The sequence below is a fragment of the Ursus maritimus genome, unplaced genomic scaffold, assembly GCF_017311325.1.
Source record: "Ursus maritimus isolate PB19 unplaced genomic scaffold, ASM1731132v1 scaffold_16, whole genome shotgun sequence".
Classification (NCBI taxonomy): Eukaryota; Metazoa; Chordata; class Mammalia; order Carnivora; family Ursidae; genus Ursus; species Ursus maritimus.
The window spans coordinates 62,530,155-62,601,997 of NW_024424008.1; the positions used below are offsets into that span (position 1 = coordinate 62,530,155).

Genomic DNA, 71,843 nt, shown 5'->3' on the forward strand with positions numbered 1-71,843 from the left:
CACGATGCTATTTGCTCAACTAATACAGCGTTTTTCAACTTTAGTGTATCAGAATTACCCAGAGGGCTTCTGAAAACACAGACCACTGGGCCCCATTCAGTGAGTCTGGGTGGGGCCTGAGAATTGGCTTTTCTAACAAGTTCCCAGGTTACAGTGATGCCACGGGTCCAGGAACCACACTTTGGGAACCATTGATCGAGTCATCCATTCATCCATTTGAACGGCATTGCTTCAAACCTGCCAGGAGCCTGGCCCCTCAGTCAAGAGTTAAGTCAAACATGATTTTGTAGGAGCTGGTGTCCCCTGAGCAGTCTGCAGAGGGCTTTCTTATGGCCTGATGTACTCCTTTATGACAATCCAACAAAGAGGTATCTTTCCCCCCGTTTTACAGATGAAAATACCACAGCTGAAAGAGACTGAGTGACCTGCCCCAAGTCCTGCTGACAGTTGTCAGAACGCCGATTTGAATCTATGTCTGCTGGATGCAAGCGGCCCAAGCGGCCACCAGACACCACACTACAAGCTGCTCCTCCTGCAACTCTGAGGAGCTCACACACAGTATTGCTGCCGGTCTTTTGCAGATTAAACACACACTACACACAAAACTGATGTTCAGAGAGGTTAAATAACCTGCCCAAAGTCACACAGCGAGGAAGTATCTTAAAACTGAATGTCACTTCGTCTGATGCCAAAGTGCTTTCCCACCATAGAAACCATTTCTCCACGCTGTCTCTAGCTCGCGATCTATCTTAATCAGAGCCAGGAGGAAGACTGTGACCCCAGTTAGCCAGAGCGCCAGGGAGCGGGGAGTTCTGTGCAACGTGTCTGTTAACGAAAACGCATCTCGTGCCTTAACTTACTCAGGGTGTTCTGACAGCTGTCAGACTACTTCCACCCTAAGTCAGCACACTCTAATGCGATGTTTCCCTGACGATTCAGGATCCTGCGTGCCCAGAACCATCAGCAGGAATAGGGCTCCTTACTGAGAAATGCCCGAGGGGATGCAGAGAGTGCTGGCGGCCCATCGAATTTTAGGGGGAGGGGGCTGGATTACCAAGGAGGAATTAAACTGTATTCTAATCATTGACCTCTTCTGTCCTCAGAACGGAGAAAGGCCCCCACACTGAGACTCCTCAAATGTTTTCATTGGATTGGGTTAAAATTAATCAAGTTTACCCCAATTTGTGTAAGCAGCTGACAAACTTCATTAAAACTCAGTGTTTTTCCGCCTTTGTGACTTGGTAAATCGCAGGGAATGAAGCCTACCCCGACTCCCGTGTACCCTGGTGTTACCCCGTCATCAGGGAGAGAAACGAGCTGTATAATTACCTTTTGAGACATGAATCATCCTTGCTCCGAGGGCCCAGACCCGTTTGATGCTATAAAAGAGCTCGGGGTCGGAGCGCTTGCACACGGTCGCCTCGCCCCGGGCTCATACAATCCCCAAGCCGCCCCGAGGAGATGAAGGTGCTCCCCGCGTCGGGCCTGGCTGTGCTGCTTATCGCGGCGCTCAAGTTCTCCACCGCGGCCCCCTCCCTGTTTGCAGCCACCCCCGGGACCGCACGGAACAACTTCCACCTCGCACAGGTTTGTGAATCTTTACACAATTCCTCCTCCCGCCCCGGAAAACCTGCACGGGTATAACGGGAAAACACGGAACAATCCGTTACTGTTCTAGACCACCTCCTGAGCGCCCCGGAGCCGAGGAGAGACTACCTCCTGGTCGGCTGAGATCCAGTCTGGTGCATACGGGGGGTTACGCGAGGCACGACCAAATGGACGCGCCTCCACGTAGCTCGCTTCCTACAGAAATTGAAGCGACTTCCCAAACCCCACCAAGACAGAAGGACCAAGTACTGGAGGAATCATGTCGGGGGAAATAGGGCAGAAAAATAAACCCCGAGGTGTCAGTTCGGCACGGGTGAGGTAGGCTGTCGATGTAGCGACAAGCTTCCTGGCGGCCACCAGAAAGATTTCCTGGTTCACACGTTAGAAAACGGCTCCGGCGTTGGGCGCAAACTTGGTCAAAATCTCAAGTGAAGCGTTTGTCCTGGGCGCCTCCCCGCTCCGCCGTGAGAGCCTTTCCTCTCTAGAGCTTGTTCCCAGGGACCTGATTTACCGACACTTTCTGTATTTTCCTCTTTGAAGATCTCTCGGAAATGGTTGGAAAGGATGTGATACAAATCATGTTAGAATTTTTGCAACAATTATGTGACTCCACGTGATTCAATGTTTATTTGCTTCCAAGCGGTTTTTGCATTTAAGGGAAGGTGGCGATCTGTCATCTAAAGAAACATCTCTAGGGGCGGGCGCTGGGCTGGCTCAGTAGGCAGAGCGTGTGGCTCTTGATCTCGGGGTTGTGGGTTCAAGCCCACGCTGGGTGTAGGGATTACTTTAAAATCTCGGGGAGGGGAAATGTGTAACGATGGAACTCCCAACATTAGCGGGCGTGTGTGGATGTCTTTGGGCCAGATGTGTCTTTGATCACAGATGTCTTTGGGCCAGGACCTTTCCATTGTCCATCGAATGGGAACACGTCTGTGATTGCCAACCGTGCCTCAGGGGCTTTCCTGCCCGCCACGCCACCCCTGTGCACGTGCACACACCAACTGTTTGCACTCCCATCCATCCTAATTAGTCAGCCCCCCACCATGCCAGTCATCAACATTTTAACATCAGCCCTGCTTATAAACAAGGTAGCGGATGCCGAGAACAGAGCCGTTCCCCTGAGCTTCCTGGGACTGGAGCCCACTGTTAGCTAAACTAAATTCAAGATAAGGTACCTCAGAATTCCGGGGCCTATTTCAAAGTGTTTCGCTGGTACCACGTAGCTTTGGGTCCCTTCTCCCCAGCGTACTTTTCCCTCACCGACCGTCATGCCCCACTGATTCAGAAACTAGGGTCGTGTGACCTCCGGGAGGAGGGGGATCCGAGGCCAGAACCGACGTGAGGGAGTCGAAGACCGTGATTCTAGTCCTGGCGCAGACAAATGACGCTCATCGGGCCAAACCAGCCACGCATATCCGTCCACATGTCATCTGCTTCTGTACCACGGCGGCGGAATACCGCAGAACCGAAAATACTCACTATCGGCCCTTCACAGATAAACATAGCTGAGCCCTGAGCAGTCCGTGCAGGAATGAGACCAGAGGGCCTCGGGGAAAGATAGGCTTGCTAGGAGTATTTGGGAAGAATGAAGTGGCCTTGGGAGGCTGGGGGTCCCTTGCGACTTCCGCTCCAAAACAAGTCTGCTCTCCTCAGGCTCCCTTACGACGTCCTCTCAGAAAGACCCTCGTCCAAGGACCAGAGAAACCTGGCGAACAGCACGTCTCCTGCCACAGCCCGAGGCACCAGCCCTGGGCAGGGAGAAGGCACCCTCTTTAGCAGGCTAGCGTGATCCGGGCAAACGTCTGAAGTGGGTCCCAGTGACTGGGAAGAATTCACGTCCTACCTTGTGGTTTATAGAAATACAGCAGCTCCCCCTTAACTGCTGTGCACGGCTTCAGTTGCGCACGGTCACTCCTGGTGGGAAAGTGAAAGACCTCCCCTTCTGACAAGAGGGTTCGCTAGCAGCCCGACGCCCCGTCACCACGCCCACATCGTTCACCTCGCTCCATTTCATCCCTCACGCCAACCCCACGAGTTGGAGTGCAGAGCCCACTGTCACATAACTCTCGTCACGGTATAGCGTTACAATTGTACGTTACTACTAGTCATTGGGGTCGATCCCTCGTTGGGCCCCATCTCAGTTCACCTGTATCGTGGGTGTGTACGTGTGGAAGGATCAGTACTGATAGGGTTCGCTTCTATCTGCAGCTTCAGGCACCACTGGGAGCTTCGGATCGTAGCTCTGTGGATGCGGGGGGACTTCCGTCTGTAACAACCTTACAGTGCGGCCGATGAGACACTACGAAAGTACGCGGGGGAAGTGCTTCCGGGCAACCGTGGTCCACGGAAGGCTTCCTGCCGTATGTGCTAGTACCGTTAAGTCCTGGAGAAACGCCAGTGAACAAAACAAGTCCAATCCCTGTTCTCGGGCACTTACATGGGGATAATGGGAGTGGGGGGGGGGTGCCAGGAGGAGATCAACAAGTAGTCAATCAACAAGCGTCCGAGATTATTTCAAAGCAATAAGTGATATTGGGGGAAAAGATGAGCCACGATGATAGTGACTGGGGGACAGCGGGGGACATTGTCACCTGAGGAGTCCAGGAAGGCTCTTCTGTGACGTTTGAGGTGAACCTGAACTACATGAAAGAGCCGGTCACATGACTATCTGGCCGGTCACGTGACTATCTGGGGTGAAGGAGCCTGGGGGCCGCATCAGGCTGGTGGCAGGCGCTGGGAGACCACGCGCAGTGGGCCTGGCCGGGTCCCAGAGCCAGGTGGCCAGTAGACCAGGGAGGCCTGGGAACTGGGGTCAATATAAGTAGCTGCCACAGGACCCTCTTCTTTCCACAGAGAATGGATTATTTCTTGCGCCTGGAAACACCAGACAGGCAAAATTTTCAAATGCCATATGGCTCCTCCCAACCCGCGAGCACAACAGTCTACACTTAAAGGATGAGCAGATTTTTAGTTGACTGACTTAATGCCCACTTGCATCTTCTAAATTCGGTTTTGCTGATGAGCATAAAGGCTTTGAAAACAATGGACTAATAAAATGCTTAGTGTCTTTTATTCTGTTTTTGTTTGCTCTTAAAAACCAGTAATATTGGGGCACCTGGGTGGCTCAGTTAAGTATCTGCCTTCAGCTCGGGTCATGATCCCAGGGTCCTATCAGGCTACTTGCTCAGTGGGGACCTGCTTCTCCCTCTGCCCCTGCTTGTGCTCTCTCTCTCTCTGGCAAATAAATAGATAAAATCTTTAAAAAAAAAAAAAAGAAAAGGAAAAAACCCAGTAATATCAATAGAACATTTAAAACAACATTTAACAGTTTGTTAAATTGTCCTTTAAAATAATATAAATTTTCATTATCACATTATTATGAACTTATAATTAAAGATAATTAAAAATTAAAATTGAAAGCTTCCAAATACAGACTGTTAAATTCAGGTGTTTTTACTACCATTTTAGTTTCTGTGCATGAAGAGATTTTTTTAAATTATTATGTTTGGTTCCCAACTTTATCACTGATTATTATTGCATAAGAAAATTTTGATTTTTATACTGTTTTCAAAAACATCACCTTAAGGAGTTACACATATTCCAGAATATAAGTGAGTTATAATTTATTGAATTGCTTCCTTTGCTGGACCCATGGATTATTTCCATATGAACAGTGTTGCTGTGAATATTTCTCTACACCAGCCTGAGCTAAAGGATGATTTTTTCAGCACAGATTTCCAGAAGAGGAATTAATACGTGAAAGGGTGCACACATTTAAAGTCTTCCGTACCCTGAAAAGCATTCTCACACTGAGGACCTCCCTGGATTCTGACGCAGGTGTGGTCCATAGAATAAGCTCCAGCCTCGCGTTGTAGGTGAACGCACGGAAAACCCAAGACACGAAGGGCGTTGCCGAACTTGTTAGAAGCTGGGATTCCTCACCCAGCATCCCAAGTCCTCACGATTCCCTCTTTGCGACTCAGCCCAAACAGAAGGAAATGTGGAAGAAACCCTATCGTGAACTTCCCCGTGTTTTGAAGCACATACGAGTTTTAAGTTCTTAATTCTCAAGAAGGATGCCAGGAACGCGCACTGAACAAAGAGCTGGAGCTGGGGAGCCCGGCCATGCAGCCTCTATTATTTTACTCTCTCCGGTGCTGAAAGAGAGCAGAGAGAGTACCCCCGAGAGCCAACTCTAAAATCCTGTCATTTGAACAACGGGGGAGTGGGAAAGGTGGGGAGCAAATAGGACAGTTCTGGGGGGGCATAAACCCTTTGACCCCCAGGGCCAACAGTGCCCGGAGTTGAGCCAACAACACCCAAGTGTTGGAATTAACACAAACGCAACATCTAAGTGCCTCCCTGAACATCTGGAGTCTGGAAAGATTCGAAAACCTTGTCCATAAATTTGGCAAGAAAGTTCCCAGAACAACTTGGGCCCTGAGTACTCAGAACACCTGATAAGTCTTCAAAGAAGCAAACTTGCATATTTTACCTAAAGAAAAAGAGCCCAAAGATTAACTGAACAAGTACTCTGAGCCTAGAACTGTGTCAGGTACTGTTTTAATCCTATCTTTCATGGATAAACCTTTTGAGCTGCAAGTCTGACATCTTCTGCATATGTTAAGGAAAAAAACATTGTAGAATCATATATGTTCAAGTAGAAACGTTATAAAACATGGGTAACCAAAAAGAATCATTCTCAATAGCATCACTACGATAAAACCACTGTTCATTCCTTCATCTGTGTCTCTCAAGACACTTGGCTATGACTCTGGGCTGGGGCGAGGGTGAGGGCATGAGGCAGAACTGGACCCCATTTTTATTTAAAGTATCAATGTTTTGCTCATCATGGATTTCTTTGCATTAATTTTTATTTTCTTAATGTTGCATTAAGTATTATTACCCTTGATTACTGAGTTTTGGGCGATCCCTGTCTTCCTCACCCTGGTCCAGGTTTGTGAGCATTTACCTGTGTGCGTCCGTATGCACACACTTTTCTTTACAAACGTGGCTGATTCTGTAAGGATACTTGTAAATCTCTTTCCACGTAAGATATCATGAGCATCTTCTCGTATGACCGTATTTTGTAAACGAAAATTAGAACACAGCATGTGCCACGCATAACCTAACACGGGAACACAACCCTTGAAATCCAAACTGCTCAGCTACGGAGCCTCCGGTCTTCTGCACCGAGCTTACCTCCGAAAGAGCGTAATTCAGACTCACTGTGAGCACTGTGTTCTCACAGCATCAACTCGAGCAAAGAGGAGAGGCTCTGAAAACGTCATCGTGCAAAAAAGATCAGAAACATAAAATGCTTACTTGCAGAGATGGGAATGGAACCGCATGGCCGCTGCTGTTTCCAGAGCCCCTCGCCGGCTCCAGGGCTGGGGCTCCACGCGGCCCCCTTCTCATCCTCTTGGGTCCTTGTCCTGTTAAGATTCTCACAAGGAACCACCACCAGGGAACTGAGTTTCCCCGGCCAGCAGGGTAGGGGGTGAGGATCGGCTGACCCCCCAGGAGCACATCTTACTCCTTTTAATTGTTTCCCAAACTGCAGTCCACGTTCACAGCAGAAAACTCTGGGATCTAGGAAAGGACGAAAAATAAGTCGTCACCCACAGTATTCCAGCCCAGAGGTAAACAAGCTCACTCAGACCCGTTTCTTTCCTTATTGATGTTACTTGAGTTCATACAAATTACATGTGTAGGTTAATTACCAATATATCAATTGCCCGATTTTCAAGGTTAATTTGCGTATTAACCTTATATTAATATACATATATAACAAACAGAAGCATAATATGTACACATATACAGGGTCTGACTTATTTTTGAAATTATGATTATAATCTGTATAAAGCTTACCTCTGCATTGTCATTACACTGAGTGCCTTATTCCGCGCCATTAAATATCTTTCAGAAATGGGACCTTCGAGGCCTAGTATTACTTCATATGAATGTGTAACACTATACCCAACAAATCTGCTATTGTTAGACAGTAAGGTTGCTTTCAGTGCTTTATTATTTCTGTATATAAATATGTACATATAACAGAAATCCTACCCATAATTTATATAGAATATAACTAAACATATAGTTAATGTGATAGTTATATGCACTAAATACCTCTTGTATAACATATAAATATAAAATTTCACGTAAAATAAAACATACACTAAATCTTCAGCTGCTCTGTGTTTCCCTGAAATGCGGTGGCAGTTGAAACCCCTGGGCCAGCAGTGGGCTCTGGCTCTCACCCCACGTGGGAAGTCCTAGAAAAGTGTCTTGAACGATGAATGTAGAGGTTTTGAGCCTTAATGTGCACATGAACAGCTTGTAATCTGTGGGTAATTTTACTTGCCTCGGGGGACAAAGGGCCAGTCGTGGAAGGCTGCCCTGGGAAGGCAGGTTCAAGGCCACGCTCTGCTCACGGAGCGACGGAAAACCAGCAGGGAAACGGACGGGCCGCCTGCCTTCGTCTAGGATGAGAGGTTGCTGACAGACGGCCTCCAAGCGTTAAAAACGTACCACTCTCGTGTGATGTACCAGGAAAACATGGCACCAGTGACTGCCTTCTTGGGAAATAGAATAGTCTTAGTTTTGAAAACTGAGTAAAGATTTCAATGACAAATAAATGCTCTGTGGGGAAAGTGTTCACATTCATTTCCTTCCATTATTCTTTCCTCTTATAATAACTAGTCCTTATAGGAAAACTATAAAATGCAAGTGAGTAAAAAAAGAAACTGTACGATCCCCACGACCCAGCTTAACCATTGTTAATAACGTGGCATCTATCTGTCCGGGCTTTATCTAGGCGAATGTATCTGATTTTTTTCAAAGATGGGAATATGCGGTCCATGCCATTTTTAGCTTGTCGAGAATATTGTCCCTTTTCTAACCCAAGCATGAGTCTCTCCCAGAGACCGTGCCGCAGACATGTCAGCCTGCCTCTCCGTTCCAGGCCTATCTTGACAAGTATTACACCAGGAAGGCAGGGCCCCAGGTCGGCGAGATGGGGGCGCCAGGAGGCAGAGCCCTGGTCAAGAAGATCAAGGAGCTGCAAGCCTTCTTCGGCCTCCGCGTCACCGGGAAGTTAGACCGGCGCACGATGGATGTCATCAAGAGGCCTCGCTGTGGAGTTCCCGACGTGGCAAACTATCGCCTCTTCCCAGGTGAACCCAAATGGAAAAAAAATACTTTGACATACAGGTAATGAGATGGAGTCTTTCCAAAGTCAGAGAGAAACACCCTCTCTCCTTTTCTTCTCTTTTAGAAAAAATATCTTCCTTCCGATCTGTATGAGAGTCCTGACTCATCACAACCATAAGGAAGGCTTTTTAGGGCTAAGCTGTGGACAGTGACATTGGAGGACTCGATCCAAAATAGGACCTCGTGGTCATCCTAATGGCTGGCCACTTCTGGCACCACAATTTTATCAGAGACAACACACTTGTCTTTAAAGAAAAATAATCTAGTTTAAGATTAATAACCTGACAGTACCAACCAGTTTTCTTAAAACAAGTTCCTCAATCAGAAGGAAACAAGAAAACTCACCGAATAAGAAAGCAATTTTTTTATTAATTTCAAAAATAGTTTATTGATGATTTATTAATGCCTACTATAGACATTTGATTTTGGAGATACAAAAGTGAGTCAATCCCGTTCCCTGACCCTTGCAGACCTTTTCGGGAGACACACAAGCAAACAGATCCCCGGGACAGGTGCGAGCCTGCAGGTCTAAGCAGAGAACTGTGGTGGCACCTAGAGGGAGCTCAGGACCCACTGCTGGGCCAACTGGCCTCCTTCCCGGGGGTCCTCTCCACCTGCAGGTCCTCTTGGGCCTTGCACCTGCTGGACAGACGTGTCCTTGCAAACGAGCGGCCTGCACCTGCATTTTTCCCCCGGCCTGGCAGACGGCGAGGGTTTCCCCAGTACAAGAGGAGTCCGTGCAGATAGGGGCGTGCAGTGGGGTGGTCCATGGGCAGGTGCCGCCCAGGGCAGCGGAGAGCCAGGCCAGGCGTGGGGCCAGATTTTTTTCTTAGGATGAGCACATCTGGCCGATACCTGGGGACGGGGCGAGGCCGGGTGTTCCAACAGTCCCTGCAGGGCTGTGCCAGGGCTGGCTCCTCACGGCTCACAGAAGCCCGTCTTCAGACTGGCGGGAATTTTGCACCCAGTTGTTAGGGGCAAGCTGGTTGCCAAACAGAGCCATTATTAAAAATTAAGCTCTACATACCTGCAATTAAATAAATTGTATTTGTATACCCATTATTATATATTACACTGTGGGTGTCATATAGAATTAAAAATAAAAGGTGATCAGACACTGCTTCCGGGTCCCTGTCCCACACGTTACTACTGTCTGTTCACGAGGCCGTTCACGTTTTTACCCCAGGATGGGAGTAGCGTACTGCCAACCCTTCGCACGGGGTGACGGGTTGCTGGCTTGAAACTATCGCCAGTGAGACCGCTTACAGTCTGGAAATAAGCAAAGCTCTCAAATGAGAAATTTTGGTCACGGAACCTGCTGTTAAAGGGCACCCCAGCTGGAGTCCACACGGTGGCGCTCTGAACACAGTTATCGCTCTGCTCACGCCAAGGCCACCAAAACCAAAACATTTGGGAAAGAACCGCCCTGTAGGGAGTTGAACAGGACAAATGTGTCTCAGTCCTTGAAGCCTTTCCCTTCATTTTCTTAAAGCGTATCACAGAATTTCAGCCTGTGACTACGCAGAGACAAGGGGACGCAATCGGGCTGCTTGGACACTCAGAGAAGTGTATTATTTGGCAGTTTTCCCTGGACGTCCCAAACCCACCCCCCCAGCAGCTCCCCCGCCCCAGAAAGCAAGCCAGCAAGCACGGAACTCACTAGAGGCTGTCCGCGTATGCTGTGCGGGTGTGGGCCTCAGAGGAACCTGTTCTAACAGAACCCGGAGGACTGACAGAGAGGGAATACAGCTTGGAGCTTATGTGCAGATGTGGGGAGTCAGAACTGGGCTCCAGTCCTGACTAATCATAAAATGCGCAGTGTCATTACCTCTGAAGCCTGTGGTGAAGACGGGACAGGCCCGGGCCCGTGTCTAGCGGAGTGTGTGCTCCCGGGGTGTCTACTGTTCCCCTCTTGTCTCAGGGGTCTCCAGGTACAGACTCATCTCCGTGCTCCTTCCCTCTCCACGGAGGGTCAGTGTTTGCCGTATCCCCTGTGGGACCCGGCCCCTTCCCTTTGGGCCCCCAGGATTGCCCCGGGTGGTTCCTGGTGGAGACAGCCCACCTCCATCAGAATAACCCAAGATACCTGCTGAAATGCAGGTCTACGGGTCGCACCTGTGTGTTTTTACCCAGCTTCTCAGGTAGTCCTTGCAGGTGCTAGAACCACCGCCACCCAGAAGGCCTGAAACACCACTAGCTTTTATTCAGTAGTTCATCCGTGTATCGAGTGTTTGCTAAGCACCTACGATGGCGAGCGATGGATGAGGAGCCGGAGAAACAAAGCAGTCAGGTGTCTGCTCCCGGGTTGGCTCTCGCTCCACATCCGGGATGCCCGCTGCACCTGAGGTCCTGCTGAGGTCCCGCCGAGGTCCCCAGGGCAGCTCTCTCCCCCTGCCCTCCCTCCTCTTGTCAGGAAGCCCCAGCCCGCGCAGTCTGGGACAGTGCGTCCTACAGAACCACCCATCCTCTCCACCCACAGCTCATCCCCAACGCTCTCCACTGTTCTGCCTTCAGAGGCCCTTGTCACACCAGGACCTCAGGAAAGCTAACGCTTCCTCTTTAGATACGCATTAGTTTAAGCACAAACATCCCCCCCACTGAGGGAAATCCCGAAGGCCTTTGAATAAGAATGTGCAAAACCTCCAAACTCAGTGTTTTTATTTTTTACCATTGAAAATTTTCAGTCCCTTTTGGGGAAGAAGAGGTCCTTTCTCCTTTAAAACCATTTGAGGGGAAATGGGCTCTTGCTACTTGGAAATAACACCAGGTTATCCTCTTTTAAAACTCGGGATAATCAAAGAGCCGTGAGAGCCAAACCGCTTCAGCGGCCGGTGATTTCCCTGTTGCCCCGCACGTTGCGGTAACGTAGCAAATAGGGAAGCAACACGAGCAGCCCTGTTCGGGAGGAAAGCACCTCCACGGCAGGTCCGCGTCCAACCTTCCGAGTGTTGCTAGCACCTCGGCGGACGGCTGGCCTTGCGGACTCGGAGCGCCCACTGAGGGGAGCGTGTTCCCTCTGCGCCCGCAGGATATCCAAATACACGCCTTCCATGGCCCCCGCGGAGGTGGACAAGGCGGTGGAGATGGCCTTGCAGGCCTGGAGCAGCGCCGTCCCGCTGGGCTTCGTCAGAGTGAACGCGGGGGAAGCGGACATCATGATCTCCTTTGAAACGGGAGGTACTGTGGCTCTTCCTGGTTTCCTCCCCGTCCACGGGAGACACGTCCCAACGTCCTCCCTCCTACACCTTTAATGCGAGGGATCAGTGATCCTCTCCCACACGCGGTGTGAGGGGCAGAGGCCAAGGGCATGGCAAGGTCATGACTGCGTCTGGCCGGGACGCCGAGTTCTCAGCATGTCTCACCGTGCTGGACGGGGCGGGAGAGTGGACTCCACGCTCTGCCGCATCAGAGACAGAGTGTCCCATTCAGCTTCCCCACTGGCCGCTGCACATCCCCTTCCATACTGGCCAAGAATCTCCCACCTTGAATCCCCACTGAGGGACGTCCACGCCGCAGTGGCCCTGACCACGTTCCCGCCGCAGCAGTGGTCAGCGGAGAGGTGCTGCTGTCTTGTCCACACCTTCTGGAGTCCCCAGGCCTTCCCCACTTCGCCCACCCCTGTACCCCTCCTCACTCTGGTAAGGAGTGGAGGCCTACCTAGGCACAGGGCATGGCGGCCGGCTCTGAGCCCTTTTCAAAGCCGCCTATCCAGGGAGCCCATAAAGGAAGGGCCGCAACATTCCTTTGCTTTTCTCAGCTTCCAAGTAGCCGAGGTGGGCGAGCGCCTCTGCCTCCTCCCTCCACAGACGCCCTTGCTAAGGGTCCCTGTTACTTCAAGTCTCGGTCTTAATTGAGTCTCAGGCCCTGGGAAGTACGCGCTCAGAAGCCAGGAGCGAGAAGGTGACGGAGGTCCTCTGTGAACCTTCAGAGGCGGCCCTGGCTGTGACCTGGCCCGTGGTGGGTTCTGTTCCCCCCGGAAACAGGGCCACCCCAGGGACACGGCACCGTGGCTCACGGCAGCTTTGTAGGCCGACGTTAGCATCTGCCTCTCTCCTGATCTTGCCCGGCTTGCACCCTTTCCCCTCCAAGCCTCAGGGCCCACCATCCAGGAAACCACACTGCTCCGGACCCTGGTGCCCAGCACACCAGATCCTGAGACACCGGGAAACACGGCTTCTACAACAGGCCTCATTTTGTTCTTTCTCCTCTTTTATCAAGTTCACAATAAACCGTTAGCTCAATATAAGCAAAACAAAAACACAGGAAGCCCTAGAAGTTAAGATTTGACGGCTTTACCGCTTGCAGGAGCTTTGTACAGGAAAGCGTATTGAAATGCCAGAGGCACTTTCTCCGTTTGGACCCCTCCCTGCGTTGTACTGCTCGGCAGAAACAGAAAGCGCACATCTGCTCCGCGTGCGCCTCTGTCTTAGCTGAATCAGACCGTGAACGCTCAGCCTGCCCACACGTTCCCATTCCAGCCCGCAGGGGTTGCCTCCCGCTTCTTTTGTAAGAATGTCTTGTGTAAGACACAGACATTGCAACAAAAACACTCACAAAAGAACATTTTTTATTTTTAATGCTAACTATCTTTGAAATGCCAAATATCCCTCTTAATTTTTCAATGGACGAGTCCTCGCTGACATGTGAACTTCTTACAAAAATGAATCTTGGAAAGTAAATGTATTTGTATGAGACGTGTCAACACCATTTAAAAAAAGAAAGTGGGGGTCCAGTCCCTGTAATGTGAAGCATGCCTCAAAAATTGCTAGAAGGACTCACTGCTGTTGGTGTTTGTCCTGCCTGTTTAGATCACGGGGACTCCTATCCGTTCGACGGGCCTCGAGGGACGCTCGCCCACGCATTTGCACCTGGGGAAGGCCTGGGAGGCGACACCCACTTCGACAATGCTGAGAAGTGGACTATGGGAATGAATGGTATATATGCACAATTCACCATAACCTGGAAAATATTGTACCTTCTTCTGGGCCTCCACCATGAAACCCTGAGGTTCAACGTCCCAAGCCACCCTTTAACTAGGGAGGCTGGCTAGGAAAAACAAGTAAGCCAAAAGTCTAAAAGGGAACACAATAAGGGAAGAGAACCACCCTCAGGTGTGCTGTAGACTGTCTGAGCTCTGCTTCGTGCCTGTGGTCTCGAGGACCAGCGATGACCCTCCCCACGGCTCTCGTTTTCTTTATGTAGAATTTACCCTCCTTATTTGTACTTGGAAATAGGCTCTGTTCAGAGATGACCTGAGGAAATCCGTACTCTCCTGAGAAGTGTGAGGGGCCTGGGTTTTAAAGTCCCAGGATGTCATGCCCGTCATCTGGAAGTCCTCCCTGTGAAATGTGTGTGGACGACAGGGGATAGTGTGTCCTAGCCGGGAGCTGGTGAAGTCTCTGCGGCCTACCCTGGGTCTCACTGCCCCTGCTGGCTGTAATTAGGCCCCTCTGTACCCACCCATGGAGCATTGCTGACAGGGAACAAATGGACTGATTGACATTTCCACCCTTCCCCACTGCAAAGCCCCTTCTAGCCACGGGGGAGAGCGTCAGAGTACCGTCAGCAAAGCTCAGCACAGAAGGACCTGCCAACCTTTGAAGAGTCTGGCTATGAGAGGAACATGAGTTTACTATGATTGGGGCATAAATTCTCCTGTAAAGACAGAAAATATTGAAAACAAAACCCCATGTCAATGTTGTCTCTTTCTGTCTCCTATTGTATAGGTTTCAATTTATTCACCGTCGCTGCCCACGAATTTGGCCACGCGCTGGGCCTGGCCCATTCCACAGACCCCTCAGCACTGATGTACCCAACATATAAGTACCAGAATCCCTATGGATTCCACCTGCCCAAGGACGACGTGAAGGGGATCCAGGCCTTGTACGGTACAATCACTCCCCTTCTCTGGCTACCAACCCCAAACGCTCCAGGCGTTCAGTCTCCAACTTAGAGAAAGTATGCGTTGCCAGGGGTTACTGCACAGGTAAAGGTCAAGCTGGGGACAGTAGCCCCACCTGTGCCCTTCTATGAAGAGCTTATTTACCAGATATGAAGGTAGCTTGCTGTCCTAAGACGCACGATTCAGTTGTACATCTTTCCTCCAGAGCACATTGGTCCCTCGAGAGCCAGAGAAAACGCAATCATTTGTCTGGGTTTTGGTGGGTTTTTTGTTTTGTTGAGTGTAGGTCAGAATTTCGGTAGCAAGAGCGGATGCGTGTATTTTGCAGTTCCTACATATGGTTCGTACCCATATGTAGGTAATCGACCTTATGTTCCTAAAAACAGCAAGGGTAATGTTAATAGCTTCACTGCTAGCTGCATAGACAGACCTCGTGTGAGTCACCATCTCACCCAGCCTCGCGACTAGCCTGTTAAGTGTTCAGTGTTTCCCTCCCTGGCCAGCTGAGAAAGTTGAGGCTCAAAGACAGTAAGCATCCCAAGATCATCAAAATTATCTCAGGAGTTAGCATTCTTTCAAAGGTAATGAAGAGTTATTAGAAGCTCTATGTCCCGCCTTCCTCACCAGAAAGACAGGCCCCCAAATTCCTGAGAGGGAACCTGGAGCGCTCTTAGACCTTGACACTTCTGCTTTCAGGGGTCAAAGGCAGACACTCTAGGAAACAGATGTCCCCTTAGCCTCAGAGACTGGTTATTCTGCCTCCGCTCATCGGAGGCTCTCGGCATCCTCCCAGCCAAGAAAAGGGCCTGGAGAGCCCGGATGCCCCGCCTTCCTTGGGGGCGTTGGCCAACCCGCCTGGAGATGACCACACTCTTCTGAAGACTGCACTGGGGGCGTGGGAGACAAATCTCATCCCGGGAAGCGTTCAGCCAGCTCTACCCACCTCAGAGACAGGGTCCGTGCCACCTCTGTTCCTCCTCTGAGTGACAGAGACAAAGGCCGTGAACGTCTCCATTGTACAAACTTGGCTCCGGTGCCCCAAGCGGCCAGGGTCCAAGGGGAAGCTATTCCCACGGGCCACCGAGAAGGACTGAGCCCCAGTGCCTGCCTGTCCCTTACAGGTCCTTCTGTACTGGAAGGTCACCGCCATGCCGATGGCCACGGTCACGGGAAGCGTCTGTTTGGACATGGCCATTTCTGCACAGGTGAACAAAGGCACAGGCATGCCTTAGCAGGCAGCTTGGCACATAGTAAGTGTTCAGAGACCGGCAGCACATTTCTGACGTGGCAACCTTCCAGGTTCTGATCCTTTCCCAAAGCCTCGCCCCACTGCCGACCCTATGCCACCCCAGAGCTTACCCATCCCTCTCTCCTGCGGGTTCTCCCCGTCCCTCACTCCCTCTGGGCACCGCGGGGACTTGCTCAAGGGCAGGGACCCGCCAGCGCCCACGGCTCAGGCAGCCCCCGCGCACATCCTGTCGATGGCAGATGGTCCCCAGGAGCACGGAGTGGGATGAACACCCCCCACAGCTCTCCCCGAGGAGCAGGCCCCTGCCCTACAGAAGGACCCAGCACAAGGTGCCACGGACCTCCAGGGAACCTCCTTGCCACAAGAACTCAGTGATTCCCGAGTGCCTGGTAGAAGGCTTATCGTGCAGGAGGCCCAGAAGTAGATGAAAATGATACGAAAATACACAGGGAAGTTACCGTATTGAGAACAAAGAATTTAATTACCAAGAAATAATAAAATAAATAAAAGTGGCAACTTTAAAAAATCTCTGATTTGGAGCCCCGCAGCCATCAGAGGAGTGACGTGTGACAAGATAACAGATACCATTGTTTTGACGGTTACCGTGTGCCACGCTCTATCTCCAAGCGCTTCACAGACGCGCTTGGGCACAAAGGCCGCCGAGGCAGGTGCTGTCCTCGCCCCCCTCCCACCCCGGTCGCAGATGAAGAAACGGAGGAGTGGAGAGGCTCACAGATGTGCCCGGTTATCGTGCAATTCCACGACTAGCAAAGCTGGGGTTCAAACACGGGTCCGCCTGCCACAGACAGCCACGCACCTTGTCACCCGCCGTTCAGGCCAACAGGCCTCTGGAGCGGAAGGGGCACCACTAGATTCCCAGTGCCATTTTGACCAAGTCACTTTGACTCCTAGGACCCCGGAAACCGTTCCTGGGAAAGCCCACCGTGCCGCACGCACCCCCTCAGAACCCGTCCAACCCCGACCTCTGTGACTCCAGCTTCTCCTTTGATGCCGTGACGATGCTGGGAAAGGAGCTGCTGCTCTTCCGGGACCGGTAAGCCTTGCACGCGGCACCAAGTCCCACAGACCCGGCTCCGCGCGGCCCTGCCGGGCGGGGTCCCTGCTGCTGCCACACGCCAGGGCCGGGCGGAGCTGCCGTGCTGCGTGGCACAGGGTGGGAGGCTCGGGTCTCTGGGGAGACACAGAATGGCCAAAAGCACCATCTGTGGGGCAGCTACCGTGCGCGTGGCCCTGGGCGCAGTGTTTTCCAGACACGTGAGGCACTACTTCTAACATTTTCGCTGCGGGGAGAATTCACAGATGCAGAAAGAAGCTCAAAGGGAACAAGGTGCTGTCCTGAAGTAAGAGTCGCACTGAGTGGCTGAGTTACATCAGCCCGGATTTACCTGCTGTCTGTTCTGTCCATCACTGTATCCCTAGTGAGAGACCCAGTGTGTGCTCCGTAAATATTCGGTAATAGGGGCTGGGTGGGTGGATGGATGGATGGATGGATGGATGGGTAGATGGGTAGCTCCTTCCAAAGCCATCGCTCTGCTGAAGCCCCTCTTTCTCAAGGTCCCTTGACTTTTCAACTGTCAGCAAGCTGCCAGACAGCCCAGACAACGGAGGAATATTGACGGGTCTTGGCTTTTGTATAGCTACAGCTCCTGGAGAATACCCTGAGCTTTGAGGGTCCAATACCGTAGTTTTAGGAATGTTTCTTTTGGACTGATTAATAGAAGTTTTCGTAGTTCTGTGACTTGTAAAGGATGGTGAGGTGGTGCTGGTATTTAAATTTAATGGCTTAGGAGGGGGCGCCTGGGTGGCGCAGTTGGTTAAGCGTCTGACTCTTGGTTTCGGCTCAGGTCATGATCTCAGGGTCATGGGATTGAGCCCACTCAGGCTCTGCACTCAGCGGGGGGTCTGCTTGAGATTCTCTCTCCCTCTCCTTCTGCCCCTTCCCCCGCTCATGCTCACTCTCACTCTCTCACACACGTGCACTCTCTATCTCTAAAAAAAAATTTTTAATTAAATAAAATAAATTTTAAGATAAATTGAATGGCATAAGAGATTGAGTAACTCATGATGCTGGAGATGCTGGGACCTTCAGGGTCGGTGCTGCAGGAAGAGCTGTGTTTCCAGCTGTGTGAGTTGATCAGTGGGAGAACTGGGTGATCTTTCTTAGTATTTTTATTGTCATGGACATCACTCAGGAAACTTAAATAGAAGTAAATTTAAGATTAGTGTAATAAGGAAAGAGAAGAATTATAATTTGATTAAGCCTTTTGGGTTTGAAATTAATGTGGAAGTTTTCATTAGAAGACAGGAAACGGTTTTTGGTGACAGGTTTTCTAGTTGAAGTAGGTCTACTAACAACGATATTAGCTTTTTGTTGGCTGAAAGACTGATGAATGGTGAGAGGTGGTGAGTAATCATTGGAAAAAACCCAAGGAGTTTGGAAAAGTCATAGAGGGGTGAAGGAGAACTGAATTTTATGTTTTGTGTTCTAAGGTTATGTTCAAGAGCTGGAATGAAAGTGGAGACCGTGTTCATTTTAAGTTAGGCATCATTACGTGAGGAACAGTTGTTGGGGTCATGTTGTGGGAAATAAAAATCCAGCAAAAATTCTCCCAGTTAAAAGGCACTTACTAGAGTGGATTAGGGACCATTATTCTCACTGATTAGAATTAGTGTGAACCAGCAGGGTTGTCCCACCACTGGGAGAAAGTGATTGTGGGGTCACAGACAGCCACTGGGAAGCCTCAGGTTTCACAGGGCTCGGTGCTCATGGGACAGGACAGTTCTGCTCCCCAGTTCTGATGTGGGGGGTCCTCCCACCACCAAGCAATTCTCAGACTCCAGCTGAGTGCCCTACAGTTCAACTCAATTCTGATGCCATCCACCCGGAGGTAACGTCCGCCGACCCCACAGGTTAAGGGCTCCGTCCTACAAGACTGGCCTCCACTTCAGATGCCAGTTCTGACTGATGGGTTCCCATAAGCCCCTCCTTAGGTTTGACTGGTTTACTAGAGCAGCTTACAGAACTCAGGAAACCCGTTCAGTCACTAGATGAAGTTTATCTTCAAAGGGTGTAACTCAGGAACCGTCAGAGGCAGAGATGCCCGGAGCAGCGGATGGGGGAAGGGAGCAAGGCTTCCATGCCCTCCCTGGGTGCAAACCCCCCCATTGGCACATCTGCATGTGTTCACCAACCCAGAAAATTCCCAAAACCCCCTCCTTTGGGGTTTTTATGGAGGCTTCATCACAGAGGCATGACTGATTAGATCATTGGCCGTTGGCGACTGATCCAACCTCCATCCCCTCTCTCCTGCCTGAAGGGGGTGAGGTGGGTGTTGGGACTGAAAGTTCCAACCCTCCCATTATCTGGTTGTACCCTCCAGTAACCGCCCCCGTCTGGAGGTGCTTTCCGTAAGTCACCTTGTCGACCTAACAAAGGACACCTTTATCCCTCTCATCACTGGAAATTCGGAAGGTTTTAGTGGCTGGGTGCCAGAAACCAGGAGAAAGACCAGATATGTATTTCCTACTATAAATCACAATATCACAGATCTATTAGCATTTTGATAATTAAGGCTGTGGAGTAAAAGTCTGCAGGGAGAGGCCTACCTGTGATGCTACTCTTCCAATAATGAGGTTGTGGGAAAGGGTCAAGCTTCAAGCCACATGTGTTTTGGGTGTCTTCTCCATCAGTTAAGTGATCGATAGCAGACCCACAGATATAAATAATATGGATTTAATTCATGCCTATGTGCAGAAGTGAAGGAATCCTGGGTATGTGGGTGATATCAGGAGTCACCATTGTTAGGCCTAAGTAAAGCTTGAAGTAAAGAAGGCAACAATCTTTCCATGTCATTTTGGGTGAGAGCACAGATGCTGCAAACAGCCTGGTAGACCAGCTAGACAGAGTGTTAATGTTTGACTGGTTATATTATTTCCTGTCATTGGGTAGAAGGGAATTAATAAAAAGACACCCGCTACAACTATTTACTCGAATGAAGTAAAGCTGAGACTGGCATCCGGTCTTCGGTGGTGTAGGGAGGTCATGGGTGAAAGCCAAATTGGGCCAGTTTACCAGTTGCAGCTAGACAAAGCACAATTAGTGGAATGAGGTCGTGATTAAGGCCAAGTATGCGGATTTGTTGGAGATCTCATGCCTTTTCATTAGATAGCCCGGCTCCGCCGCCTGCTCCACACGGGCCCACGAGCCCCTCCTCCTCTTTGGACTGAGGTGCTCTGATGTCACAGCGACTTCCCTGGGAGCCGGACTCACTGTGATAAGCACTGGGTTATCACACCCTCACAAGGGCCCCGTGAGGCAGGAATTACTGCTCCCTTTCCACTGGAACACGGAGCTAGGGAGGGCTGGAGCTGGGACCCACGGCCACACGAAGACCCTCCGGAGCCCTGGCCCCCCACTCTCCTGCCTCCCAAGCTGCCATCGCAGCAAGAATCCCATGCTCCGTAGCTCTGATCCCTACTAGCCAACACCAAAAAGTCCCAGAGTGCTGGTGAAGCCTGGGCAAAGAACAAAGAGTTCTTTCAACCCTCAGCGACGATGCAAACCGCAGGCAGCGGGGAGACCTCGGGTCCGGCCTGGAGTTCCCCGTCACCAACAATAACCTGTTGAGGAGACATTCCCACGAGTGGGCGTCATCTCCACACGGGGTGTTTCCAAAGCAGGACAGGGTACAGCGCCCTTCCCGGTCACCGGGACCGCATCCTGCTGTCCGCCACGCGTAAAGGTACACGGGCACAACCGAGCGTTGTGTTTGAAGACAAATGGGCATCGACTACACTACGGTGAAAGTTGCAGATACCTACCCCTTACATGGACCTGTATCTGTACGTTTAACGCACGTACATCGGTTCTTTCCAGTAGACGGTGGGAGAGTATGGCTGTCCCACATTCCTCAGGCTGTTAGGGAAGAGGCGAAGCGAGTGGGTAGAACGACAGCCACTCCAAACTGTAGTTGCCCCTCTCAGATGATCGTGGGTTTTACCCAGTTGAATTTTGCCCATAAAATCAAGAATATCACAATCAGCGGTAGACCTCAGAAGTATAACAGCATTTTGCACATGGGGTAAGTGTAAAGCCGACTGTGTTCAAATCCTTCATGTTGGAGAGAAGAAAGGTGCGCCCTGTCTGTGTCTCAGCCCAGCAGACGCTCCTGCCTGCCCGCCGGGTCTCCGGGTCCTAATCCAGAGCCATCCTGTCACTCATGCAGAACTGGGCCACCTCAGACAAGCACTGCAGTTCAACTCAAAGGAACTCGAGCCTCTGACTGGTATGTGTTTGAGTTTGTGAGGAAAACGCGGGGCAGCGGGTCCTGTGCTCCAGGCCCTCTCCTGCCAGTCAGATAAACAGCCACAGGGAGAAGAACGTTCTTAGACCATCTACGTGCCTCGAACACGTTGGATAGGCTGGTCCACATTCTGTTCTCTTCTCAAAATATCTGTCAGTAGCTAACGGTCACGTTTTGGAAGATGTTGTGTATCTTCGATCAGCAAAGGAAAGCATTTTTAAGGCTATGCAGTCGGAAAGGAAGACGAGGATGAAGAGGGTCCTGAGGAGTCGCCATCTTTAGTGCAGGAGATGGTGCAAAGGAAGAGTCAAAGACAGCAGACGGGAAGTCAAGGAGACTTGCTGGACACAGAAACTCTGTGTTAGATGTGTCGCGTTCAAGGCGGTGACGATTCTAGCGGGTTCTGTAGCAGTGGGCCGGGGCTCAGGGGCGCCCACAGCTGGAGGCTCATGGATTTTAGAAGCTCCCACGCGGAGGAGGCAGGTAAAGATCTGAAAACAGACTCTAATAATACTAACTGACGTTTCACAATCGCTCACAACGTGCTGAATCTTGCGCGTGTTACAGATACTCATTTGATCCAGCGTTACTTCCCCAGCTGTAGCTTTAACCCACTTGGCATTGGAGACAGGATCCCTTCATGGAGCTTTCCCAAACGGATCAGCAGTGCAGGGCGCCGGGGTGGCTCCGTCGGCTGAGCATCCGACTCTTGACTTCGGCTCAGGTTGTGATCTCAGGGTCGTGGGATTGAGCCCCGCGTCGGGCTCCAGGCCGCGTGTGGAGGCTGTTTGAGGTTCTCCTCTCCTTCTGCCCCTCCCCCTGCTCATGCACACTCTCTCTTTCTGTCTCCCTCTCGAATAAATAAATAAATCCTCAAAGTGATCAATCTGGAAAGGGATGCTGGGACCATCAGACTGAGGACTGAAGAACAGGGACAGAGTGGCCAGGACGATTTACGTGTGTCATTTCAGAGGAGTCACGAGGGGGCGTCCAGGTCCAGGGAGTGAGTGGAAATGGTGATACAGACCATTCACCTGAGAGCCGTGTTAGTGACAAAGAGAGGTTCGTTAGGATCACAGCTGGAACGGGCAGCAGGGTCTGAGGAGGAGTTTCCAAAACTGGAAACTACCTGGACATGTTGGGAGACAGGACTAGGAGCGGTGGAGAGACGGAAGTGCAAGGCGCTGGGGGAAGGAGGAACAGTACATCCGTCACTCCTACTCCGGGACAGGACTCCGGGATCTGGCATTTGGAGGGTCCACAGGATTGAGCAAAGCGCACACTGAGGGGGACATCGTCCTCCTTCGGTCTCCTGGGGACGTGTCTCCGCTGGTTGTAAGACTGCATCACGAAAAGTCAACAAGCGGCAGTGTATTACTTAGACGGAGTCTGGGTTATATATTAAGAATTCAGACAAGGAGGCGGAGGGTGTGTTACGGTCCTTGATTCGTTTGCTCTCCTCTGAGCTCCTTCCTCCTGGCTAGGTTTGGGGCCCTTCACAGGTTATGGCTTCTGCACATGGGCGTCCCCGGGATCCTCCAGTGGGAGAAACACGAGGTGCAGCTCTGACTATTTTTAAGCACCGCTACGTTTGGGTTTTTAATTCTGCGAGCTGTGTTTCTCTGGGGCTCAATGAAATGAGTGACAGGTTTGATGTCTTGGCCTCCAAAGCCGTCTGACCTAAGCAGCCCTGGCTGGTGAGCCCCCAGAATGAGTGCGTGTCAGCCAAGACTGCGAGTGTTTGTACTTCACGGTTTCCACTGACAAAACTTTTATGTCAGTGAGGCACATTTGGAAAGACACTTAGTGCTTTGGTAAACTCTAAGTCTTACCGATCACCGATCATCTGTAGAATGAAAACATGTCTTTCTGCAGAGTATCTACGAATTATTGTAAGAGTAGTCGAGAGCTTATAAACATTTTCAGATGCATTGTCTGAATTCCTCCTTCGAAGTATTAGCACACACATTATTAGTATTCCCACTTTTATTTGAAAGAAGGAAACCAAGTCTCAAAAATTGAGTGACTCACACAAGGCCACACATCCAATGATAACACCAGGCTTCGAGCTCCTAGCGAGAGATAAGCAGCAAGAAGAGAGATCCCTCCTCCCCCTGAAACTAAGGAGCGGAATGAGCGAGAACAGAGTCCAGGAGAGTAAAGGGTTGAAGACCATGAACCGTGAAGGTCCCCCCTCGGCTCCTGCCGAATCCCCCGACGGTCCAGCAACGAGGGGGTGACGGGCTCCTTACACAGGTGGGGGGTGAAGATGGTTGGGGACAACACAGGAAGAACAGAAGTTGGGCAAATGTGGGTCACATCCCCTGGTGTGCCGGGCGCCCCGTAAGCCAGAGGACAGGAAGACAGATAATGATGAGGCTGCCCCAGGTGAAGGCTACCAGGGAACTAATCTCAAACTTGAATAAGCTGCTGTTCTTTGAGAAAAGAGATAGAAAATTTCAGAGAATATGAAAATCAGTAATCTTATGATTTCCTTTCACTCCCTGGCACCCATTCATTGAGCCAACGAGTATTTATTGAGCCCTGACTGTGTGCCAGGAACAGCGATGGCTCCTGGGAGCATGGAGATAAACAGCACAGCTAAACATCTAATCAGCAGATCCCTACTATCAATAGGCACCATTGTCTCGCCCTCCTTATCAAAGATCAGCTGACAGACCTCCGATAAAGTGCTCACGGATCTCCATGACCCATTGACCCATTCCCACACACCCCGCAGCTGCTCTCTTCCAATAAGTTCACAGATTGGTTTTCTTTTTACTTATTTTTTACATCCATTTACAGATGTATTAGGAGGTTACAAGCTATACTTGGGGTTTTGGGTCAATTTTAACCCATTTATGTTTGTAACCAAAGCGCCAAGCTTGTAAATGCTCTGGGTATGTTCATTACCCACCATTAGTATTGAAAATTTTCATGATTACAATTTCTTCTGGAATCTGTGCTACGTTCCGTAAGTGATGGACAGTTTTTTCTTCGACCTTGTGGGCACAGTTTATACATTTTAATACATCATAACACTGTTTAAACCAGGGTTCCTTGACTTTGGCACTACTGATATTCTGAGGCAGACCAGTCTTTGTTGGGTTGGGTTGTCCCAGGCACTGGGACACGTTGAGTGGCCTCCGTGGCTGGCTTCTCCCGCTGGAGGCCAACAGCACTGACCACTCCCGGTGATGACAAGCACGACTGTCAGCAAACATGGCCAAATGTCTCTGGGGGCACGAAATCACTCTTGGCTTAGAATGACCACTCCACTTCCCCTTAGTCCTCACAGTTCCTGCCATGTCTTAACTCAGGGTTGATTTGGAAAGGAATTTTAGATTCTACGATGTGTGCAAAGTTCCAAAAGTACACTTCTGGTGTGCAGGAGCTCTTAATCATGACGTCTTCCCAGCTCTCCTACTGGGTGGTGCGGGACATCCACGCCCTAACTGCCAGTGAAAGAAAGGGTTTGCATTTGCCTAGAGCCACCTTTCGATTTTTAAATGAAAAATGAAAGCAAATATTTCCCCGCGTTCGGGTGCCCGAAGTGAAAGCAGCTGGAAGTCGCCGTACCTCATCAGAGACGTGATTCAGATAGGGCCTCGCCTGCGGCCTTCCTCACCCCACCATCACAGCCCCTGAAATGCAGCTCGGTGCCTGGGTCAGCATCCAGCGCAGTGACAGGAAGAGTCAGCATTTCAGAACCATGTATTGAATTAAGTGAAAGACACTTGCTTATGGATTTCTCATCAGGTTCCCAATTAATGCATTGTTATCAAAAATCAGATGGCAGGCTGTGGACACGATGCGCTTATCTGTTTTCGTTACCCAGAGCTGCGGGGTTCCCCAGACCGGTGCTCATGTTGTGGTGGCAGAGAGGAAGGAGAAGGGGCAAGCGGTCCCTCACGCCTTCAGAAAAGCCTAGATCTGACGAACGGGGTCGAGCTATGAACAAGGAAAGCGGAGATAACAAGGCGGGATGAACAAGGGGATGGGATCAGGTGGAAATGATTATTGAGACAGCTGCCTTCGAAGCCGGCTCTGTCTGCCCCTAACCGCCACATGACCTTTGGGCCCACCAGCCTTCCTGAGCCTCGGTGTTTCATCCGTTAACACAGACATTCTAGAGCAGGCTGTGAAGCGTAGGGTGTGGGACGGGCCAGCACACCTGCCACGGACGCCTGCCACCCCGTGTATCGTGCATGGTGGGTGCCCAGTCAGCGGGTGGGTGAGGCCTGGGCAAATTATAATGTTTAGAGTGGACAGTATCTAGCTCTATGGCACTTCATGGTTTCTAATCACTTTCCTGTGCATTCTGTCCTTGGATCCTCGGAATGACCTCCTGAGACAGGGCAGGTATTATTATTTGCATCTAAGAGATCAGTAAGACTGAGCTTGGAGGTGCCGGTCAGAGTTAGAGCTCAAGCCTACGTCTCCTAAAGCATGGCGGTCATGATGCCGCGTAGGGCACGAAGACATGTCTCTCTCAATAAAGCTCTTTCAAATTCATCATCCGCTTACAAGGCCCCACCTGGGACACCTTCCCCAAAACCCTGAATGTGGTGGAATTTCCCTCCTGCGGGGTATGCTCTGTGTTCACATCCTAAACTTGACTGTGTAGCACTGGTCCTGTCTGATTGTAATCCTAACTGCCTAATCACGCACCTGTCTGCACTCCTGGGTTCTAAGCTCCCTGAGGCAGGACTGGGTCTCGTTCAGTGTCTCATCTACCACAGTCCCTGCTGACAGGCACTCCGTAAATATTTGCTAGATTAACTGAACAGGAAAACTCAACGTAAGATTGATGAGTTCCTATAGTAACTACCCAGAAAATTAAATGTCGAAATTCATTATAGTTTCCCTATCCACAAATTATTTTAATGTATAGAGTCTATTTTCTACAGAGTCAAGTAAACTTGTATTTTATAAAAATGATTTTCACTTCCAAAATTCAAAATGGACCCCATTTACATTGACTATTTCACCCCAATACCCTTATGATACTGCCACCGTTGTTTGGAAATAATTTTGGATGAGTGGAGGGATGAGTTGCTAAAACTTGAGTTAATCTGTGTGTACCAGATTTTCTGTTAACTAGCCATCCATTTCAAGGATAGAAGCACTTTCAATAGATTCAATAGATAACTTTCGATATAACTGATAACTGTTAATGTTCTTGCCAGCTTCGTTGGGAATAATTCCCAACCACAAAAGTTTGGTGCAATTGTCATACTCATAACGTCCCAGGATGGTATGTTATCTTTGTGAGAATTCAGTTTTCGAAAGATCAGAATGGGAAGAGGACATTTATATCAAGGGATCCTGGGACTGGAAGGGGCACAGCTTAAATGTGTGAAACACAGCTTAACTCCTGGCTGGATCCTTCTGTGTTTTGAACGTCCTTATGTAAGTGAAGGAAAGGGGATTGCAGGGAGGCGCAAAGAGCAAAAGGGAAAAGAACTGTATACTAAGGTCAAACACTTACGCTCTCCTTAAAAACGAGGCAAGGGCAGGAGGCGTTGAGAAACGGCCCCTGAAGTGTGGCTTGCAGAACACGCCGTTCCCCGTCCCACACAGGATCTGAACCAACCCTCGCTCTTGTGGATTGTCCCGCAGGATTTTCTGGCGTCGGCAAGTTCACGTGATGGCGGGGATCCGACCCAGCACCATCACCAGCTCCTTCCCCCAGCTTATGTCCAACGTGGACGCGGCTTACGAAGTGGCCGACAGGGGCACCGCTTACTTCTTCAAAGGTACCCTACGGATCCGTGGGGGGCAGGATGGCAGGCGCGGCGCCCCACATGCTGGCAACGTCTAGCACTGGCAGCGCTGGGTTGGGGACCGTGGCACGCGCTCCGGGCACCCCTTCTCAGGTCGGCATGAAATGCCGCTCTGCTGTACCGTAAGAACGGCAGCAAGGGCCACGACTCTCACAGTGTTCTCAGAGCCAGGGACACCGCGGTCAGTGACAGCACCCCGGGGCTACTGACCCGGTCCCTGCCCCTCAGGGTGGCATGGCGTACCCTACCGAGAGCCTCTAGTCCACAAAAGCCAACACGGAACCCCATGTGAGGAGAACGGTGCTCCCAAGCAGCGGGAGTGGAAAGACACCTGCGACTCTGGGAGGTGGGCGCGGTGTCAGCCTCTGGCTCCAGCCCTTTTCTATTAGAGTGACTGGGAATTATCTAACTGCTCTGAGCAACCTCAAAGACGGGACAGTGGCTGGCCAACGGGCGCTGTCCGAGAGGTGGCACCTGTCCGTTTTAGCGTATTTTTCTTGAAGCTGAGGGATGAAGGTCCAAGGCTAGCCCTAGCTTGCACATCACAGCATTTGTGTATCGCATGCCCCTTCTCTCCCACGCGCATATATGAGACTCAAATGAGGTTATACACATGAAAAGTATCTTGAAAAAAGTTACTGTGTGAAATTTAAGGCACAGCTGTATCAAAATTAGTGCTTTCCTAAGGCATCACTGGAGATGTTTGCCTCCAGAGTAGTTTTCATTGTATAAAAGCTTATATATTGGGTTACAGCCATGGCAACTCTCCCATAAACTACTCCCACTTGGGATCCTGCCTAGAAATCCTCAAGAGTGAAGTCCACCGCCGAGTGGTACAGAGTTTTTGTAAACTCTGATTTCTGTTTTCAGGCCCCCACTACTGGATAACAAGAGGATTCCAAATGCAAGGTCCTCCTCGAACTATTTATGACTTTGGCTTCCCAAGGTATGTCCAGCGAATAGATGCTGCCGTCTATCTCAAGGATGTGCAGAAGACCCTTTTCTTTGTGGGAGATGAATACTACAGGTATGGCTTTTCTCCTTTTGATTGTCCAGATGTATTCAATGGGAAGAAAAAATCCTTTTGCAGAAAAGAGTGCAAAGCAAGTTTGCAAGAGGCCCATTGACTCCTCTTGGCCATTGGGGTGCCATTTACTCATGGTCGACATGGTCTCTAAGTTAGGAAGCCACCCAAATAAGTGAAGCATTCATTCATGAATTCCATCATTTGCTCTCTAGCACACGAAACATCGTAATCCTTCATGCGTTTATTAACTGGAGCTCCAGTGGCCTAAGAGTAGACACAGCTTCCCCAAATACATTGCTAGCCACAGGGAATGCCTCGGGGTAGAACTGACTCCCTGTTATGTGGATACCAATGAATCCCAGAATACTCTGATTTTGTGCAAAATGGATGTGGTCATGACTGTGGGGCTCTTTGAAGGAAAGTTCTGCTGAAAGAAAAAAAGCCCTTACTGCTAAGTCCTTTCATCAGACCCAGAACATGAAGACTCTTCTTACCCAAAGTGGATACATACACAGTCATCCTGCCCATCTTGCAGACCTGAGTTAGGTGCCATCTGTCATCGCCGTGCCCAGGGTCACACCACATCCCACCTGCTGGGTTTCTGTCCTTAACTGACTCATGTGAAGGGTGAGAAAGCTCTGCCTCTGCACGCCTCCCCCCTACTCCCAGCTCTCACGTCCACTGTGTTTGCTCATCTGAACCTCAGAAGAGAGAAGTAAAACAAACAGATTCTAAGCATTTGGCTATGTTACATACTTTAGGTCCATGATAGGATCTGGTTGGAAGCAGGAGAGTGCCCAACTTTGGTCCAAGGGCTTTCGTTTTATTTTATGTCAGTTATTTATGTTTCTATTTTAATTCCAGTTAGTTAACATACAGTGCTGTTAGCTTCAGGTGTATGATAGAGCGAATCAACACTTCCATACATCAGCCCGTGCTCATCATGACAGGTGCACATCTTCGTCCCTATCACCTGTTTCCCCATCCTCCCGCCCACCTCCTCTCTGGTCACCATTGGTGTGTTCTCTGGAGTTCAGAGTCTGTTTTTTGGTTTGTCTCTTTCTTTCTTGTTTGTTTTGTTTCTTAAATTCCACATATGTGCAAAATCATGGTATTTCTCTTTCTCTCACTTATTTCACTTAGCATTATACCCCCTAGCTCCATCCACATCGTTGCAAATGGCAAGATTTCATTCTTTTTGATGGCTGAGTAGTAATCCATTGTATATATGAACCAAGTCTTCTTTACCCATTCATCTGTCAATGGACATCTGGGCTCTTTCCATAATTTGGCTATTGTTGACAATGCTGCTATAAACATCAGGGTGCATGTACCCCTTCAAATTCATATTTTTGTGTCCTTTGGGTAAATACCTAGTGGTGCAATTTCTGGATTTTAGAATAGCTCTAATTTTAACTGCTTGAGGAACCTCCATACTGTTTTCCAGAGTGGCTGTACCAGTTTGCATTCCCACCAACAGTGTCAGACGGTTCCCCTTCCTCTGCCTCCTTGCCAACACCTGTTGTTTCCCGTGTTGCTAATTTTAGCCGTACTGACAGCTGTGAGGGGGTGTCTCATGTGGTTCTGATCTGTATTCCCTGACGGGAGTGCTGTGGAGCATCTTCTCATGTGTCTGTTGGCATCTGGATGTCTTTTCTGGAAAAATGTCTATTCGTGTCTTCTGCCCATTTTTTCATTGGATTACTCATTTTTGGGGTATGGAGTTTAATAAGTTCTTTATATATTTTGGATACTAACCCTTTATCAGTATTTGCAAATATCTTCTCCCATTCCATAGGTTACCTTTTAGTTTTATTGATTGTTTCCCTCTCTGTGCAGAAGCTTTTAATTTTGAAGAAGTCCCAGTAGTTTATTTTTGCTTTTATTTCCCTTGCTTCTGGAGACATTTCTAGCAAGAAGTTGCTATGGCTTATGTCAAAGAGGTTGCTGCCTGTGTTCTCCACTAGGATCTTGATGGTTTCCTGTCTCATATTTAGGTCTTTCATCCATTTTGAATTTATTTTTATGTATGGTCAAAGAAGGTGGTCCAGTTTCATTCTTCTACACGTGGCTGTCCAATTTTCCCAACACCATTTGTTGAAGAGACCATCTTTTTTCCGTTGGATATTCTTTCCTGCTTTGTCGAAGATTAGTTAATACATAGTTGTGCGTCTGTTTCTGGGTTTTCCTGTTCTGTTCTATTGATCTATGTGTCTATTTTTGTGCCAGTAACATCCTGTTTTAATTACTATAGTTTCATAATATAGCCTGAAGTCCAGAATTATGACACCTCCAGCTTTGCTTTTTTTTTTTTTTCAAAGTTGCTTCGGCTATTCGGGGTCTTTGTTCAAGCTCTGTTTTAAAAAAAATGCTGTTGATACTTGGATAGGGATTGCATTAATTAATTTTGGTCAGAAAGACATTTTAATATTTGTTCTTCTAATCCATGAGCATGGAATGTTTTTCCATTTCTTTGTGTCTTCAATTTCTTTCATCAGTGTTTTATAGTTTTCAGAATACAGGTCTTTCAACTTCTTAGGTAGATTCCTAGGTATCTTATTGTTTTTGGTGCTATTGAAAATGGGATAGATTCCTTAATTTCTCTTTCTCTTTCCGTAGAAATACAACAGATTTGTGTACACTGATTTTGTATCCTGCGACTTTACTGAATTCATTTATCAGGTCTAGCAGTTTTTTGGTGGAGTCTTTTGGGTTTTCTATATATAGCATCATGTTGTCTGCAAACAGTGAAAGTTTGACTTCTTCCTTGCCAACCTGGATGAACTTTATTTCTTTTTGTTGTCTCATTGCTGAGGCCAGGACTTCCAGTACTGTGTTAAACAACAGTGGTGAAGGGCACCAGGTGGCTCAGTCAGTTAAGCGTTCAACTCTTCATTTTGGCTCAGGTCGTGATATCGGTCATGAGATTGAGCCACACATTGGGCTCCATGCTCAACGGAGAATCTGCTCAAGATTCTCTCTCCCTCTCCATGTGCCCCTCCCCCTAGAATAAATAAAATCTTTAATTAAAAAAATAACAGCAGTGAAAGTGCACATCTGTTCCTGACCATAGAGAAAAAGCGCTGTTTTCCCCACTGAGGATGATATTAGCTGTGGGTTCTTCATATGTGGGCTTTAGGATGTTGAGGTATGTTTCCTCTATCCCTGCTTTGTTGAGGGTTTTTCTCATGAATGGATGTTGTACTTTGTCAAGTGATTCTTCTGCATCTATTGAGAGGATCATATAGTTCTTATCCTTTCTTTTATTAATATAGTTTATCACACTGATTGATTTGAGAATACTGAGCCATCCTTGCAGCCCAGGAATAAATGCCACTTGATCGTGTTGATTGTGGTGAATAATTTTTTTAACATACTGTTGGATTCGACTTGCAGTATTTTATTGAGAATTTTTACATCCATGTTCATCAGGGATATTAACCTGTAGTTCTCTTCTTTGGTGGGGTCTTTATCTGGTTTGATATCAGTAATGTTGGCCTCATAGAATAAAATTGGAAGTTTTCCTTCCTTTTCTGTTTTTTTAGAACAGTTTGAGAAGAATGGGTATTAAGTCTTCTTTCAATGTTCGGTAGAATCCCCCTGTGAACCCATCTAGTCCTGGACTTTTGTTTGTTGGGGGATTTTTGATTACTGATTCCATTTCTTTGCTGGTTATCAATCTGTTCAAGTTTCGTATTTCCTCCTGTTTCAGTTTTGGTAATTTATGTTTCTAGGAATTTATCCATTTCTTCCAGGTTGTCCAATTTGTTGGCATATGGTTTTTCACAATATTCTCTTACAATTGTTTGTGTTTCTGTGGTGTTGGTTGTGATCTTTTCTCTCTTATTTGTAATTCTATTTATTTGGGTCCTTTCTCTTTTCTTTTGGTAAGTCTGTCTAGAGATTTATTAATTTTTTCAAAGAACCAGCTCCTGGTTTTATTGATCTTTTCTATTGTTTTTTTACTTTCTCTATCATTTATTTCTGCCCGAATCTTGATTATTTCCCTCCTTCTGCTGGCTTTAATCCTCTTGTTCTTCCCCCAGCCCCTTTAGATGCAGATTAGGTTGTGTATTTGAGATTTTTCGTGCTTCAGGAGGTAGACCTGTATTGTTATATGCTTTCCTCTTAGAACCGCCTTTGCTGCAGCCCAGAGGTTTTGGACCATTGTGCATTCACTTTCATTTGTTTCCATGTATTTTTAAAATTTCTTCCTTTGATTTCCTGGTTGACCCATTCATTGTTTAGTAGGATGTTCTCTAATCTCCATGTATTTGTGGTCTTTCCAATTTTTTTCTTGTGATAGACTTCAAGTTGTGTAGTGTTGTGGTCTGAAAAGATGCATGGTATGATCTCGATCTTTTTGTACTTGTTGAGGCCTGATTTGTGACCCAATGTGATCTATTCTAGAGAATGTCCCATGTGTACTCGAGGAGAATGTGTATCTGCTGTTTTAGGATGAAATGCTCTGAAGATATCTGTGAAGTCCATCTGGTCCAGTGTATCATTCAAAGCCATTGTTTCCTTGCTGATTTTCTGCTTAGATGATCTGTCCATTGCTGTGAGTAGGATGTTAACGTCCCCTACTATTATTGTATTATTATCAATGAGTTTCTTCATGTTTATTAATTGATTTATATATTTGGAGGCTCCCCCAAGTTGAGGGCATAAATATTTACAGTTGTTATATCTTCTCATTGTATTGTCCCCTTGATGGTTATATAGTGCCTTTCTTCATCTCTTGTTACAGTCTTTGTTTTAAAGTCTAGTTTGTCTGATATAAGTACTGCTATCCTGGCTTTCTTTTGCATGAGGGATGGTTCTCCATCCCTTACTTTCAATCTGCAGAAGTCTTTAGGTCTAAAAGGAGTCCCTTGTAGGCAGCATATAGCTGGGTCTTATTTTTTTTTACCCATTCTGACACCCTATGTCTTTTGATTGGAGCAGTTAGTCCATTTACAGTCAGAGTAATTATTGATAGATATTTTATTTGGTGCCATTTTATTACTTGTTTTGTGATTGTTTCTGGAGATTTGCTCTGATCCTTGCTTTGTCACTTTCATGTTTTGCTGATTTTCTTTAGTGGTATATTTGGGTTTCTTTCTCCTTATTCTTCATGTTTGTTAGTGACTGTGATTTTTGGTCACCATTAGGTTTGTGTATAACCTCTCGGGCGTACAGCAGTCCATATTAGGTGGATGGTCATTTAAGTTTGAACCATTCTTTTCTCCTCTCCTCCCCATGTTTTAGGTATATGTTACTGTATTTTATGTTCTTTCTCTGTGAGTTGCTTGGCTGATTATTTACAAAAAATATTCATTTTTACTGCTTTTGTGTTTCCTGCCTTTATACTGTCACTTTTGGTCTCTCCTTTCCACTCAAAGAGGCCCCTTCGATATTTCTTGCAGGGCTGGTTTAGTGGTCATGAACTCCTTCAGTTTTTGTTTGTCTGGGAAACCCCAACTCTCCTTCTGTTCTGAATCATAGCTTTACTGGCATATCACCTATTTTCATAACTACTTCTATGGCATAAAATAAATTCGTAAGTAAGTACGCGTGATCTTCTTCCACCTGACTGGTATCTTCTCCAGTCTGGCACTGAGGAAACAATATACCTGGAGAACAGATCTTTTGTGAAAAGGAAAATTTATTTCATAGAAATGAATGCCCAACAAACGTAGACCCTGCTGACTCCAGGCCACTGAGAGCCCTGGGAGCATTGCTCAGAGTATCATGTGGTGTCCTGACTTGTCACTTCCAGTCCAATGATTAAACCACTAAGCCAGCTATTTTTCTTTCAGAACTTCCTCTCTGGCTTCCTGATGGTAATTCATTTACTAAGTTCCTATGGCTGTTGGGCAGATTCCCCCAAGTCTTTCTTTAAGATAAGGTGGCTGTAATTACAGTGCTGACATACAGGAAGATAGGTATTGAGAAACCCAACTCCCATTGTGGATTTTCAGAGAATGAGACTGAAAGATGCACGTATAAGCATGTGTGTGGGAGTGTGAGGGCATTTATGTTATGATTATTCAGTTAATTTCTCAAAGGTTGCTCACAGCCTGACTCTCACTGGGGGGATTATCCACTGTCCCATTATTTCAGTTCTGCTTTCATTGCCTGGTCTTTGGACTAATCTACCATCCACCAGCAAAGCATGCGCCTCCAGCCGGGCGGAAGTGAGGCTTAGCAGCCAACACAGGAGGCTTGATGACAGGTTTTTAATTCTCTGTAAATGTAAGTTGGGGAGGGAGAGCGTCTCTGATTTTAACGAGGCCTGATGCCCCCCCTGAGGAAATCACAACACACCTTTACAAACAAGTTTCTGTGAGTGTCTATTAAGGAAAAGTCTTAGTGATCTGGATAAAACAGATTCATTAAAAAGTTGGTCCAAGAGATTAACTCAAATATCAAAGACTCATTTTGATATTAAAGGAAGGAAACCACAGTAGGCACTTTTAAAATTAACCTTCCCAGATTCTAGAGAGCGGTAAGCGAGTAACATGTGTAGACACACGAGCACAGAGCCTGGCACCTAGTAGGTGCTCAAATAGAGTCACTGTTCAGGAATCGTAGGAACTCATACGTAATCAACAAACACCTGCTTCAAAAGTTGTGGTGATTAACAAACGATCATTTCAACCTCAATAATTCTCTGAGCAGCAATCCAGTCAAAGAGCCGCGCAAAGGGAATTTCCTTTTGAAAGACGGAAGGCCCCAACATTGCACGGAAACTCCTGCTTTTGGCAAAGCATAGACAGTCCCTTTACCAGAGAGGGTCCTCTGTCGTACGTACTCCAACACACTGGTTTCTACTCTAAAGAATAAGGTGAACGGCCTCGATCTACAGCTTAGAAGTTCAGAAAAGGCTGTTGTTAGCCACTCCATTCACGAAGCCCTCCCCTGCAAACTCCACACCCCCGTTTTAGCAGAGCCTCACATGTAGGACATCTTACTATCCCATGAAGCCATGTGCTGCTTAGAAATTATGTTCAGCTGTTGGTAAGAGACCCGCAAGTAACTGTAGCTGAAACGCATAAAGGTCTGTTTCTCCCATATGCGTAACACGTCCGAAGTTTAACAGACTTAGAGCTGACACGGCGAGTCCACGGTCACTAGTGACCCAAGTTCCTTCTAACATTTTGCTCCGCTGTTAACATGTAGATGCCACTCTCGTGTTGCCCTAAGACTCGAGTGGCCAGTGAAGTCTCGGTCATTACATCCTGTTCTAAACAGGAAGAAGGAGGAAATGGGAGGAAAAACCAAAGGAGACAGATGTTCTGTCAGTGAACCAGATGGCCGTACTCAAAGACACACAAGGCCAGAGTTATAGACCAAGAATTCGACTGACAACGTGTTAGGACTTACTTCCCTTAGTTGTTCCTCACGACCTTCTTCGGTCCTCACGTGAGTTCAGTCTGTGACACAATGACGTGTCGACGGAACCAGTTTAGTGAGTGATGGGCCATGGGGAAACTATTGAAGACCTTCCCCCACTGAGGCTGAGGGTTGTCTTGGGACCAGGGTGGTTCGGGCTCTAGGAGTGAGAGCCCACATGTTGGTGCAGTGGTGACGCCCAGGGGAGCAGCCACAGAGAACTACAAGGTGAAATCCGAGGGGAGCTCTACCATGCTGACAGCACCACGCTGGCACCACACGTGCTACATGATGTGCTGCTTAAGCTTCAACAAGGGCTTCTTCCCCGTACGTCCATTGGCTTTTGCTCCTCCCTTTCCTCTTCCTGGCAGGCCCAAACAACCCAGCCAGTTTTTCTTTCTTTACACGACTTCCATTGCCTTTGGCTAATTTCTCCCTGTAGATATTCTCTCTTGCTTACCAACAGCAGAGCAGTAGCTCTACCAGGGAGTTCCTGGGGACTGGGGGTGCCAACAACTCCATCATCCTTGGAGGTAGTCAGTGTTCTCTGAATTTTGTATAAAGTGACGTCCAAATCTATGAGCCCCAGCCCCTTTCCATCCCTAAGTCACTCTTTCTATGCAGACAGACTGGAGGCATGATTGATGCAAAGTAAGACACATTCTCTCCCGCCTGGATGCCCCAAGTATACTGAAAATTGATCTGTTTATTTAAAGATTTTATAGTTGGTCACCATAGAGAAATAAGTAGTAGGTAATAAAAATAAGAAAGATGACTAGAGTTCAAAATCTTCTTTCTTAATCTTAAATTTTTAACTGCATTACCAAACTACCACTTTCAATCTATGTATATTGGGCATGATTATGTGTCAGGCTCTGTACTAGGACCTTAACACTCAGAGCACAGAGTTTGCTGCCTGGGAGTGTGGGCAGGAGTAACGGAGTGCTCACCTCAACTCTCACAGCCATCATCGGGCAACATGGATTGCCTTTCTGTTTTGGTTTAATCATCTTCAAAAAGGAGGCAGAAAGAGCATCTGCTTCATTGGGCTGTGGGAATGGATGAGAAAACTGTGAGACGCCCATCACATGATAAATAGTCAGTTCGCAGTGGGGCTACCCACGCTCAACAAGGCCTACAGTTGAAAGTACCTGCACAGGGAAATAATTAAGAGCAGTCAAGTGCGACAGGTGCCCTGAGACAAGACTGGATGGAGATCAGTGGGGCAAAGCAAAGAGGAAATGGCCAACACTAGTAAAGATATCAAGAAAGAACCCCCGGAGGAAGTGAGGACTGCTCTTCATCTTGAGAAGGGAGTAGGAATTTCCCAGGCAGGAGACAGGAGGGCGGTGTGGCTTCCAGGCAGACACAGCAGTTGAAGCAAAGGCACTGGGGCATGAAATAACGTGTGTATGTGGGGAAACTTCAAGAGTTCAGCAGGATAGCAGCGTGGGCTAGAATGAGAGACGTGGCCCAGGGAGAAGCAGGATGTCAATGATGAAGTGCCTATACCTTTCCAGGGAGACCAGTGTGAATTTATAGAAAAAGAGGGATATCTTTAAGTGTCCTAAATAAGCAAGTAATCCAGGCAGGTTTGTGTTGTAAAAATATCCCTCCAAGAGCAGTGTGACAAGATGGGAAGTCGGCTAAACCGGAGAGGCCAGAAAGTTGTGGGCAACATCTGCAAAGTGCTCAAAGAAAAAGCTCTCAACAAAGAATCCTACATTCAGCTAAACTATCTCAAAAATGAGTCCAAAGAAGACATTCCCAGATAGACAATAACTAAGAGAATCTGTTGCTAGCATACCTGCCTTACAAGAAATACTAGAGAAAGTTCTTCAGGATGAAAGCAAGTGCCCCTAGACAGTAATTTGAATCCACATTAAAAAACAAAACAAAACAAAAACAAACAAAAAAACAAAAACAGAGCACCAGTAAATGTAACTATGTAATCATGAAAGATAGTATAAAGATATGTTTCCTCCCTTTCCTTCTCTTACCTCATTTTAAAATTAACTATTTGAAACTGCATATATGTAGGTTTATTATTCATATATATAAAATTATACCATTGGGCCTATAACATTCAGAAACATAATCTTTTGTCAGCACATAATAACAGCACAAATGAACTGGGTGTAAGGAAAACAGTATTAAGCTAGGGAAATGATATCAAATGCTAACTCAGATTCACAGGAAAAGCAAAAGAAAACAGAAATGATAAATAAGAAGTTTAATATATCAAAAACTATAAATATATACTTTCTCTCCTTCCTTCTCTCAGCTTCTTAAGAAGACAGATATTAAAATTGTATAAAATAGTAATTAGAGCAATGTATGTTGGGGGTTTGTAACATAGACAGATGTAATATGTATAAAAACAACACCATCAAAGGAAGGGACAAGAAATAGACTTGATAGGAGTAATGTTTCTAGGTCTCCCTGGAATTAAGTTAGTTTAAATCTGCAGCAGTTTCTGGTAAGTTAAGGAATATATGATATGCTCCCTAGCAACCACTAAGGAAATCACTTTTTAAAAATGTCATGACAAAATAATGAAAGAAATTAAAATGGTACATTGGAAAATTTTCAGTAATGCAAAAGAGAGCATTAAGGAGGAAAAAAAGGAACCAAAAAGACATGAGACATGTAGAAAACAGAAGGTAAAGTGGCAGATATAGATCCAATAATATCAATAATACTAAATGTGAATGGATTAAACAGTATAACCAATGACAGAGATTATTAGACTGGATTAAAAAAAAAAAAGAAACCAAGACCCATCTCTTTGCTATCTATAGGAGACACATTTTATATTCAAAGATACAGAGAGATTGAAAGTAAAAGGATGGAAAAAATATCTATCACGCAAACAGCAACCATAAGAAATCTAGAGTGGCTTTGCTAATATCAGGCAAAACAGACTTTAAAATAAAAAGGGTTACTAGGGATTCAGAGGAACATTTTTTAGTGATAAAAGAGTTAGTCTACCAAGAAGATTAAACAACTCAGCAACAGACACTCAAAATGCATGAAGCCAAAACAAGAACAAACAAACAAACAAAAAAAAACTGACAGAAATGAAGGGAGAAGACAACAACTGAATAATAGTATTTGGAAACTTCAATACCTCACTTTCAATAATGAATAGAGCAACTAGACAACAAGATGTATAAGGAACAGAAGCCATGACGAGCACTATAAACCAATGAGACCTAACAGGTGTATATAGAACACTTCACACATTCTTCTCAGGTGCTTATGGTGCATTGCCCAGAAGAGGTAACAGGCTAGGCCACCACACATGTCTCCATAAATTTAAAACAACTGAAATCATACAAAATATCTTTCCTGATCACAATGAAACGAAGTTACCAATCAACATCAGAGGGAAAACTGGAAAATTTACAAACATATGGAAATGAACGTACTCTAAAACAACCCATGTGTCAAAGAGGAAATCACGAGAGAAATTAGAAAATACTTAAAGATGAATGAAAATGGAAACCCAGTATTTGAGAACATACGGTTGCAGTGAAAGCAGTACCCAGGGAAATTTATGTCTCTAAATGCCCATTATAAAAAGATCTCAAGTCAATAACCTAACCTTCTACCCAAGACACTGGGTAAAAAAAGCCAATGAATCCTAAGGCAAGTGGAAAGAAGGAAATTATAAAGATATGGTGGAAATAAATGAAGTAGAGAATATTATAAGCAATTTGAGAAAATCAACAAAACTAAGTTTTGATCTTTGAAAAGATCAACAAAATTGACAGATTTCTCACTGGGTTGACCTAGTTAAAAAGGGAAGACTCAGATCACTAAAATCAGAAATGAAAAAGGGAACATGACTACCAAACTTACAGAAATTAAATGGACAATAAAGGAGCCCTATGAATACCTGTATGCCAGTAAATTTGATAAATGAGCTGAAATGACAAATTCCTGGAAAGATACAAGATGATGAAGCTGAGTCAAGAAGAAAGAGCTGAATTGACCTATAACAAATGAAAAGGTTTTATTCATAACCAAAAAAATTATCCATGAAGAAAAGCCCAGGCCTACATGCCTCAGTAGTGAATTCTACCAAAACATTTAAAGAGGAATTAATGCCAATTTTTCACAAACTCCTCTAAAACACAGAAGAGGAGGGCCATTCCTCAACTCATTTACGAGGACAGCATTACCCTGATACCAAAACCAGACGAAGGCATCACAAGAAAATAAAACTTCAGAGCAGTATCTTTTGTGAATATGGATGCACAAACCCTCCAAAACTAGCAGACCAAACCCAGCAGCACATAAAAGGGACTACACACCGTGACTAAGTGGTCTCCCCAGGCATATAAGGTTGGTTTAGCTTCTGAAAATCAATTAATGTAATACACTATATCAATAGAATAAAAAACAAAAGCCATATGATCATCTCAATTAATGCAGGAAAAGCCTTTGACAAAATCCAAATCTGTTGCAAAATAAAAACTACTAAACAAACTAGAAACAAAAGGACACTTTCTCAACCTGATGAAAGGTGTCTATGAAAACCCACAGCTGATCTCATACTCAGTGGTGAAAGCCTGGATGCCTTCCCCCTAAAATCAGCAACAAGACAAAAATTTTCACTCTCACCACTTCTATTCAACATTATACTGGAGGTTCCAACCAGGGCAATTAAGCAAGAATGAATAAAATAAAAGGCATTCAGACTGGAAAGGAAGTAAAACCACTTTTATGTCATGTGGTTTTTTTATATAGAAAAGCCTAAGGATTTCTCTAAAAAAAAACCTATTAGAACTAGTAAGTTCAGTAAATATGCAGAGTAGGAGTTCAGTATGCAAAAATCAATTTTACTTCCATACACTTCAATGAATAATCCAAAAATGAAGAAAATAATTCCACTTATTATAGTATCAAAAAGAAAAATACTATTTAGAAATAAATTTAACAGAAGAAGTGGAAAACTTTTAGCCTGAAAACTACAAAACCCTGTTGAAAGAAATTGAACGATCTAAATGGAAAGACATCTCGTGTCCTTGGATAAGAAGACTTAAATTTTTTTTTAAGATCTTATTTATTTGAGAGAGAGAGAGAGCATGAGCACAGGGGAGGGGCAGAGGGAGAAGCAGACTCCTGCTGAGCAGGGAGCCCCATGAGGGACTCGATCCCAGGACCCCTGGATCATGACCTCAGCGGAAGGCAGATGCTTAACTGACTGAGCCACCCAGGAGCCCCAAGCCTTAATGTTTCCTAGATGACAATACTCTCCAAATTGGTCTACAGGACTCAACGCAATCCCTATCAGAATACCATTGGTTTCTTTGTAGAAATTGACAAGCCGATCTTAAATTCGTATGGAAACTCACAGGACCCAGAATAACCAAAATATCTCGAAAAAGAGGAACAAAGTTGGAGGACTCAGACTTCCCAATCTCAAAACTTACTACGAAGCAATAGTAATCAAGACAATGTGATACGAACATGAAGATAGACATATAGATGAATCAAACTGACAGTCCAGAAATAAACGCACATATCTATGGTCAGCTGATTTCTGACAAAGATGCTGAGGCTGTTCAATGGGGAAAGAATAAAATGAAGAAGTAAAGCAGAAAGAAAGGAATACGCAAGAGTTCTGTTTTGTACACGTGGACTTTGACACTCTAGTGAAACCCAAGAATGGAAATGTCCAGAGAGTTCTCTATTCAGGTCTTGAACTCGCAGAATTCAGGCTGGCAACACAAATTTGCTTTCATCAAACAATCGGCTGGTAACTGAGGCCATCGCTACTTTTCAGCACTGTAACATAGTCTTGTTTCAGAATCCTCGTAGGCAGGGTTCCTAACCTGCATCTGGGATAGTACGGGGCAGCTTCTCACTCTTCTCCCCTCCCATCCCTGACCACTCGCCCTCTCTAGTGCAGATCACAAAGGCCCCGTCCTCCCTGAAAGCCATGTAGTTCCCAGCTAGAAGTCGATTATGAATCTCAAAGGGGATTCTGGGTTTCTATTTTACTAGAAAGGTCTCCTTGAAGAAACTTCCTGAAAACATATATTTTAGATACCTTATCAGTAATTCCCCTTTTTGCCATCCTTTCTCACATTTTCCTTAAGCATCCTTTCACAGACACAACTCCCCATTTGGTAATTCAAAGGAGGCAGGATGGGGTCAGTTTTGCCACTGATGTATGATAGAAATCATCGTAATTGACACACCAGAAATGCCTAACAAATCTAAATTCGGAGCATAAGATTAAACTATATGCAGGCACTTTACCAAAATACTCCCCAAGCCCTTAGATGACCAAAGTGGAGAGTAAGATAATATATCTGAAAAAAAAAAAAACACTTTACATCGATGGCACTATGACATTGCCAGTAAAGGTTAACTGCAAGTAATGATTCCTGTAATATTTATTCCCACTAATCAATATCCAATGATGAAACAGAAGCCCATAAAGGAAATAAACATTTTACTTGGTATTTAGGTTTTTCACAAACAAGACCTCGGTCAGGAGAAAAGGCATGCAATGATTTCTGCAGGTCCCTCGTATAGAGTAGAGGCCCAATAAAAATGTGTTTCTTTCCTTAACATTCTAATCCAGCCAGTATTTATCGATGGCTTATTGTGTGTTAGGAATCCTGCTGAGTATTTCCTCACGTTCTCTCATTCTCCTATCGGCCTTCACAATAATCTTGAGAGGTAGGCATTCCTCTCTCCGTGAAACAGTCAAAAACATTACATCTCAGAGAGCTACGTCATTAGCTTCGGGTCACCCAGCTCACGAGCGGCCCATCTGAGGCTGCGTTTCACACCCTCCGAGTCCAGATCCCGAGGCCTTCACCGTCCACCACACACAGTCTTCTTCATTCTTTTCGCCATGTATTTGCCATTGATCGAATACCCACACTCGTGACTCTCACCCTGTCTTTTGACTTCCTTTTCTATTATCCTCCACAAAATCTGCCACAGAACAGTGGACCTTCTCAATCCTGATCCCTTCTTGGCGGTGTTCTGGACTAACTCCACATTGTCCAGCCCTCCTTTCTCCGCCTCTTCTCAACCTTGCCTCTGCTACAGAATGCTATCCAGAGGAGGTGTGTTGAAAGATCAGGTAAAGATTAAACTCCTTGATGACTGGAGCTCAGATCAAATCACGAAGTTTACTCACGCTCCTACTAGCCAGTTAATGGTTCTTGGAGCCCTGGGTGTGTCTATGCACCAGGCACGTGTGTGCGTGTGTGCGTACTTGTGTGTAAACTGCCTCTCGCCCTCATGACCACTGTTTTCCAGGTAAGGAAGCTGGAGCTCAGGGCACTTTCCCCAGATTTCAGAGCCCGGAGATAACAGAGTCAGCTCAAACCCAGGGCCGCCTGACCGTCTGCTCTTTGCTCTATAACAGAAATCCTCAAATATCAGTCCACAAACCAAGGGCTAGATTATCACAAAGTTTCCACCAATCCATAGCAAAATAAAAACAGAATGATATTATAAATGTAGGGGGTGTAGTCTAGGTCAGTATAAAGGTAAATTATTGGCAAGAACCATCTTTTACGTTGAGATTATGTCCTTTCTGCCTGTTTGGTGTTAAATTTTTTTTTCTTTGTGAAATGATAATGAAAATAGGTGGTAATTTTTTGTTTTGATGGCTTGATGGTAATGTCCTTACTTGGTACCATGAAAAATAGGTAACTCTAGGGTAGCTTCGTGGGTCCCATCTACAGAACGTCTACCAAAAAGGTCCAAATGAAATATTTCTATGTTGCCAGCTAATCCCAAAATGACGATTGGTGTTTCATACCGATACTTTGAAATAGACTGTGTCAAGAGTAATACTCTTTAGAAAGCAGTTACAAGGTAAGCAAAGGGCAGAGAGGAGGCTAGCCCACGGGGCGTGGGTCTGTTAAACACGTAAGTGATAGAAGGAGTAGAGAAAAGAAACAGTGATTTCACAATTTCCCCAAGCATTTTGCCTGGGTCTTTATAAATGTGATTAAGAATTAAAATTCCCAGGTAGACATTGCTTCTCTAAAATTTCTCCTGAAAAAATTTTTTTCAAGATTATATTTATTTTATTTATTAGAGGGGGGGAGGCAGAGGGAAAGAATCTCCAGCAGACGCCCCGCTGAGTGCAGAACCCGACTCCGGACTTGATCTCAAGACTCTGATATCATGACCTGAGCTGAAATCAAGAGTCAGAGGCTTGACCGACAGTGCCACCCAGGTGCCTTATGAAACATTTTTTGTATAAATATTATTACCTCCGTTATCCTCTGAACACGTGTATATGAGATTTTAGGTGTCACCGCCCACCTTAGTAAACTAAGCAGACGGATAAAAGAGAAAGATCTTTCTTCCATATCTTCCTATTGGATCAATAGTCACTATTCTCTCTTTGAAACATACTCCTGTATTTAAACTGTTTTGCTGTTCTCAAGAAAAAAGATATCTGTGCTGTCCTTTGACCCTTTCCAGTCCTCCATATCCAATTTAAAGAAGACCGCAGACGCCCACTTGTAACAGTCTCCCTACAGGGATTCTTTAATCAGTCACTTGCTGGGAACTGAGAACACATTTTAAAACAATATAAATGGTGATTACGTTCTCACAATCCCTCCCAAATGTTTGCTTACCATGCACAAAGGTAAGGCACAGCCCTAGTTTAAAATCTGAGCGTCAGTCCTCCGTTCAGAGCAGAGAGAGGACAGTGGAGACCTGAAAGCCAGGCCACCGTTCTCCCTGAGCACAGAGGTCTCGAGCTCCAGCCCCTCCCTCCACGCTGTCCTGGACACCTGCAGGGCCGCCGTCACTTTGCCCTCTCCTCTGCACCGCCCCCCCAAATACTGAAGCTTTGGAATTATCGTCCTCACTCTCCCCCACCAAAGCTTCCGTTTTACTACAACTGTCTCAGGGAAGCAAGAGAAGAAAGCAGCCTAGCTAACAAAGGTTAATATGTAAACAATTTTTAATAAGGGACTCCAGATTTCAGACACTGCAAGGAGGCGAGCGTAAGAGGTGCAGGCCGTGGGGGAGCCACTGCGCCCGGGACGGTCCTTTTCTCCCATCCAGTTTTTCCTGATTCCACTCCTGAGACGTCGCAATCACTCAGATGACATAGTTGCCCGTCCCACACGCTGTATTGGCATTTCTGATGACAGGAAACAGAGGGAATGACTTCCATCTCTGTCTGTGCTACAGTGACTCGCAGAGCTCGGTTTTCCCCTTGCCCCGCTGGAAGGTTCTAATGACCCTCCTGAAAAGGGCATCTGGCACAGTTGGCGCCCACTCCTGTCCTCCGCACTCCCCAAGCAGCTCACCCCGCTAGTCACGCGGGCCCGACACTTCTTTGCTAACATGCAGTCCCGCTCAGGGTCAAGAGGGATCTGTCCCCAGCCTGTGCGGTCACGGCCTCATGAGCGGAGGTGGGTGTCCGCGGCTGCAGGAAACGGCTCAGGGCTCCAGGCACAGCACACACTGTCTGACCTTTTGGTGGGAAACGAGTGGGGTGTTCACCCTGGGAATGTCCCCGCAGGGGGCTCTGTGCCGATGAAGAAGGAACTTCCTCACACTTGAGACGAAGTCGGCCTGACTGCCTACGTGCTGAGCCCACACCAGTCGTGCTGAGTCACACAAGTCACAGTTTGTACACGGGGCAGCGGGGGTCGCGAGACAGGCACTGAACGTTCCTCTGAGTTGTCACTGCAGGCGCTGCCGATCCAGAAAGAGACCTGATCTGTTTGCTCAGTTGTACAATCTTTCCAGGAAACAAAAGCAATTTAATTCCATTCACCTAATTTCAAAGGCAGAGGCTCAGCTGTCCGAGATTTTCTTGCTACTTATCTTTACCTACTGACTGTTCGCATATGTGTTTATTCATTCCTTGTGTGTGGTGTGTCCAATCCCTCCTCCACAGACACACAGCAAAGGAGCCCGTGAGTGAGAGCCCCTGTGACAGGCTTTCAACTGATTCTTGGATGAGAATCCAAGCCCAGAAATTCTTACAGGGAGTGCGTGCGGGGTCATGGCAACAGTAAATAAAGCAGTAAAAATATATGTAGAGTTCCTTTTGAAAGGCAACATACCGTTTTTAATTATAGGATCATGTTTCTATAATATATAGAATAATTCTAAGACTAATTCTAGGCATATATCTATTTATAGACTATTTAGAGCAAATGAGCAGTCCTTGAATCTCAGGGACTTGGGAGAGAAGTGACACGGCATGTGGGTGCGTGTACACATGTGTGCATCTGTGTGTGCGTGCACGTGTGTGATGAAGAGAGGCACAGAAAGACACACAGACACGCATCTGAAGTAAGCCACAAGTCAGCCCTGGCTACTGATGCCCGACTAGCACCATGTCACCTACAATTGATAAAAACGTCTTATTAACATTATTTATGGGATAATACCTCTTCCAGCTACGATGAGCGGAAAAGGAAAATGGAGAAAGACTACCCGAAGAACACCGAGGAGGAATTCTCGGGGGTTAGCGGCCAAATCGACGCGGCTGTGGAACTAAACGGTGAGCACGTCCACCGAAAACTTTCTTTGTGGAAGAAGGAATCTGGGCTCTGCGTTACATATGACAAAACAGGTTTCCAGAAGGGAGTTCTTGGTCCTGAGTCCCTTATAAATTTAGCGAACCAGACCAACTATTGGGAAGAGTATAAAATGTCTGCCATTGAGACTGCGCATAGCGAGTTCTGGAAGTACAGCTTCAGTCCAAAAGTCGTACACCTTAAAGCTCACCCGGCCAAGACGGCCTCTTTCCTCTTGAAAATGCACATGCCCTCAACGTGCCCAGAGCCTTTCCCCATCACCTCACCCCACTCCTGAAATTTAACACACAGCAGGGAACGCTGAACTGAACTTAACAGGCTCGAGTCAATGGGGCTGAATCTTGTGGACCAGTCAACACATTCTTCCTGAGCCTAGAGCACAGAGCTGGACTCCGTTCAGAAATTCAAAGAGAGTTCCAGACACGTTCTCTGCTCTTGTGGAATGGCTGATAACTCTGGGAAGTGCCCCTCCGTCCAGCACAGATTACAGTACTGCCATACAGGACAGTCTATGACAGACCTCACAGCGAGAGGTGAGCTGAGAAAAGAAAGACGAGAACTGGCATCCACAGTTGGAGTTTGCACGGTGGGACTTCAGCTGAGTTTTAGGGACTGGCTAGAGGTTTGGGTAGGGAGAGGAGGGGGGATTCCCCAGAGGGAGCAGAGGCACAAACACAGCTGAGCCACACCTGCTGGGTGAGCACCACCGGGAGAAAGGTGAGCAGGACCGAGAAGTCGGAGGTGCTGGGTCCTAGGGCTCCGTGAGAGCCGGGCTCGGGAAGGCACCTGCCACCTGGCACGTCCCCAGCCCCCCTGTGGGGCCACCTACAAACCCTCCCTTTGTGGATCTGTAAGTCATTTTCAGTAACGATATTTTCAACTTTGTCTCTTTTAGGCTACATTTACTTCTTTTCAGGACCAAAAGCGTACAAGTACGATACAGAGAAGGAAGATGTGGTCAGTGTGCTGAAATCTAGCTCCTGGATTGGTTGCTGAACAGAAAGGTCTACTGTTTTCTGGGGAGTGAACACGACCACAAGCAGCTGGTCCCTGGACCGCAAGGACTGAAGCAGAATGTAGGATAGGGATTCTTCCCACCGCCTTCGACCCGAAGGCCAACTTAGAGTTCATTGAAAATAATTACGCTTCTAAATTTTTTCATGGTTGCAGATTCATAATTCTAATATAAGTGGGCAATTTCTGCATGGTCAACTTCACATAAAATCAGAACCACAATGCTCTTTTCTGTGAGACGCCCACTGCTTTGTTTTTTTCCTTACCCAATATACAGAAGCAAATTGATAAATTTGGTTTTTATTTCCAAGAAGAAGCCTATCTGTGGATTCCCCAACATGTATTATAATTCTTTTTAATAGGAAACGTCATTGCCCTACAAATTATAATTACTCTTTACAAGCAGTGGCTTTTGTGGCCTCTACGTTTGTTGTGATGAATATAAATTTGTCCATCTTTACCTGGAACACATCACAAACAAAATACTGTGTAAGTCTTGTTTCGCGTTGTTTGTTGGTTAACTCCAAGTACTCGCTGGTCTTTGAAGTCGGTCGTAGCGGGCAAACCAATTCAGACGAATTTTCACACTAAGCAAGAGATGGACACTTGGCAAGAGGAAAACTCTTAACGGAAGCCAATAAAAATGTTGTCTAAGAACAGTTCCTCACTTCTCCTTTCAGTTAATATTTACCAGCTTCAATCCCACTTTATTTGGCAACAAACTCTGTACCTAGCGGGAACTCAAAACCCAAGATAGGATCGTGAGCCCGCAGAGCCAGGAGAAATAACAGTAACTCCATTCCCTCCTTCCTGCTGCGAACCGTCATTAACCCGGACGAGCGAGTCTCTTTGGAGCCGTTTTCCATTCAGGGGAGTCTGTTTAGTTTTTCTTACTTCAAGCTAAACCTTTTCTCTTTCTTACCTACTTACCAGTACAGGGAAAACACAGCTGTCTGTCGTTCTTATGACCTTTGTTAACCTTACGCTCTAGAACGCAAGGGTTCTAAAGATGGAGTGAGTCTAAAATTAGAGGATAAATACACTTAGCGTACTGCATAGGCCGCCAGGAGTACCCGCCGCGCTCAGTCCATTAGCCGTGGCCGTCACCACCGCCGACGAAGCCCGAGTCACAGTATGAAGGAGGCATGGGGCCGCTCCTGGAGGGGACTCCCAGCCTGCCCTCGCTCTGTTTCTGACAGTGGCTATTCATAGCGACCAGGTGCTGACTCTTTGAGGGTCGAGGCAAACTCCAGCATGCTTGCTTTCCCACGTCAACTGCCCTTCCTGAGGGAGCAAGGTCACTTCTGCAACAACAGGCAGCAGAGGACAGGTGCGTAGTGGCCCTGAGCCAGGAGGAAAGGCCTGCAGCTCCTCGGAGGCTGAACACAGAGTTGGCAAATACGCAGGCAGCCCCACTCCCGGGTGCATGCCTGGGAGATGGCAAGACACGCGCCACGGCACGGATGAAGCCATGAAACAGTACGTGAAGAAACCAGCCACGAGAGGCCACCGATTCCAGGACTCTGTTTCTATGAGATGTTCAGAATACGAAAATCACCGAGACGGGAAGCTGACGCGTGCTCGACAGGAGTTGGGGGAGGGGCGACGGATGGTGACCGCTAAGGGGTGGGGCGTTTCTTTGTGGGGTGATGAAAATGTTCTAGAAGTGATGATGGTGATGGCTGCACAATTCTGTGAATATACTAAAAGCCATTAAATTGTACATTTTAAGCGGATAAATTGTATGGTATGCGAGCTGCATCTCAATAAACCTGTTGTCTTAATAAGAAGAACAAAGGAGCCCCAGGTTATGTGATGATCTCTGCAGGGCGCACCCTGGCCAGCTGGGGCAGGGACACACGGCAGGGAAGCATTAGCCCGAAGACATCTGGGGCTGAGCTCCACCAGCCAGAGGTCCTCGTGGTGCCCGCTGCTCGCCCGGGGACATGCACAGTATAGACACTTCACGAAATAAACGAACGTTACTGAAACAAAACGGCATGTGCTCTGAGGTCTGACGGGCTCCGAACCCAGGTCTGTTATTTTTAGCTGCATGGTGTTGGTCGGTTCCTTAATCTGTGTCTCGCTTTCTTCCTTTGTAAAATAGGAATGGGAATCGTTGTCACGTCCTAGCGATATTTAGAGGCTTAAATATAAGACAGAATATACAAAGCCCTTAGATAGTCCCTAGCGCCCTAGAGTGGCTCAATAATAGCTGTTTTGAAGCAATTAGAGATCATTTCATTTTGAGACATTTCAGAGAATTTATATATGTATCCCCGAGATAACTGAAGACATGACGAGCTGTTTAGCATCACGAGGATTGATAGCCAGTGACCTGAAATATTTCTTTTCCAAACTCCAAAGGAAATCAATAATCAAATAATATACTGACTGTTTTTAACGCCCGTCCCCCAAGAACCATTCTTATGAATTATCATTCCTTTGTTGAGTAAGAGAACTTCTGGCTCCCAGACACAGTTGTCCGTGTTCCGGAAAGACAGTCTCTCTAACCCACAAGAAATAGTGACGGTTTGTGTCAAAGCTCCCTTGGAACATTTACGTGCTCGCCTGAAACAATTTTGTGTCGAAATCATTTATAACATATATTCGCCACTTGGTTTTAGAGGAGCTGAGGGCAAACAGGTTTTGTTAAGTAACAGTTTCAAACACAGTGTGGTTCAGCAGCTCCTCTTGAGATCAAGGGTGAGCACAACAGAGTTTTCCTTCTGATGACCTCTCATTGTCCTACTAGCCTCAGGGTGCTCCTTGCGGGCGTCCCGGAAGCCCCCGGAAGGCACCAGAGGGGCTGCTAAGGACGAGAGGACCTTCCCCCCCCCCGCCCCCGTGGGGGCTTCCCTGACACTGCACCAAACCTTCTGTGCCTAGAACTAAGCTTGCTTCCCGTCAGCCTGGTGAAACACAAACCCAGCTCACCTGTCGGTCCTCTCGTCTTTCCCACATGGTCATCTGGAAACGCCTCAGACCTCCCTCCCACGGAGCAGGTGGCAAGCGAACTAGGCAGGTTTTTACCTGGAATTCTGGTTGATATATTCTTAAATCATCACAGCACCTTCAAGTGCTTTCACTTCTATATCATCCAGGATGATGATCTGTCTGTACCATCTCTATCATTCTTGTTACTCTTGCTTTCAGCCATTTCCCTCTACAGACAATGAGATGGGAGGCTTTTTGTGAATATTCATAGCTAACATTTCCCAATGGAGTGGCATTTGAGAAGAAATGCATAACGCTGGCCCACAGGTTGGAGTTTCAGACTCCCACATGGACCATAGGAGAGTCCAAGCCAAAGGTTTTCTGTCTGTCACCCCTTAGACCTGAGTGAAGGGAAGGCAGTGATCCTCCTGGCACTTCCCTCTGCTGAGCCTGCCCAGTGTCATCCCCAACCCCAAGTGGCTTGTCGGCATGACCAGACGAAAGCCTATCCTGTTGTACCCGAAATGCCACAATCCCTGCCTTGCTCCCACCGCCAGCACTGTTGTCATGGAAATAAGAGCAGAACCGGGGGGGCGCCTGGGTGGCGCAGCGGTTAAGCGTCTGCCTTCGGCTCGGGGCGTGATCCCGGCGTTCTGGGATCGAGCCCCACATCAGGCTCCTCTGCTGTGAGCCTGCTTCTTCCTCTCCCACTCCCCCTGCTTGTGTTCCCTCTCTCGCTGCCTCTCTCTATCTCTGTCGAATAAATAAATGAAATCTTTAAAAAAAAAAAAATAAAAAAATAAAAAAATAAAAAAATAAAAAAAGAGCAGAACCGGGAAGAAGGCTGGTGGATAAGTTATCGTAGGAAATCAGTGAACGACTCTGGGGTCCCAAAGAGGCTGCTTGTAAGCACACATCCTTCATCTCTCCGCCATCGATCCTCTTCTTTAATTCAATGCATCATTTCAAACAGTTGGGGATGAAACAAAACTTCTGTTGCGCGATGCACCATGTTGTCCTGACAAGAGTGGGAGGAGAGATGAGCGAGAGAAGGACCAGAGCGACTCAATGAGAAAACATTTGCACAGTTGAGAAATGTCACATATAAATCCATTTTAGGTCATCTGAAGTGGGAAGGGGAAAAAGCACGTCTGTGTAAGTGGCCAGCAATTTGTTTATCCTCGGAAAATCCCAGGCCCGTAAAGCACTGATGAACAACGTGAGCTTCTGGGGTTGGCAGTGGAGGTGTTCACAGCTGCCTCCCCCGAGGCTGGGGTGTCAGGAGTCCGCCGCGAGCCCAGCGCGTGAACCGCGGCCTGCCCAGGGCTGCGGCGGCTCTGTGTCCCCACCGTAGACGGTTACCCTGCGCGAACTGCCAATTTCTGGATGTCAGTGATGTTACCGGTGATGTCATCTCCATAAATAATCCCTTAGGCCTTCCCGCAGAATCTAGCCACCCTCTCCCCGTCTCCACCCTCCGCGTTCACTCTTAGTCCATTCAGAAATTCCGTGAAGTGTTTACACTGACACCGACCTAGGCTCAGCCGTATTCCAGTGGGAGTTTTGCCCCCAGGGAACACACACATTCTGATGGAAGAGACAGTCAACGTTCCAGGGAACAAAGAGTTCTGGATGTAATGAAAGAGAGTGAGCGTGCGTGGAGAACAGCGAACAAAGCAGGGAAGAGCATAAAGTGTGTTGGAGTGCCATTTGACTGACGCGTGTTTGGGAGACGACTCCCTTGATAGTCACTACGATATTCACGCAGAGACGGGAGGTAAGGGAAGGAGGAGCCATGGCGGCCCCTGGGTTCAGGCCAAGGCAGCAGTAAGTGCGAGGCCTTGAGGTTGGAGGGGGCTGGGAAAGTTTGAGACCCAGCAGGAAGCTCAGTCCGGCCAGAGGCGGTGGGGGGAAGACACGCAGAGCGAGATGGGGAGGCTGGGCAGCCAGCCGCACAGCGCAGAGCCTCACTGGCCACCAGAGATCAGTTCTGCGAGAGTTCGACAGGCAGGGGTCTGAGCACGTGCATAACCCGATCTCACTTACGTTCCGGAGAATCACCCTGGCTGCTGGGCGGCAAACATCTTGTAAGAGCAAGGGGTGCGGGGACGCCAGATGGTGGCTTTCTTCCAGGGCAGAGATGGGGACGGTGCCGACCAAGGAAACAGCAGCGCAAACGCGAACAGTGGTCGGACGGAGGAGAATATTCTGGGTAAAACCAACGGAACTTGCTCCTAAAGTGTATGTTGGAATTAAGAAGCACAGAGTAAAGAATGACTCTAAGGTTTCGGGGCTTAGTGCGTGGGAGAGCGGTGTGCAATCCGGAGTCTGCTGGGTGTGAGCTGCCCACTCGATGGGCCAGGGGAGAGGCCGCAGCAGGTGGACAGACGGGGACCTGTGAGTTCCAGAAGGCCACCGCCTTCCTGCTGCTCTCCATGACCCCGGGAGCCCCCACCCCACATGCTACCATGGAACTTGGGGCAAAATGGATCCTACGGGAACGAGAAGGCAGGTGAAAATTATCTCAGGTGGTTTTCTATCACATGCAGTGCTCAGTCTACTGACCCGTTCTCCCTCCCCCCAAACAGGGTTCGGGGCACCTGGGTGGCTCAGTTGGTTGAACGTCTGCCTTTGGCTCAGGTCATAATCTCAGGGTCCTGGGATCAAGTCCTGCATCAGGCTCCCAGCTCAGCAGGGAATCTGCTTCTCCAGACTCTGCCTGCCACTCCCTCCCCCTGCTTGTGCTCTCTGGCAAATTAAAATCTTTTAGAAAAAAGGAACATGTTTCAGTGCTCAACAAGAGGCTTGGGTTTTCTTTTTTCCTTGGTTTTTATGTTTCTTGGTACAAAAATCAAAGCACAAATCACAAAAGAAAGCACAAAATCTTCAGGACTGCTGTCCTGAAAGAAAGTTGTCAATCACCTGGGAACATTAATTGAGTACAGTAAAAGAACTTTCAAGACTTTCTAAAAATCCATTTGTTCCTGCAGTGAAAACACGTCTGTAACATCAGCAGACCTCACAGAGAAGGTGACTGGCAAGGTCTCTACCACATTCTTCTGTTTTTGCCTGAAAACCAGAGTCCCTGTGTCTCTACCACAGGCCTAGACATTTCCTGGTCCCCAAATCAATGTTCGATTCAACTTCATGCCTGGAACTGGGTCCAGCCGGCCAACACAGCTTGTTTCAAAGGGCCCGTCCTGCTCTCCAGTGGGCCAGCATGCCACCGGCCAGAGCAAATCCCAGATGGGAATCCCCGTCCTGCCCAACCTCATGTACGCAGCCAGGCCTCTGCCTCCATCTCCTCTCCCGGCACACGGGTTCCCAGCCCTGCTTTGAACCCCACACCACTTGGCTGCTGCCCCGGAACTGTAGTCAACACGATAGCTTTCAAACCTCACTGCACACCAATGTGCTTTGAGACTCACAATAACCCCGAGAGGTGTTGCTACGCTCACAGTCACGCAGTTAAGACCAGAATTGGACATGAGCTCGAGCAGGGAGCACAGTTGCTGCTGACAGATTGCCAAGTGAGTGGCGTGGGCCACACCTGCTCCAGGAACCCAAAGCAGTTCCACGTAGTGAGAGGGAAGCAGTGACAAAAGGATGCCTGGGTTCTCTTTCCTATGAAGGAACGTGAGCTCAGCTCTGTCGTTTTTCACAACGTCCGTACACCCAGGGATTAGGTTTCGCCAACAGGACTTACACCTTTCCAGAAGAAGGTCAACCACATCATCAATCTCTCTCAGCCCTGCTGTCCCTTTCTCTGTCAATCACAAGTTATCTCAGAAACACTAGACAAGTTTCAACCAGCTCAGATTTCACGGAAAGCCTGAAGGCTCCGCAGGTTACGTGCCTCTGAATGGAAGTCTGGCCGCGCTGAGAGCTGGTTGAGGACTTTTCTGTTATCAGGAACGCGCGTTGAATTTTCTTGATGGACTGCACATTGAAATGATGACACAGGATTCTTGTATTTAGTCCTTCATTTTTTATCATCAATTAAATAAAATGACTTTCGAAATCTTCGACAGACTTTGCCCTATTCCAGGAATAAACCCCCTATTCATGATGTTATTATCCTCTTTATATATCGCGGGGTTTGTTTTGCTAACGGTTTGTTTAAAATACTCGCATCGGTGTACATAAGAGGTATCAGCTGGAGATTTTCTTTTCTGGTGTTTGTTCGGTTTTGATACTTGGTTTATGCTGGTCTCACTCCGTGAGTGAGGAGTATATCTTCTCCACCATTACCTGAAAAAGCTTGTCTATGGTCAGTATTTTTTTTTCCTTAAATGTTCAGTAGAATTTGCAGGGAAGCCACCTGGGCCTGGAATTTTCTTTGGGAAGGTTTTCATTACAAACTCAATTTCTGTCATTCATCTAGGGCTATTCAGATTTTCTGGTTTCCCAGCGTCCGTTTTAGAGATGATATGTTTCAAAGCAACTGTCCGTTTCAGACAAGTTGTCCTTTGACTTAACACATAAATGTTAAGTCAGATTTTTCTAAACGCTCTCTGCGTGTTCAGACCTAGGTTTTCAGTGTGGGGGCTGTTTCTGGACACCTTGCTCTCCAGAGACGTCATACTAACTTCCTCTGGGAGCTTCTGGCTGTGGGAAGGGTGAAGGCCCCATGCTCGTTCTGGCCTTCTTGCAGAGTTCAGACACTGGGAAGGAATTGAGTAGCCTGAGGGCGGGGTGCTCGGCCAAAGTCCAGGCTCAGCCTCCGGATCCTCCCCTCTGATCCCCTCAGAAGTTTGGCATCAGGCGGGGCAGATTTCTGGGGGCTGCGGCTGTGTTTCTAGCATCTGTCTGGATGGGAGTGAGAGGGGCTCTTTCAGGAGCTGGTCGGGCTAACTCTGCATCTTGGTAGTGACTTCTCATCCCTGCTGGCGTCCAACCCCTCATTAACTGACCCAACAGTATTTGTTAAGCATCTTCTTGACCCAAGGATTGTATCAGCGAACAAAACAGAAGCCCTGCCCTGGGGGAGATTCCAAGGAAGACAGGCAGTAGGCAGTACACATGACAAGTGCTGGAATTACCTAGCGTGTCACGGGGCACCTGGGGGGCTCCGACCACAAACCTTCTGCCTTCAACTCAGGTCATCATCCCAGGGTCCTGGGACTGAACCCACAACAGGCTCCCTGCTCAGCGAAGAGTCTGCTTCTCCCTCTCCCTCTGCCCCTCCCCCTGCTTGTGCTCTCTGTCTCTCTCTCTCTCTCTTAAATAAATAAATAAAATTTTTTAAAAAATTATATAGTGTGTAAAAGATGATAAATTCCAAGGAAAAAAATAATTGTAGAGCAGTGTCAGTGGACTGGGACTAGGGGGCTGGGGTTAAAGTGTGTGATTTTAAGTCTGGTAAGCCAGGGAAAGCCTCCCTGTGAAGGTACAAATTAACTAGTATTTTCATGAGAAAACAAACCCATTTCTTATTTAAAAATTAAACAAAATGCATACTTGTATTACACTTAACAGTGATAAATCAGAGAAAAGACAGCTTTTTTTCATAAAGTCACAATTATTAAACCATTCAGATTTGCCAAAGACTTACCATTATTATGTGAACTTAATTCTCAAGATGTTTCTGACTTCACAGTCCCTGTAAAAAAAAAGGATTTTTTTAAAAAATTAGTACATTTATCATATTAAAACTTCACTTTTCTTATTTTGTATGAATTATGGGAATATTAGAGTTACATAAATGCTTATTTACCTCTACGAAAAAAATCAGAACGAGCGTCTTTAATCTAGAAGACGTTACGGAGCTAGAGGGGGTTGTGAGGAGCAAAATAAGTCAGAGAAACACCAATACCGTATGATCTCACTCATATGTGGAATTTAAGAAACAAAACAGACAAACATAGGGGAAGGGAAGGAAAAATAAAATAGATAAAAACAAAGAGGGAGGCAAACCAAGAGAGACTCTTAACTACAGGAAACAAACTGAGGGCTGATGGAGGAAGGGGGGTGGGCATTCCGGAAAACAGGGAAGTTGGACGGGAAAGAGCACCAGCATTAGTGTAGAAAAGGACAAAAAGGAAAGGGGCTAGCGTGGACTGTGTTTGCTGTAGAACGGCCAAATTGGATTGAATAAAAAGCAAATTTTTTTCACAGGAAAAAGAATAAATAACATGGAGTGGGTTATATGTTATGCCAAGGGTTTTTGCTTCATTATCATTTTTTTTAAAAAAATGAATCATTGTGAGGAAAAGATCACTACTATCCCCATTTTACAGACAAGTACACAGATGAGACTCGAGACGTGAAGCGACCCGACCGCTGAGGTTACGCCCAAGACTCCCGACTCCCCTCCGACGGTATCGTACTTCTCTGACTGTGCCTCCCGGGGAGGTAAGACTTGAGGGCAGGTGCGTGTTTGAACAGGGACTGGGGATGGAGCTCCCCGCCTGGCGCTGAGGAAATGCTAAATGACACGGAGAATACATTTATGAACAAATAAGCAGAGAATACACTCTGGGAAGAGAAGTGGCTTAAACAGACAAAAAAGAAAAAGTTCTGTAACTCTTTAAGAGACACGGAGGCCTTCAGACTGTTACATGGGGCTTACATCGTGAGGGATCCTGAAAATCAAGCCAAAGAAGTCCACTTGAGTCAATAATTTAAAAATGCAGGTTACACAATGGGATATTTTTTTAATGGAGCTTCAGAGTAAAGGAGGTATTTACATAATGGTTGGTTGGAAAGTCGGGAAGCTGCTTCCCGGTGAAATCTGAAACCAGCCCGCAGACACCGGGGCACCAGGGAGGGGACTGACCTGCGGGTGGCAGGGAGACAGACAGCGCAGACAGTGGGGGACACCAAAAGGACACTCACCTGGCGCCCAGCAGGTGTCGGCACCCGCACCTGCCGTAGGGACGGGAAGGGTCGCCGCCAGGCCTCAGCTGGCCTCCGTCCTCAGCAGCCCCGGGGCAGACAGACACCGCCAGGTGGGGCTGGGGTGTGCAGGGTGAGGGGCCTCGGGTGCCCGGATGGAGCTTGGGGGTCACCCGGGGGCCGCGTCCTCTCCATGCCCTTCCCAACAATGGTGTCGACTGTTACTGTTGCATTAACTGAGAGCAGCAATCTACACGCCCCTCCCCCGCCCCGGGAGGGGGGAACAGCGGACTCTGTATCTAGAGGAGGAGGACACGGGAAAGAAGGAGAAGCAGCGTGGGACACACCCCTTGCTCGTCCTGGGAAGACGTTGTTTCAGACAGATTCGACAGGCGCAGAATTACTCTGAGAAATTGCTTACAGAAGCTATAAATGCTCACTGGCGAGTGCTGTGGACACGCGGTCTCAGCCCGGGAGCAAGCAGCTCAAACACACAGGTGCTGCTCCGTGCACCACATTCCGGGGGGGCCTGGTGCCCAGGACGTAGCCTTTCCAACCCACGTGCCTTAAATCCAAACTTTCTGTCATGTGAACGGTATCATTCGGCAGGTTTCCAAACTGAAGTTGCTGTAACCAAAAGTCATCCGTAAAGTGTATGCGTATCAATACATTTATATATTATGTACACATCTATGCATTTACACCCTACACATTTATATACATATTACATTCCTATGTTGTTTACACTCATATATTATATACTTATATACAATGTCTAAAAGCAGATTACAGAGGACATATAAAGAAAGAAGAGAAGGAAGGAAGAGGGGGACAAAAGTAGAATTGGCTGACAATTGCATAATTACACCAAAAATTATTCCAACAAGGCCTTATTCGTGAAACATTGCAACCAACCTTAAAAATTCTACCAAGGAGAGAATAAAAGGTTAAGTTTCACCCAATAAGAGTTTAATTCTTACGCAGGTCAGAGTGTCCACGACAGTAATACCCGTCATGCCCAGAACCCGTGCCTCGTGGCCTAGCATCGTGGGACCTGCCCTAGTCTATTCAGGGATGTTAGCCAATTCCTACCCAAGATTTAATTACTCTTCTAATGACAGAGCCCCAAGTTCCAAAACATGACTACATGACTAACCTGGCCATGTTGTGCCAAGAACCGCGGGCCGGTGACGCTGCAGTGTTTACAGAACTAGGAAAATACGGTACAGACAGTCCCCGAGTTATAACTGGGCTGTAATTCAAACCTCTGTCAGTTGGCTCTTCAGAGCTCAGAGCCTATTCCCACGGCGCTGATCTTAGAAACTAACATAGACAATATGGTGACTAACATAATATAATAAAAAATCATTAATTAAAAAAAAAAGAAACTAACGTAGACAAGGGCGGTATAGACCCTTGAGGGGAACTGTCGGGTCACCCGCTGTGCACACACCAGCAAGCCCCCTCGGAAAGCAGCTGTCCTAACGGACACCCCGCCGCGGTGGGTGGGATCCAGGGGGCGGTCGTTTCTACTGAGCATCTGTGCTGTGCTCACACGTGTTTCCTTTGAAGTTCAGGGCAACTCCCCGCACGGGCACCGCTGGTGTGTCTGCTCTCAGGCTAAGCGAGCCCTAGAGGCAGAGCCCGCAGTGCAGCCCATGACGGGTGCTCGGAGCCATGAAGCCTCCGCTGGGAGAGTCTACAGGGCCCACGGACATACACAGGAGCACACCCCCCGAGATACCCTGAAGGGAGAGCCACAGTCAGGGCCGAGCCTGAGGCCCGTCGGCTCTGCACCCGACACCCCGCGGGCTGAAGGAGCAGACGGTAGGGAGCTGGTGCGGGAGTCCGGGAGGGGAGGACGGCGCGGGCAAGGTGGGGCGTGGAGGCCGCAAGGGAGGCCGAGGGCCCTGACGTGGAGACGGAGGCACCGTCCGCCTGAGCCCGGTTTTCTGGCGCGCTCCCCAGAACAACATGGACCCCGGGGCTTAGGATGAGAGAGCCTTGCTCACATGCTCCACTTTCCCCGAGGCCCTTATTGCTGTCTTCCTGGAGCTCCACCCTTAGCTCTCGGGCTGTTCGTTGTTTCTGAGTGGGGCTTGCTTCCTGCGAGGGCCTGTCCTCCCTCAGCGCCGGGAACCCGGCCCCAGGGCGGGCAGGCTGTTTGATGAGCCGGGGCAGGCAGCAGGTGAGGCCAGGAAGGTGCCTGAGCCTCTGGTGTCTGACCAGCTTCCCACGGCCCACGGATCCTCCAGGTTCGCCTCTTACACCTCCCGGAGTCCGTGCAGGGGCAGAGCCCGGGAGACAACGTGCCTCTCTGTCTCCCACGTCGCGGCCTGGCCTTCCCGTGCGGGCCATGCGGGCGGACACCCCAAACCCGCGCAGACGGCTGCGTTCCAGCCCAAGTGGCTCCAAATCCACAACCCTGGGGTCCTATTTTTCTCAAACAGCCGAACACCCCCTTCGGCCCGGCCCGCCCCCCACCCCCCAGCAGACTGCAGCACCACTCAGCCCTCTGAGGACCCCGCGCCCGGGCTCGCCCACGTGCTCTTCTGCCTTCTTCGTCCCCATCATCTCCTCTCCACGCTCCTTGTCCAGCCTCGCCGCGGGCGTCTTGGCTTGCCGCCCTCCAGACCCGGCGTCCTCTTCGGCAGGGACGCAGCCCCCTTCCCCACACCTGGGCGTCACAACCGCACGCCGGTCTGAGGACCAGGTTTGTGGCAGCTTGAAGGGGAAGAGAGGGGTGCAGAAGAGGAGCCAAGCTGCAGTTCGCCGGCAAAGGCTCTGGTCCCCGTGGCAACGCCAGCACCCTTCCCTCCTGTTTGTCTTCTCCGGTCTCACCTCCTTCTCGCCCATATCCTCCCTTCGTCCATTTCCCCAAATTCGTAGCCCCTTGAACACATTTTTGGGACCGCCAGGAAAAACAGGAAATTCCCATTACTTTATCACACGGATCAGTTTAGCTTCTTTGGCCCTCTCCTCCTGCTCCGTGAACCTTGGCTTTCTGATCACAACGCCATAAATGATGTTCTGCACGCACAACTGTCCACCCCGGGCTCCAGCCACAGCACCGGCTCAGATCTCTGAGACCCTTTCAGCCACCTGAGTCTCCAGTCTGGGTCGCACGCCTTCCCCGTGAGAGCACTGTGTTCTCCTCTGCCAGGAGTCTGTACGTCGACGACAGCCATCTGCCCTCCCCCTCACCTGGCCAACTGTCAGAGCTGGCGACTCTTTTCTCCTCTTTCGTGGGTAAAAATACTTCTCAAAGGCATCGTTTCCTAGAGAGGAATCCTGTCCCCTGCGTGGTTTAAGGACTGGACTTATCAGAGAAGGCAAACAGTTCTTCTCCCCTATTCCCCCTGGGAAAGTAGCACACGTCTGGATCATGGAGGCAGCAAACCCACAGAGTTAAACTGAGTAACAAACCCTTGTCTCAAACAAAAGAATATTCGAGAGATCGAAAACACATTTCCAACTTCAAGACGCACGATGTTCACAGAAGAGATATTTAGGCCCTCTTGCCTGTGGTCCCTGTGAGAAAGCCCTTTTTGTTCTCCTCTGTGCCAAGGGTCGGAGCTCAGAACAGTCCTGGGAGGAGGGGTTATTACTTGCACTAACGAGCAGTATCACTGAGGCTCACAGGGATTGAGAGTTTCTCCTAGAAAGTGCCGGAAGATGACTCTCCCTCTGCCCTGCCCCTGCTCACGCGCTCTCAAAATGAATAAATAAATCTTTAAAAAATAATAATAATAATTTTTCTTTCAATTTATGCCTATTTTTTTCAAGTAGTTTCTAAGTTTTGGGAACATAAATGATTTTTAAGTTGGTTTGGACCTAACTACTTCATCAATAGGACTGCTGGACATCTCGTTTTGGTCTAAAGGCACTTCAAAAAATATTACTAGGACCCAGGAAACCAGAAACAAGAAAGTTTTAAAACTTTTTAGAGGTGAGAAAATGTGCCCAGAGAAGTTAAGTAACCGCTCCAAGATGATAAAGCCGAGATTTGAACCAATGAGTATCTGATTCCAGAGTCCGTGTTCCTTTTATAGCCCAGCTCTGCCGACACGAAGGAACCCAGGATGACACTTGGTCTCTGCTTCAGGGGGCTCACGAACTCTGCCGTGACGGCGAGGCTAACCCTTCCACTCCACGGTGCCCACCCCCATTATCTGTAACTCTCCCGGAACGTCCGTGCTGTTTCCCAGGGGATGTGCTCTGGCTCGCCGCTCAGGCCAGACCCAGGACCCCAGGGAGAAAGACTATTCCCGGTATCCCCAAGTCTGCCTGGACTGCATGGAGGCGTGATGTCAGCTCAGGCCGGTCTGTGACCAGACACGGGACGTGGGAAATCCAGAACGAAGGGGCCCCGCGAATATGAATATAAAACCCATGGCGGGCTTCCATAGTAACCACAGGAATCTTGCTGACTTGGGAGAGTCTAGACTAGTTTACCAGCCTAAGATGCTGGAATTACTTCCAAGGGATATGTAAACATCAGAGAAGTCCTTCCTTTTCCACAAGGGAATGCAACATCTTCAAAGCAAGAAGGCAGAGGAAAATCCTGACAGCAAGAACAGTGAAGGGGTCGCTACACTCCACACCAGAACAGTAGTGGCGTGGTGTCTAATTTAATCGTGATTTACATCAAGAGGAAGAAAGGACAAAAATAATGAAATGCAAATCATCAAAAAACACCAGCTATGAAGCTTGAGGGAAGCCTGGGGACTTTCACAGGTAGTGTTGTTTTCCCCAACGCCTTCTCCCCTATTGGTGCTTCACAACGGTTAGTGGGCCAAATCGAAGCAAATTATTGCACACGAAGCTAAATACAGGAGCGACTTTGAAAATCCTGCCATGAACCAAAACAAAACTCCTAACTAGGACTCTTCTCTGTTTGAGAAAAACAATCAACCACCATTAGCAGGTGAATTTTATGGTGTGTAAATTGTAACTCAGTAGAGTTGCTTTAAAAATAAAACTATTAATATCTACAGGGCTCTCTTAAAAATCACACAGATGATAGGTTAGAAATCTCTCTCCAGGGGCACCTGGGTGGCTCGGTTGTTAAGTGTCTGCCTTCAGCTCAGGGCGTGATCCCGGCGTTCTGGGATCGAGCCCCACATCAGGCTCCTCCGCTGGGAGCCTGCTTCTCCCTCTCCCACTCCCCCTGCTTGTGTTCCCTCTCTCGCTGGCTGTCTCTCTCTCTTTGTCAAATAAATAAATAAATAAATAAATTTTTTAAAAAATCTCTCTCCATCTTGTAGAAAATTACTTATTTTCCATTCACATTTCTTATGACAGTTTTAAATTTCTCCAAGATATGTGAGTAGCCTGCATTCGTTCATAAGCCTGCTTCCCAAATCCTCAAAGATGCAGGAGAATTGAGAAGGCGGTTGGATGAATAATGAAGAGTGTTGGTTGTGGCGTCAGACTGGGTCAAAAACTTGGCTCCACCACTTCCTCGCGAGTCACTTAAAACCTTTGCGCCTCACTTCCGTCATGCGTGAAATGGAGACGATGGTGATCCTACCAGTGACAGCGGTTTCAGGAGGGCTGGCCACCCGTGGGGGCTGTGATCTACATGTGCAAGTACCCCGCACCCGCAGGGGAGACAGCCCCAGACCCCCAGTGCATGCCTGAGACCACGGGGAGTACCCAGTCCTACAGATGGGCTGTTTCCTCCCACACGTACACACCTACGATAAAGTGTAATTTGTAGATTAGACTCAGTAGGAGATTAACAGCAGTAACTAATACTAAAACAGAACAACGGTATCGGCGTGCCGAATCCGGCACCTGCAGACCCCTAGCCCCAGCGGCAGGAGGAGGACCACCTGCTTCGGGTCACTAGGAGTCCCGAGAGCCAAGACGCGGTTAAGGGAGACCTGCTGGGCATCCCATGTGGCCCTCACAACAGCTCCATTCCCTAGGGACCACTTCTATCTACATTTTGCAGGTGAGGATTGAAGGAACTGGTTTTCAGGTTACAGTCACACAGCTAGTCTGTCTGTAAGCTGACGTACACAGTTTGAACTCGGGAAGAACGTCGTTTGCAAGATGCTACGCTCCTCACTCCCTCACGGTCTTGTCGTGAGTCAGGAAAGAAAACAGGCAAAGCTGCTGAACAGGGTCTGAAACGTGCAATAGATGTTAGCGTTTAGTAATTGAGGTAAAAAACAAAAATTTCCCTCTATCTGTATTCCACTGCCCTCCCTTCCCCAAAAGAAACCACTATTACACACTTGTGTTACCTTTAAATGTATATTTATTTCTGTAACTGAAATGTATGTAAATACTAACCATATTGCTCCCACTTGCTTTAACTTACCCACACGTCTTTGCATATTTGGAGACATTTCTGTGACAGTGTATAAAGCGTATTTAATGTAGGATAAAGATGATGGTTTAATTCAGTGGGAAAGATGAATTAGTTAATTAATGTTAGCAGGACGACCAGTTATCTTTCCTGCCATGTGGTTCTGTTCACTGTATATTGGGTCCAGTGGCCTGGTCAGATTTAAATAGAGGGATAATTTTATTACAGATTCACGCCTGTAAGGCCTACCAGCCTCCCAAAAGTAACAGTGCACACCCCTGGGATTGTGGAGCAAGACACCTGTTCACGGGAAACACGAGTATGATGGCCCCACGTGGTCCAGAGAACATGTGTTCCATGAACAGGTGGCCAGAGCCTCAGCGTCTGCCAGTGCCTCTTCCCCAGCCCCTACCTGTAATCCTGTGGGGTTCTCTGTGAGTACTGTAGGGGAGGAAAGAGAACTTCCTGTATCCTCCCGGGCTCTCCAGCTGGGGCCCCGCTAGACTGGTAAGGATCTAGATGTGTCCTGGGTGGACCTTCTGTCCTTCCTGGTAGAGAGGGAAGGGGGGGAGTTTACTGCTTCTAGGCAACGAGGGAGAGAGCAGAGAACTTTACTCGCCTCTTCTTCTCAGTTGCCTTCGGCTCAAAGTAACTCTTACGGCAAAGTGACGTACTTTGGGAGCGTGCCCTGCGCTCCTCCCCGAACTGAGGGGGGGAAACATTGGTGCCTGGATTGCTGACTGTCACCCCGCACGGGGGCAACTTGGAAAGACGGTCGTGAGACGCAGCACTTCCAGGAAGCAGAGCGCTGAGTACATTTGGTGCTGATGTCGAGGCTGATAGAGTCATGTCCTCCGCGTGGAAGGGGAGAGAGTGAAAGCAAGAATAGACATAAAGCTCTGGGCTCCCACAGGTCACTGGACTGGGTCATCAGGGTCTGGAAGGAGCAAGACAGAGAGATGATACGATCAGAGACAGGGAGGCTGCGGAAGTTCCCCTGAATGACTGTGCCCAGGTGAGCACACAATGTGGGATCTTTGTGTCACACCTGAGCGCCCACATGGGGACCTTGAACTGAGGAGGAAGTGGTGAACACCTGTGTGAACAGGATGACACAGCCCGTGGAGGTCAGCCGGCCTCTGCCTGGAAACATGATGGGCCCACGAGCACCAGGGCCCGGTAATGGGCATGGGGGCTGTCCATGAGCCTGGCTCCCGTCCGTCTAAGTACTCTGCAGCGGGTCTGACTTGTCAGTATTGAACAGGGAATTGAGCCCCCAGGACAGGACCATTCCTCAAGGGGACCCACGAGTCACCTGTGACACATTGATTGAATGCGATGTTGGAGGTATGAATCTGCTTGCATGGCCCTCGGCCTCAGCCAGCAGCACCCGGCTGGGCTAACTGTTCCTCATCTCCACTCCTCAGTAGCTCAGCACACAGTTTATCATCACACAGACCACGTGACGTTCTAATTTTGTGTGTCTCCTTCCACCAACGGTCCACTTCTTGAGGGCCAATGCCAGGGGTCCCTCTTCATGGGTTCCCTAGCCTTACCCCCGGGCCAGACCACACACCACATGCTTTTGAATAGTTGGTAAATAAATGAGTGAGTAAAAAACTCACCCAAACACCCAGTGAGGGATACTAAGGGCCCTAAGTAGGGTGCTGGCCATGCGCTTGGAGAGTCTCTGTGTTGGCCCTGGTGAGAGTGCCCACACAGGATTAGGGAGCTTTTGGTAACCACACTGGGATCAGGATGGAAAGGGACTCAGACCAGACAGCAGTTCAGTCGGCGAACCATGTTATTACCTATGCAGTATTCGTAACCGTGATGATCGCCACGACACAAAACCTCATATTAGAAATCCGTCATGTGACTTACAGCCCACGGCCTAGCACCAGGGCGGGTGTGGAGCGAACGTGCCACGCGTGTCCGCAGACGGAGCGACCGCGTATGGGCCTGAACGGATGAAGGCCACACGGGACGCTGACAGACAGCAGGCCTGCTCCAAGCCCAGCTCTACCAGCCAGTGCCTGTGGACCTCTGAAGCTCAAAGAACAGCGTCCTCAATGATTTGGTTGAGAGCCCCAGAAAACCAACCCAACAAACACAGTCAAAAACCAACCACCCAAGCAGTACCGGGGTTTTGTCGGCTTGCTGGGAAATCAAGCGGTGAGAAGCCCTTCAGCTGTGTCCGGACCTAAGGAACCAAGGGACATGACTGCAAATGTGAAACCTCGTGCTGAGTTTTATTCTCAGACAAGGGTTCTCCGTGGGGTAGCAAGACCACCGTTAGCCGCAAGCCGACAGGTTCTTACAGCTCGTGCCCCAAAACACAAGCCCCTCTCTCAACAGCGGGACCTCACGCCCTGAAAAGCCTCCTCACGCCTACTTCCAGGTCACCTGCCCACTCCTGGACTCCTCGCTGCAGCCCGGCCCGGGGAGGGGGCCTGTGAAAGCCCGGGAAGGACCCGGTAAGCAGGAGAGCACGGATCACAGAAGGAAAAACCGCCAAGCGGACCGAGAACTAAGAACCTCGCACGGAAATGATCTGTGGGCTCTGCCGTGATGATTGGCGGCAAAATCGCGGGTCAGGCGCTTACTAAGTAGTAAAGGACATTCAACAAGTAGGAGGTATTTAAATAACAGAGCTGTTAAGGGGAACAGAGTTCAAAGTAACTACAAGAACTATACACTCAATTTGAATTATATCCTTATTCAAATGCCAAAAAAAAAATCTCTTCTTTTTAAATGTTGAATTTTGTGTGTCATTCTGCCCTAATTTAGGAAACAGAAAACTACACCGGGCTCACTGAACACCAGGGAGAACCTGGGAGCTACAAACTGAGAACATTTCGTTAGATGACAAGGCCTTATGGACACAGTCACAGAGACATTTGGTGTCATTATCCCGTTGGCTCCTATAGTTAGCACCCCTCTCTTGCCCATTTGCTGATTTAAGAGAGAGAGAGGCTAAATGGAATTTGGCATACAGGGCTGGACCCGGAAAGAGAAGGACATTAATACAAAAACTAGTGGAATCCAATTCAAGCCTGTAGATTAGTTAGTAGTGATATGCCAGGGGTAATTTTGTCTTGATAAATGAATCAGGGTTAGGTAAAATGTTAACATTCGAGAAAGCCGGCTATAGCATCTTCGGGAACCCTCTGTTCTATCTTTGGACTCTTTCTGTAATGTAAAATTATTTTGAACTAAAAAGCCTTTTTTTAAGACAAATATCAAAAGAACAAAATATTTGGAGGGCCTGCAACGTGGAACACACAGGAAAAAAGACACCCCCCCTTCTCTCGAGGATCTTATGGTCCTATTGAGACAGGGAATAACCTGGAATGCTTTATGAAACGGTGTTTCCTCCCGTGATAGGGACAGTGTGACACAGTGACTGGGAGGACAGACTGCCTGGGCCTCCCACGGACTAGCTCCGTGATGCTGGCTACGGTATTGGGAGTCTGCCCCTCAGTGACTCCACCTGTGAAAGGGGGTGATGCTACCAGTACCCACCACAGAGCTGTTTCGAGGGTTTAATGAGAGTAAAACAGCACAGAGCTGACTACTGGTGAACTTTACACAAATGTTGACTATTATGATTATATTATAAAGTACAAAAATATACAGCACTTCCTAAGGGAAGCAGAAAAAACTAGAGCAGTCAGTTTCCACGATATCAATGATTGGAACTTAATTCAAAGACCAAGGTTTTGAGTGTTCCGTGCGTCTTATTTCATTCACTGCTCAAGATAACCCACGAAGCAGTGCGTCAGTCCGGGCTCAGTTGAGGATGACAGGGTTTGCCTTTGCTAGTTTTACAAGAAAGGAAATAGACGGAATTACCTGTTAACAAAACCACAGAAAGGCCAGGCCTCCGAGAAGGGCTCCCAGAACAACACCATAAACTGGCCAGAGAAGCCACTCTTTCCACAGCCAGGAGCCGGCTCTCTGCATCCGTGGTCCTGGGATGCCCCCGGCTGAGCTGCTCCCCCTGCATCTGGGAGCCACAGTCTACACTATGCGCACAGAGCCAGAGGAGCGAAGTGTTACTGTGGTAACATTCACTGAAGGAAGAAACACAGAGGAGCGGGAGACTGCTGAGAAAGATCACAACTTCTCTCTAGGACGTGTAGTTCCGATGGACATTTCTAGAAGGCAAGAGGAAATACAAATTTAAAGGGGACAGATTTAGACCAAATTTAGGCCAGGGAATGAGGTCAGTGCTTTACAAACATGTCCTTTATCCCAACAGCAACTGAGTGATGAGATATTATTATCCCCAAGACGATGAGGTTCACAGACGTCCATACAAGTCTGCGGTCACACAGCTGATAGGAATGAGCCAGAATTCAAGGACAGGACGTGGTCACTTCGGCACTGGACAAGCCTGGAAATGATCATGGAATGGACAGTAAGTGAAACTCTGGAATACGTGAGGTCACCCAAGGAGCATTCATACCATGAGACAGAAGGGGACAGAACCTTGAGGACTGCCGGGAGTTAGGAGACGGACCGAGGAGGGGGTGTGAATACGAAAACGGGGAGCACGGGAGGAGAGAAAGCAGGAGTCTAGGGTGTCAGTAGCCTCCGAGTGATCAAATTCCATATGGACCGGAAGAGTCCTCCAGATGCAGCAACAAAGTCCCTGTTGTACCCTGCTGTTACACACCTACACTTTCATATGTAAGATGGTCCCGTTCTGCTCCCCACAAGATGTTTGAGGTCAGAGAATATCTGTTCACTCCTTTATCCCTAGAACCAAGCACATATAATGGATAAATTAGTGTTTTTGTTGCATGAATAAATAAATCTGAGGATATAGGGGCACCTGGGTGGCTCAGTTGTTTAAGCGTCTGCCTTTGGCTCAGGTCATGATCCCAGGGTCCCGGGATCGAGCCCCCCGTTGAGTTCCCTGCTCAGCGAGGAGTCTGCTTCTCCCTCTCCCCCTGCCTTTCCACCACCACCACCCCCTACTCATGCTCTCTCTCTCTCTCTCAAATAAATTTTAAAAACCTTTAAATTTTTTTTTAATTTAAGAAAAAATCTGGGGATATACTTTTTTAAAGAAGATTTTATTTTTAAGTCATCTCTACACCCAACGTGGGGCTTGAACCCACAACCCCAAGACCAAGAGTTCACATGTTCCACTGACTGAGCCAGCCAGGCACCCCATAGATATATATACTTCTTAGTGGTGCTGAATCCATCCAGCTCAAAGATGGGATCAGGAAAGGCCTTCTCTCCCAAGTGGAGTCTCATACACAAATGAGAGAGTGGCTACGATGAATTTAAAAAATATATGTACAAAGGAAGGTTATCGAAACAATTTAGGAAGTATTCCTAACTGGTTTTAGGAAAAGTTGCCTCCCCGTTTTCCCTTGCCCTCACCAATATTCAGCTAGTCTGTGTGACGCTCCTTTTTAAAACAAATCATGGAAAGCTGTGTTCAGTGAGAGCAGGTGATCCTGGCAAAGGGGTGGTTCAGACTACAGAATGGGGCAATGATGCAGCAACTTTGAACTCTGCTGTCTTTCTAGATGTGACCCCGCCTCCCTGCCAGCTCAGCACACTGATGGCGGATCAGCATAATGATATCTGAGATACCACCCAAAAGAAGGAGGCAAAACAGCAAAATGCTGAGGAAATTTTTGGGAAGACTTAATGACTTCAGGTGGCAAGAAAAAAGGAAAAATGACAAAAATCTGCTGGCCAAGAAAAGGGGGATGATTGGCCCTGCACCCCACGGTGGGGGGAGGTCCCCTCGTGAAAACCGGAGACGGTGAGTAGCCCTGGTCAGCATGAGACCTTCACCCCTCCCCACACGGTCTTCACCAGAACCCTGCATCTTAGATATGCTTAATTAGAAAGAAATCCTTGGTCAAATAAGTTTGGAAATGCAAAAAAAAAAAAAAAAAAAAGAGTAAAACCCTAAATTCAGAACACAGATTTGCATGTTGGAGGCTCTATGAAATCCTGCAAGAAGCAAAACTGTGAATTTGTTTTAATATATTCTTTCCCAAAGTTATTTTGCCACAGTGTGTTTCTATGTAACTTCTGCTCATGCCCTGCATTTTCTGTTCTTGGGAAATGCTGCTGGAGAAGTTGGTAGGTCTGGCGGTAGACCCTGGAGGCTTGGCAGTGTGTAACCAAATAATTGGGTATACAACAAAACATAAAGCATCAGAGAAATCTCCGGGGCTATGGTGAGCTGCCCTGGACCGCACCCTGAGAAGCCCCAAGGGCACCTGAGTAGAGAGGTTTGGGAAACACAGGTGTAAGCACTAAGGAGCTAGTTCTGAAACTCTCTTCAGGTGGGAAGGGAGCAGAAACCACGCGGGGACAAGTGAAGGCCACAGAGGCAGGCGGGGCTCCGTCCCTTCCCAGCTCACTTCTGTGGTTTCTTGAAACAGTCACGACTGTCCTCAGAGACACAGGATTCAAGCGCAAGTCACCTGCGGGCCAACATAAACTGAGAGGTTAGGGAAGGAAGAAGGAGCCTCCTGGAGACTGACGGGGGTGGGGGGCGTCCGCTGGAGGGAACGGGGCTCAGAGAAGAGCTGGAGCCCCTGGCGAGCGTGGGAGCGGCTCCAATCGGGATTTAAGCCAGCAAATGCCCTGAGCCAGGACCACATGACAACAAGGCGGAGGGAAGACGCCACCCTCGGGGTGCGGTCCAGGCGGACACCAGGCGCTGCCCTAGGGGACGGAGCCGTCAGAGGCCTGGTGCGGCCGTCCCTCCTCCCTCAGGGCTCAGCCCACGCCCCAAGATGCTTGGCAGTCTTCAAAACCCTTGCTGATTTCAGCATTTCAAGCCACTTAAAGGGAGAGACACAGAACAACGCAATATCTAATTTTCAACATCAGTCTAAACAGAGAAGAGGGGCCAGAGTAGCGCAAATATTCCCGGAGGAACTGACTGAAAGCCAGAACTGTCCCCCCAGACGGGACATTTGGAGCAAGTCTGCTGTTGCAGTTACAGGTACAACCTGAGGTCCCTTACTTGCTCCTCTTTCTTTACTCCAAGTGTGGTTCGTGCTGTGCGATGTGGCTGAGGGGCTGAGCTCCTCGGCAGAAACGACTGTCTTGGCCCAGAAAGATACCTTGGTGAGCGACTTAGGATTGGAAAGGGAGGCTCAGAGAGCTTGGATTGTAAGACGATCTGGAGATTACTAAGAGGCCCCTAATTTTAAAAATAAAACAAAACCACAGCGTAGGGTTGGAAGCCAGTAGAAAGAGCAGGAAGCAGAAGACGTAATTGGTGAGGTTTTTTTGTAAGAACAGGGACACTTAGCGCTGAATTTCACATTATCCGCAGTCCCGTGCTGCACGGTGACCCCCTCCTATTACCCCCTACCCTTCAATCTGTGCAGACCTCCGGCTTGTGTCCCTCGGAGGAGGTCAAGCACGCACAGTGACGTCCTTCCACGCACGGGGCTGGGCTGGGACGGCGCCGTCACTCCCTTTCTTTCCGAGCTGTAACTTGTAAAAACTGGCACTGAGGGGAAGATGCCTAGCTCCGTTGGAAAGCTGCGCTGTCCTCCCTTGTGCAAGCAGGGGAGGTGGGCTCGGTTACGCAAGGTCCAGACCCCAGCAGGCTACGATCAGGGGAAAGGAAGGGGGAGAGGAAGAGAAACGTGTCGCTTCTGTCTTCTCCCTTCGGTGGTGGAAGAGGCAGGAAGGACACAGAATAGGAGCCGAGCAGAGGCGTAGTCCCTCAGAACACCCTGTCTGCCACTGTCTCCTCGCTTCCCTGCCTTCGCTGTGCTCCTTCCTCCTCCCATTTCCCAATTCTAGAAGCTTCCGTGTGCTGATGCTTGGCTTCAGGGTGTGGTGACCTCACCGAGAGGCAGTGGTCCTGCAGCAGCTCAGAACAGGCCTGGATGCCACCTTGTGTGGTCGCTGGTCACGGACGTGGTGGGAGGGCTGTGCGTCCTCAGCTGGGTCTGCTAAGGTGCCCCACTGCCTCCCTTCGCGCTGCAGGAGCCCATCTTCTCCTGAACGCGAAATGTTTCGTGCATTTAAAAGTAAACTTGTGTCATTTGTGCGAACATCTGATTTACTCTGTCTTCATCTTTGTGACTTTTTCTCCTGGATATGTTTTGTTGTTCATACTGTGCACCCAGAGGTTTTATTGATAAAGACCATGAATCCTTTGTTTTTAAGATTTTATTTATTTGACACAGAGACAGTGAGAGAGAGCACCAGCAGGGGGAGGGGCAGCGCGAGGAGCAGACTCCCCCCTGAGCAGGGAGCCCGCTGTGAGACTCGATCCCAGGACCCTGAGATCATGACCTGAGCCGAAGGCAGACGCTTCACCGACTGAGGCACCAAGGTGCCCCCAGGAATGCTTTTCTTGTTTAAAAAGTCAATAGCACCTATGATATGATTTTTTTAATTGGTTACATAACATGCCACAATATTTACAATAGTTCCCTCTGTCTCAGAAAACATTGGCATTATCAGCATCAGTAAAATTTTTGGAACAAAACCACTTGAACTTCCTACTTTTCTTGTATACCTAATTGTCTGATGATCACACTGGGTTCATAGAGGTCACAGTACATAACAACTCCCGGTGTGTGATGACAGCAACGGCAATCTTAGCCAGCATGTATAAAAGTCTTACCGTGCTTACACACTTAATCACCTCATCAGTCCCCTCTACAACCAGAAGAAA

At 47.9% G+C, this 71,843-nt stretch overlaps 1 protein-coding gene across 1 annotated transcript; it reads left to right on the forward strand.

Annotated features, from left to right (window-relative positions):
• Window positions 1–1,461: 1,461 nt before the first annotated feature.
• MMP20 (matrix metallopeptidase 20) lies at window positions 1,462–47,043 on the forward strand. The gene is made up of 10 exons (XM_008690151.1): window positions 1,462–1,587; window positions 8,576–8,823; window positions 11,852–12,000; window positions 13,632–13,757; window positions 14,550–14,711; window positions 16,887–17,028; window positions 26,921–27,057; window positions 27,955–28,111; window positions 45,907–46,010; window positions 46,943–47,043. The coding sequence occupies exons 1-10, from the start codon at window positions 1,462–1,464 to the stop codon at window positions 47,041–47,043; spliced, it is 1,452 nt and encodes a 483-aa protein (XP_008688373.1).
• Window positions 47,044–71,843: the final 24,800 nt, after the last annotated feature.

What these genes read in the sequence shown, in the direction of transcription:
- MMP20 (XM_008690151.1), top strand. Translation starts at nt 1,462, where the DNA reads ATGAAGGTGCTCCCCGCGTCGGGCCTGGCTGTGCTGCTTATCGCGGCG. An exon ending in AAAAATACTTTGACATACAG is followed by an intron (nt 8,824 to 11,851) that starts GTAATGAGATGG and finishes CTGCGCCCGCAG; the next exon opens with GATATCCAAATACACGCCTT. An exon ending in GGGGATCCAGGCCTTGTACG is followed by an intron (nt 14,712 to 16,886) that starts GTACAATCACTC and finishes TTTGACTCCTAG; the next exon opens with GACCCCGGAAACCGTTCCTG.